At 33.7% G+C, this 72,089-nt stretch overlaps 1 protein-coding gene across 1 annotated transcript; it reads right to left on the bottom strand.

The window, feature by feature from the left end:
- Window positions 1-2,009: 2,009 nt before the first annotated feature.
- On the bottom strand, window positions 2,010-52,408 carry LOC140436793 (glutathione S-transferase-like). The gene is made up of 5 exons (XM_072525885.1): window positions 52,249-52,408; window positions 32,083-32,230; window positions 28,157-28,324; window positions 7,135-7,277; window positions 2,010-2,285 (listed from the first exon to the last, which is right to left on the bottom strand). Exons 2-5 carry the CDS (start codon window positions 32,222-32,224, stop codon window positions 2,118-2,120), a joined length of 621 nt encoding a protein of 206 aa, XP_072381986.1. The 5' UTR covers window positions 32,225-32,230; window positions 52,249-52,408; the 3' UTR covers window positions 2,010-2,117.
- Window positions 52,409-72,089: the final 19,681 nt, after the last annotated feature.

Genomic DNA, 72,089 nt, shown 5'->3' on the forward strand with positions numbered 1-72,089 from the left:
AACAATATATGTTGTAGATCAGCTAGCTCTCCACATATACATTCATTATTATTTGTCAGTCCTATTTTTCTTTTGTATACTGGAGTCATACAATGATTGCTTCTTATTCTACAAATAGTTTTGATGAAGCCTCTGTTGGAAACTTGTTTAAACCATGTCTTGACAGAAATTGTCGGTTGGATTCTTTTATAAAATTTGCCTTTGTCTGAATTGTTGTAGTGTCCCTGCCATTTTGTGCATTTAAGAGATCTGATTACAGATATTAAATCACCCATAGGAAGTTGATAGGTTTGCAGAGTGGATTCTTTCATTGTTGCTTTTTTAGCCAGATCATCTACTATTTCGTTGTTTTTTATACCAATATGTGCTTTTATCTAGCACAATATGATATTTTTGCCCGATTTCAAGGCTTCACTATTCAGTGCTATGATGTCACTGATGATATAATTTTCTTCAAAATTATGTAAATTATATTTCAGTTTATGTACAGTACTTTGGCAGTCTGTAAATATAACATAGTTTAGTTCTTTTTGATTCATACATATTTTGTAGGCTTCTTTGACTGCTACGAGTTCAGCTGTGAAAGTTGTCATTTTGTCAGGTAATCTGTTGTTTATCTTTATACTTTTTTGGGGGTAGAATATAGCATATCCAACTTTGCCGTCCATTTTTGAACCATCTGTATTTTTGATAACTCCCCCAATGATGTTTTACATACTGAAGGTGATCTGTTTTAGTAAGAAAATCTGTAGCAAAAATATTACTTAAATACTAACATATCGAGGATACATTTATACTGTTTATATTGTTTATACTATTTATATTGTTTTTAAATAACATACATATAAAATCAGAGTTTGGTGTTTATTGAGAGTAAATTAAATATAACACCAAATGTTTGCCATGTCAGGATAGTATCTTGAGTTTTTTTTTCCTGTGTTTTTCTCGTGATTTACTATGGAATCACTGGCGGGAGAATTTTACTGTCATCATTGCATGTGATTGTCTTTTTAATCCAATGATTTTTTCTGACGGGTATTCTCAAGTTAAAGTTGATTTCATATCTTACAATAAAGTTGTCCCAGGAACGCAACACAACGATATTGGCAATATCATTTTAAAGTCGTCTACTTTAAAATGTATAATATATGTCTAAATTGTCAATATGAATGAGTCAGATAAAATTAAATGGTTAGAAGAATTTTTTCCACCAAGTAACAAACTACATTTTTTTTTTAATTTAATAATGTTTGTATTTTAAGTTTAGTAAAGATTTCCTAAGTGAAAATCAAAACGTCAAAAATAAACTTATTTTAAACTTATATTTTGGCTTATTCCCAAAAAAAATGGCAATTAAAGTTTAAAAAAATATAAAATACAAAGTGTCCGGATTTTTTGACCAGGAGGGTATTTTCTTTTAAAAAACTTTTTTGTATTTTGTAAACTAATTTTGTAAAACCACATGGCAAGGAAATGTTTGAAATTTCACTAACACAAAGTATCTTGCTTTAATTTTTTCGTTTGATTGCTATTTTTCTTGTCCCATTCTTATACATTCAACTACAACTGCAGTTAACACTACATTCAACTACATGAAGCCAGCGATACATTTTGCCATAAGCCACTTGCCATTATTTTCAATTTTGTACAGCTTTAGGCAGAATTTGATTATTTTTTTTTTTTATTAATACAAACTACAATATTAAATTAAATATAAAAGATTTTTAATTAGTTATTTATACCCTTAAAAATAATACTTAATCAGGATTGATCCACAGCGGATCCCTGTTCGATATAATATATGGCAGACTTGTTTAAACTTTACACACCATCTCAAATATTTCAAAAACGTTCAAAGTAGTTGTTAATCTACTTTACTCTCTAAAAACACTATTGTTTTCATCGTTTATTTAGAAATTTATTTAGTATTGAGGAAATGTTTTATTTATTTTTTGAAAACCTGTTCTTTTCTGGTTAGAAGATTCTTCCAAAATAAAAGCTCCTACACGTCAACAGCTATACTGATTTATTTATTATAAAATTTAGAACAAATTTAAAAATAATTGTCATTTTATTCAAAACGAGTAAATTCACAGGGAAAGAGTAAATATTTCCATTTAGAATGCAGTTTCAGGACGTTTTTCTACCCAGGCTTTGATATTGGGCAATGCGAGTACTTTCTCTTTAAGTTTTTGCAAATTTGGTGAGTTTTCCACTAAATCCTTTCCGAGCATAACCTGAAAGTATTTCAAGAGAGCGACGAAGAACAAATCAGCCCAGGTCAACTGAAACAAATAAAATGAATTATAATTTTAATCATATATAACAGGGTTTGCGAAAAAAAGAGTCTCGAAAATAGGTCACTATTCATAATAAATCATCTAGAATTTATTTCTTTACGTTATTATTCATGAAATTTCAGCATCGTGCTATATACTGCATTTACTGCTATATAAACACATAAGTATACTTAATTAACAGTATTTTACGACTTCGGAGAATGCACGTGTTGTTTGTACATTGTTCTTCTTGGAATATGGCTGTTCTCTTTTTCAAAAATCTTTCATTAGTCTACAGTTGTTCAAACAGTGAACTTGTGCAATTTTTAAATTTAAAAGTATGGCTGAGAGATTTGCTAGATCTGTTCAAATTGTTACTTTGATTGATGATGAATTGAGTTAAAGAGAAGTGGGTAGACAGCTAGGAGTCGTTGTACGGTCCAAAAAACATACCAACCATTCATAGAGACTGAATCTCACGAACGACGACTAGGATCAAGCGCGAGAAGAATCACGACGGCCAGAGAAGACCGTTCTTTACAACGCACTTCTTTGCAAAATCGGTTCTTTACGGCTAGAGTAATCAAAACCGTTTTCAATATGCTCACGGGTGGACATTAAACACTTCTACAGTGAGAAGGTTGAGGAAATTTGGTCTAAGAGCTCGCTGCCCAGCAACATGACCTTTGTTAACAGCAGCACATCGAAAAACCCGACTTGGGTTTGCTAGAGACCAAGAGCATTGGACGATAGAAGATTGGAAAAATCCAGGATGGTTCTTTATGGCTCAGACTGTTGCATCAAAACGTACAGAAGACGTGGGGAACGATATGCTGCTTGTGTTCGACGAGCACGTGTTGCTTTTGGAGGAGGCTCAGTAATGTTTTGGGCAGACATTTCATTCGAAGGCCGTACTGATCTCGTTTTTATTGATAGACGAGCGTTGAATGCTCAGCGGTACATTATCGAAATTCTAGATGAGCATGTAATGCCTTTTGCTAGGTTTGTGGGCGAAAACTTTATTTTCATGCAAGACAACGCGCGGCCACACGTAGCCAGGATGGTAACGCAATACCTGGAAACCGTCGGTGTGCCAATAATAAATTTGCCGGCTCAAAGCCCAGATTTCAACCCGATTGAGCATGTTTGGGACCAATTCAAACGAAGTGCAAGAAACAGGATACCTGCTCCAATAAATCGTGAGCAGCTTCGGTTGGCACTCATGGAAGAATGGACAGCATCACGAATTTGATTTTCCAGATCCAGATTCCAAGTCGAATGAGGAGTGCAATTCAAAATAGAGGTGGTAATACAGAATATTAAAAAACACGACTTTTAAATATATATATATATATATATATATATATGAAAATTACTGAGTTCTCGGGAAGAACCGCGTTTAAATTCTCAACGCGGTTCTTCCCGAGAACTCAGTAATTTTCATTTATCTGACCGCGGAAACTTATCCGAACATATATATATATATATATATATATATATATATATATATATATATATATATATATATATATATATATATATATATATATAAGAAACGATAAAAAGTTCATTGCACTTAAATAGCTGCATTCAATCCATACGTGGAGATAAGATAAACAATATTTACAATATTTATCAACTAAGAAAACACTTCATAAAAAGTATGTACAAAAACAATATAAAATGACTGTTTTTAGAAGGATAAAGTTAATCAATATTTATTATTACTCATGTAGAAATAGATATGATATTTACTTGCTGATTTCATTTCAAAATGCTGGTAAAATCGTTATTACTTAATAAATTTGTAGATTTAATAGATCTACAAGATAAACTTTTTATGAAATTTTAGATAAAAGTAGTGTAAAATACTACAGCCTACTACAACTGGTTCTTCTAGATTATATCTATAACTAAAAAGTTGATAATATTTTGACAAACGCTTAGAGCCGATGCAGAAAGGGGTGACCTAAAAATATTGAGCTAATAAAACATGCTCTTCAAGTGTGGTTCTTCTGTGGGGCTTGAGTTCAATATGTTCGATAACAAAGGTTTTATCTCTCTTTCCGTCAAAATATATGGGCTTCAAAATTTCGGGAGAGTTTTGCATAAAACCTTTTCTTGATTGGACTCTTGCTACTCTTAGTTTATTTCTGTCTATTACGTTTTTCGTGTTGGCGTTGGTAACAATTCCAAGGTGTAGCACAGTTGCTGCAGATCTGTCCGATAAACCATAGCGGTCACAGACTGTGGCCAAGGTAGGAAGTTTGAAATAATTTTGTGTACACTGCATTTCTGTACTGATCTCTTTTTCATTCTTCTAGCCGTATTTGTTAGCTTTAAGGTTTCCTTTACATCGATACGTCCAATAATCATTTTTCTAGGTCTTCTTTGATTTAGTATTTCCCATGTGCAAGAGCTAATATCAAACAGACGAGTGTTCTCAGTTGGAAATTCCTAAACACGTATTGGGTAACTATTATTTTTCTTAACTTCCGGATACCTTAAAAGTAATACTCGTCGTGATGCGTTTTTATTAGGTGTAAAATACGTTTTCTTGTTCTAGTAGGAATTGAAGCTTTCTGCCACATACTTAAAATTTTGTCAAACAGTATGTTAGATATCTCAAAAACCGTTGGTTCCTTCCCTGAGTTTTCAGATTTTAAATTATACTTTTTCCATAAATAACACTGTAAAACATCAGCTTTCGAAGGAAGTACGTTACCTTTTAAGTCTGCGGGGACACCAGTTAACTGATACTCAATGCATTGCCTAGTATAAAGTATCTTTGAAGAACTCATATTTTATGACACGATCGCTGAATGCCAAATTTTTTTTTTCGTTTTTCAAAAGCCTCTAGAGGGCAGAGGATGTAATTTTATCCAAAAGTCGTAATAATACTTTCTTATTACCGTTACTAAAGGTAACTTTTGGTGGGTATTCCAAATTAATTTGTCAATTTCTTTTTTAATTTTGCAATTATCGATCCAGCCTAATGTATAGCATTAGCAGACGATCTGACACTATTAACGACAAGTAAGAAAGAACCAAAATGATTATGAACAATCTTGTAGTGCAATCGAATAAAAAAATAACAATAAAAAGATAAAATCAGTATTGTCCTTAAATAGTTAAGGTTTTATCTAAGTTAAAAAGGGTTGAGGAGCATTATTATGCGCCTCAACAATCAAAGTATAATAAAATACACTCGCGATCATAAAATCCGGGTCACCTTGAAAAGCACCGATATTTCATTTTTAACGAGCTTTATCGTAACTAATAATAACACAAATACAAACTAATGCATGTTTCTGAGAATTGTTGCGGTTTCCTTTGTAACAAAGAATTCCAATAGTGCCGATTTCGCGGTAAAGTGCACACTTCCCAAAATGAACGCTACCTGTAACTCCGCTTGTTTTAAATGTCTCGTTTGTACTTGGACTTTCTGTTCAAATGCAACGGACAAACGTTTATTATTGCCACCATTAGTGTTTATTAGTGTTTATTTTTTGACAAAAATGCCTTTGACTGTTTGAAACGGCACAAATTGTTGCACTTGTGGAAGACGGTCACACTCAACGGCAAGTCGCAAGAACTGTTGGCGTAAGCCTTTCTACGGTTCAACGAGTGCTTCAACGCTTTCAGGAGGCAAGTTTGCTAACCAGGCGACCTGGCTCTGGACGAACAAGAACGACCAAGGCACTATATGACCGTTTCCTTGTTTTTCAGGCTTTACGAAACCGGACCTTAACTGCGGTTATGCATCAAAATCGTCTAGAGGAAGTACGAAATCGCAATTTTAGTGTTGCAACAGTCAGAAGAAGACTTCGTTCTTCTTGACTATCTTCTCGGGTAATGGCTAGAGAACCGCCACTTCGCCGGGTGCCTCGAGTTGCACGACTAGCTTTTGCTCGACAATACGCGCATTGGGGAATTAACGATTGTAGCAAAGTGTTATTCTCAGATAAATCCCGTTTCTGCCTAACTGGATCCGATGGACGTGTAAGAGTTTGGAGGAGAACCGGTGAACGATTTTCACAAGCTTGCATTGCTCCAAGAATGCCATTTGGTGGAGGCTCGGTCATGGCTTGGGGAGGTATATCTTCCGACTTCCACACAGAATTACCTTTCATCGAAAATGGGTCCCTAACTGCACGAAGGTAGATTACGGAAATTCCGGAAGAACATGTTATGCCCAACATGCCAGGCTTGGAGAAAACGCCGTTTTTATGCAGGACAACGTGCGACCGCACGTTGCCAGGATCAGTATGTAATACTTGGACGAAGTTAGAATTACGAGGGTACCCTGGCCAGCTAGGTCTCCGGACCTGAATCCCATCGAACATCTCTAGGACGATTTAAAAAAACGTATTCAAACCCATACACCTCCTCCTAACAACGCACAGGAGCTTAAGAATCTGTTAGTGAGAGAGTGGAATAACATACCACAACATGTAATCCGGAGAAAAATTGAGAGTATGCCCCGTCGTCTGCAAGAGGTTATTAGAGCAAGGGGAGGCAATACACGATATTGGTCATTGAAATTTCACTGATTTTTTATCACGTTCTGTATTTTCCATTTTTTTTTTTTTCGTATGTCTGTTTTATCAACAATTTGATTTGTTTTCTGTTTTTTTCAATAAAAACAATAAAAAACCATTCTTTTTTCTTTTAAAACAATCATTGATGGCAAATAAAAAATACATTAGCCAAAAAAAAGGTAATTACTGCACCAGGGGCAAAAATATTTAAGAAACTTGAAATTTTCAAGATGACCCGGATTTTATGATCGCGAGTGTAGTATTAAATATTTTATCAATCAGGTTTGATATACAGTATTCAGTTTTTAACTTACTTTTCCAGTAGCCAAATAACCATTATTTTTCTCTACTTGGGCTTCTAACTTTTCAAGGTAGAATGGAAGAATTTCCTTAAACAAAGGTTGTTTCCTGGTCTCTTTGACTGCAGGGTCGTTTTCATAGTGGTAAGCAGCGATCTCTAAAAACAATATATTTATTAATATGTGTGTATTATTTATATAAATTATAGACTATAAAAATTTATTATATTATTTATAACCTACAACGCTATAAAAAGATATGAGTATAGGGTATTTTAGAAAATGTCTTTTTCTTCTTCTAGTTTTATATAGACAAATTGCCTGTCCTTTTTCGATGTTACCTCCTACCCTAGTGGAATATTATTCCACCTTTTCCATGGACGAACTGTATACTCTGTTCTATGCCATTTGAGTGATATGGCTGTCCCATTCTCTTTTTCTTCCCTGCACTAATTCATTTTTTTTTTTTATTTTGCATAGGTCTGTAATATCATTACTCCTTGTTCTGTCTAGTAGTGATTTTCGGGTTATTTTTCTTGAGATTCTCATTTCATTTTGTAACGTTTTCATTTTCTAGTCATAACTACCTTCAAATTTTGATTGGGCTGTACCACGATATGCCTATACTATCTCGTAGACTGTTTTCATTACGTCTAACTACGCCATATTTTCAAGTTCCCATATAATTAATTTAGTCTGTGTTTAGTCTAGCTAAATAGTAAGTATTACTTCTGGCCGTGTAACCAAGTTTGTATTAAAAATACAGTATGCAAGAAAATTTTTATTGTTAAGCAGATTAAAATATAATTTATCGAGTTGTATTTTACATAGTTTGTAAGAAACGTATGAGCCATTTATTCCATTATTTTAAGTTATTATTAATTAGCAAGACAAGGATAACAGAAGGTCAACACTACGTCAAACAATCCCCTGTAGAAAGAGTGACGCACTACAACTACCTTGGCGCCATAATAAATGAAGAATGGACCAACAACCAGGAGATCCACCTTCAATCGGATGGAGGCCTTCTTCAAGAGTCACAACCGCTCTCTTGATACAAAATTACGAATGCTGCGATGCTACGTCTTCTCTGTCCTTTTTTATGGTGTTGAATCGTGGACCTTAAACGAAGATATATGCAGAAAACTGGAAGCATTTGAGATGTGGCTATATCGGAGAATACTCAAGATCCCGTGGACTGACCGAGTTACAAATGAGGAGGTCCTCAGAAGAATGAATAATAACTGGGATGTACTGACCATCATGAACCATCAAATTTCGAAAGTTACAATTCTTCAAACATATTATGCGAAATTAATCCAGATATGCTCTCCTTTAAGCCATCCTGCAAGGAAAAATATTTGGAAAACGAGGTCTAGGAAGAAGAAGAACATCTTGATTAAAGAACCTCAGAATTTGGTTTAATACAACATCTGTGCACCTTTTCCGCGCTGCTGCAGATAAGATAAAGATTGCCATGATGATTGCCAACATTCGTAACGGATAGGCACATCAAGAAGAAGTTATTATATCTGGTGTTGTTCTTAGAATTTATATTATTTATTTTTTTTATCTAGTGGGGTTAATTGAACACCAACCGTGTGAGGTTAGATGAACATATGTCCAGTTAACCTACCATAAGGCAATACGCGTATAAACAATGTTTAGATTTTTCGATTGGTTTATGGGTCGCCTGTAACAATACATTTATATGTAAATGGTTTATGTGCGCGTCCACATTTAAATGTATTGGTTCCAGGTCCACAATAAACAAATTAGCCCAACAAAAAATCGTTCATACGCGCCTTGTCTTAATATTTACTGGTTTCTATTTATTATTATTATTTTATTTTTTTTTTGTTTCAGAAAATGACAAGGAAAAGAATACGAACGACGAACAATAGGTCCTACAGTTCAGAAACATTACAACAGGCTTGTAAGAAGTCTTAGAAAATAGTGGTTCAGTAAGAAACGTAGCTATCCAGTTGGGTCTTCCGAGAATTACACTTAAACGTTATGTAGACAAGTGCCGCGATCATGATTTGGAAACGGCTAATTTTCTCCCAAGTAATGAGCACCCCATTGTATTTTCTCAAGACAAAGAACTGCTTCTTAAAAAATATTTACTAGAAGCTTCCAGCATTGCGGAATGTCAGCCAAACAAGGTCGTAGGTTGGCTATGAATCTGCTTTAGCTAACAACAAAACTATAAAGGAGAGTTCGGAATGGAATGGCAGGAAGGGAGTGAATGTTTAATTTTATGGAAAGGCACAGATTATCATTAAGAACCCGTCAACAAACCAGTCTTAGTAGGGCGACCAACTTTAATAAAGGAAATGTAGAAGCATTTTGAAAAATCGGAGAACGCTTTAAAATACATATAATTCACATGGCAATGATATCTACAATCTAGATGAGACAGGTGTAAGGACGGCGCACAAACCACCAAAAGTATTAGCCGCAACAGGCAAAATAAGCGTGGGGCAAATGACTTCTGTCGAAAGAGTGGTCCTTGTTACCGTGGTGGCAATTATTGGCGCCGCTGGCAGAAATGTGCCACCCTACTTTATATTTCCGCGCTTGCATTTTAAGGATACCATGCTTCACGACGCCCCTACTGGAAGCAAAGCTGCCGCAACACCATCTGGGTGGATGAGAAGTGAACTCTGCAACCTTTTGCTTAACATGAAAGACCGCCAAAGGAACACCCGAAACTAATTATTATCGACAATCATGAAAGTCACTTAATCATATCGGCAATAGATTTTGGTTTGTATCGGTTTGTATTTTACTCGGTTTTTATTTTAAAAAATCGTCGCCTACGCCATTACGCCAAAACTGATGACGTAATGTCCAGCACATATTATATAGCAATTGGTGGCCATTCAAAAATTAAAATTGACGTGTAGTTAAGTTTTTTTTAAAACTCGTCTGTTTCTGAAATAATTCATTCCATTGATTTGCATTATACTGTATACCTCATCCGAAGAAAAAGGTGATGAAACAGAGAACCTAGTTTACGAGCAACTAATGGATCAATATGCCAAAACAGGATTTAAAATAATAATTAGTCGAATTATTAGTTAGAATGAAAAGAAATACATAAGGAAACGTATGTCTCCATGATCGAAGGACGATCAACCATATTGATCATGTATTGGGGAAAAGAAATCACATAAAGCTTATAAAAAATGTAAGTAGCATCATGAAAGCCGAAATGTATCATTTTCTGGTAGTCTTCGAATATACATTAAAAACATTAAAAAGAAGGTTTATAACATTGATCGACAAATCTCCCACGCATTAAATTCGGCAAAAACTCAAATTGTAAATTAAATAATAATTAACTATAAATACCGTGCCGAAGGATACAACATAGTGTATTTGGATGAATCATGGGTAAATATCGGGCATAGTGTGAAAAAAGAATAGGTTGATAAAACAATTACATATCATCGCGATGCTTTTGTTCGTGATCTGACAAAAGGATTAAAAGCTCCAACAGCTCGTGATGCACGGTTCGTTTTATTGCACGCAGGATCTACCAATGGATTTGTTGATGGAGCAGAGCTCACGTTTTTGGGAAAGAAAAATACTCAGGACTACCACGACAGAATGGATGGACCGACCTTCGAAGATTAGTTCGAAAATAACTTAATGCTAAATTTGCCAGAAAGAACTGTTGTGGTAATGGACAATGCCTCCTATCACAGCAGAAAGTCAGAACAAATTCCCAACAGTTCAACACTAAAAAAAGATATTCAAGAATGGCTTCTGTCACCCTATCACTGTGAACTCAATCCCATCGAAATGGTTTGGAGTGAAGTGAAACGGTATATAGCTGGACGCAATGCGAATTTTAAAGATTCTGAAATGCGAAATTTAATTACAGCAGCGTACCAGGTAATTATGCCAGAGAAATGGAAAAACTACGTAAACCACGTAATAGCAACAGAAAAAAAAATGTGGAAAATTGACAATTTGTTGGATGATATCGAACCAATTATTATAAATATAAATAACGGAGATGACAGTGACAATAATAGTGATGATGATGAAAGTGAAGCAGAAACTAAATGTGACAGCGATTGACAGAAAAAGGAACTAAATATAATGGTGTACAATTACGATTACTTACACACAAAATGAAATACAATGACTTCTTTTATTTTCAACTTATTTATTAGTTTTATTTTCGGATATTTCTACGTTTTGTTACTGTCAACATATAAAGTGCGGTTTTTAAAAGTCCTTCCCCCTTAACTTTTGAACGGAACAATACATAAATAAAATGATTCTTTATATTTTAGTTTTATTTCATTCGATTTTATTTAAATCTATAAACAAATGGTTTGTATCGCACATACTGTAAAATTAAAAACAAACTGCTTGTGTGACATAAATAAAAGGCATTTCTTAATTTCTATTTTATTTTAATTTAACCCAAGAATGTTGTAGCAAATATTATTTATGTTTGAGAACCACTGAGAAAAGGAAGTCGAGCAGGGTCGTTAGTGGGTATTAGTACTTAAGCTACCCTCAACACAAAAGATGGATTAGGCTAAGTAGTAAGAAGTGACGTTTATATTTTAATACAAGTTTGCAAAGAAGTATGGCATCGATGTTGTGCATTTACCCTGTACAGACTAGTCACATTGAGACAATCTATAGCTTAAGCAAATCACTCTTAAAGTTTTTTTTAAGTAGGAATGAAATATTGCATATTTTTTGTTTTGTAAACTTTTCTTAAGTTTGAGACAAAGATTCAGTTGAGGAAAATTTAGAAGTTAAAATTAACGAATTGTTGCTTCAAAAACTTATAAACTTCTAGGAGGGTAGGACTTAATGCGACTTATTACTTGCAAAAAGACGTCCTAAAACATGTGTGCTATTTGTGGGTCAGATTTATTATTTAGCTAAGGTAATGTTAATATTTATTCATGCGATAGACACCAATTGGTCCTGACTAACCTCCATTAAGCGTTTATGGTGCCATTTTTTAAAAAGGTTCAAGGTCATAGACTCGCACCTAATAATTAATTAATTCTCGTTTATATAGCGACTTTGAAGATTAAATAATCGTTATTGGTTCTTTTCATTAATTCATACTTACGTAAAAATACCTATTCACTTCTATAATAGTTAATTAATTTGTTTTGAAAGATAACCGTTCTTGAAATTTTATTATCTATTTTAAGTACCATTCACAAGTCAATGATACGAATAAGATATTGTCAAGTAGCGTAGCATGAGAAAGTAAATAAAGGATGTAGTAAAATCTCAATATAAGAATTAATAGTCCCGAGGCCCATCTAACGACCTGGAATGTTAGGGAAACCATTTACTAAGTTGATTTAAGGAAGTTAATTAATGAGATAAAGAAATTAAAATAAATATCTTGTTCCTAGAAGAAAAAAAAAACAAATGAAAAAAGGAATAATCTTATCGAGCGAAAATAACATTGAAGGGAAAGTAAGGGCACAAGTAACAAAATCAGGCAGAGCAGCGGGATGCCTTAAAGACACAATATGGAGAAACAGTCACTTGGAAACGGAAGTAAAAGCGCGATTATATAAGTCTGTAATACGACCTGTCATGACATATACCGCAGAAAAAGGCCAGACACAAGCACGAAAAGAATATATTTCTAGAAAAATTGAAACGGTCAAAAAATGATTTCAGGTGGTAATAATCCAGTCGTAACACAAGGGCAATACGAAGGTCTCGTTGCTCATTATCGAACGCGACTTTGATGGGTATGAGTACACCTGATCTGAAAGGTTTCCTAATCGCTTTTACAACGATACAATTATGTGATATAGTTGACCAAAATTATTGGCTTATTAATACAACTAGTTTATAAAAAATGTTAAGTAAAATACAATCAAATTATAAAAATTTTGAAATTTACAACTTTCAACAATGATGGCATAACGTTTTCGATTACTTTAGTTACTTGTGCAATTTCCGTTCTGATACGTTCCTTCTACTCTTCATTATTCGGTCGACTTTCATACGCTTTGCTCTTCAAACATCCCTATAAAAAAGTCTAATGGAGTCGAATCTGGAGACCTTGGTGGCCATTCAATAGATCCCCTTCTACCTATCCACCTACCTGGGAAAACCTTATTTAAGTAGTTTCTTACCTCAATGCTGTAGTGTGAGGGAGCCCTATCCTGTTGGAACTACAAATCATCTCTATTTGGAAATAGGTGATTCAGCTGTGACATCAGTAAGTTGAAGAAATTTCAGATAACGAGAAGAAAGTTAATTTACTCAAAAATATGGTCCTATAATATGATTGTTTATAATGCCGGACCAAACATTCACCTTCTTTTTTTTTTTTCTTTTTTTTTCTTTTCTTTCTTTTTATTAGGTTCCTAATGATACATATGTTGTCTTTTGTCTGTCTTCCCGGTCTAAATGCCGCTTGTTCTTCTCCCAGTTCCAATTCTACTTATTGTCTCAGTTTCTTCTCTATTATTTTCATATATATTTTAAAGTATACCGAAGACAGACATATTGCTTTATATTTGTCGCAGTTTACATGTTCTCCTTTTTTGTATATTGACACAATGCTGTTGTTCTGTCAGTCTTTAGGGATGGTTTGTTTTTCCCACGCCTCTTTAGATATTTTCCATTCTAATACGTTCCTTCTACTCCTTCATTATTCGGTCGACTTTAATACGCTTTGCTCTTTAAATATCTCTATAAAAAAGTCTAACGGAGTCTAATCTGGAGACCTTGATGGCAATCCAACGCTGTAGTATGGGGGACCCCTGTCATGTTGGAACTACAAATCACCTCTATTTGGAAATAGGTGATTCAGCTGTAGCATCAGTAAGTTGAAGAAATTTCAGATAACGAGAAGCAGTTAATTTCCTCAAAAAAATATGGTCCTATAATATAATTGTTTATACTGCCGGACCAAACATTCACCTTCTCAGGATGTTGTGTCCTATATTCTACCATCCAATGTGGATTTTCACTTGCCCAGTATCGATATGCCTGGCGGTTTACGTGACCGTTGAGCATAAAAGTCGCTTCATCAGAGAAAAATACCTTTTCTATGAAACTCTAATATCTGTTACAAGTTCCATAATGGTTTCGCAGTATTTGATTCTTCTATCAAAGTCATCTTTTAACAGCTCCTGGACCTGATGGACTTTGTACAGATGCCACTTCTCCTTGTACTCTATCAACAGTTGATTGGTGGGCATTATTATCTAGTGCGATCTGCCTCAAACAAGTATGGGAATCTTCTTGAACCGCCAGTACAACGTCCAGTTTCTTGGCTTCGGGTATTGATTTTCTACCACTTCTGGGGAGATCTTTAGCATTCCTGTTTCTCTATTTTTTTTTTTTCAACTTTGCACTTTAACAATAGTTGATTAAGGACATTATTATCTAGTGCGACCTGACTGTAACCGGTATGGGGATTTTCTTAAAACGGCAGTACAACGTCCAGTTGCTTCGCTTCGGGTATTGATTTTCTACCACTTGTGGGGAGATCTTTAGCATGCCCATTTCTCTATTATTGTTTATTGATTAATTATTGATAGAGAAATCGGTTCGCGGTTCGTTCTATTTCTGTAAGTTTCATTTTTGTCAATGCTGCTATTAATGTCAGTAAAAAACCTCGAACAGTAAAAAATTTACGTCTTTTAGATGACAGATTCATAGATCATTGACAATAACGATCGGTCAACGACAATACTGAGTTAAATGTGTTTGTGAAAATAACTTTAAATACTTGATTGATATAGACTAGGCGGGATCTGTAGAAATTCAAACCATAATGGACATTTTCCATAGGAAGCTATTTTTTTGCTGGAATCCCTTCAGGATGTGCCCAATATCGATAATCACGATATGCGCCAATCGCAAACCCTGTGCTAAATTTTTTATTTAACAAAATCTGAAAACAATTGAAAATTTCTCATTTTTTTGCTCCTATTTTTGTTTATAATTCGGAAAATATTGATCCTAGAGAAAAAATTATAAGAAGATAAAAGTTTCGTTATTCAATTTTACACAATATTTCGTTAGCTAGAAATTGAAAATTTAATGTTTATTGTTGAAAAAATAGCAATAATTGGAAAAAAAAAGTATAAAACAATGAAGTTAATCCTTTAACTGTTTTCGACTTTCTAAACTTGACTTACAAGCTCCATATTCCGCCTAGAAAAACTTTTTAATATGTTTAAAACGTGTGCTAAATTTTGTTAAGATCGGTCGGATAGGTTTTGCATAATAATTTTGCAATCCAGCCTACTGGAAAAAAATCGCAAATTTTCAAATTTATAGTAGGCCCTAAATAAGGCTCTCAGATAGTTGGAATTTTTTTACATATAAAGGAAGTCTCAAACTTTCAAACGGTTTTTGTAAAATTCAAATCGGTTTACTAGGAGAGCCTAGAAATTTTTTTAAAGTTTTAAGCATTTTTTAGGTTTATAAACAAATTGTATAACTTTACGAGCTTTAAACATATCCCTCCAAAAAAAGAAAAAGACTTTAAAAAAAAGTATTGAAGATTGAGTCAAAATAAAGTTTATTTATGAAAAAAAAAATTTTTTTTCGTTCGCCTTTGTTTTAACAATTTAAATTATTTATTAACAATTTATAAATACATATTTGTTTACTAAAAGTAACAATTTACTTGAATGTATAAATTGTAAGCTCAAAAAAATGCATGAAGAAAAAATGCAATTACTTGTTTAACATACAATTGTTTATTGCAAATTTCCCAATTTCCGTTTTCCCAAGCCGAGATAATGCAATTTTTAGCGCGCGCTATGATTTTGAACTCGCCAATTCACATTTCGAGTGAATGTCCCCCACCACCCGAGAACGGTTTTTTATTTGTCTTTTAATGGATGTTGCCATGAAGCGCATTACGTAAAACTTTTCATATAAAAAGTACTTGACAAGACGAGAGTATTTGTTTAAAAACGAGCCCTCTATCATTTATGGTTACACGGCAAATGTATGCCAACTTTGACCTTCAATATCTCGGCAACCAGTGAGCCGAATGTATCTTTTTTTTTTTAAAGAAGCGTCTTTTAATGTTCGTTGAAGTGTATAAATTTTGAAATTGATATGTTTAAAGATTGTAAAGTTATTCAATTTGTTTATAAGCCTAATATATATAAAAAATGTTTAAAACTTTAAATAATTTTCTAGGCTCTCCTAGTGAACCGATTTGAATTTTACAAAAAGCGTTTGAAATTTTGAGCCTTTCTTTATATGTAAAAAAATTTGCTACTATCTGAGGGCTTTATTTAGGGCCTACTATAAATTTAAAAAATTGCGATTTTTTTCCAGTAGGCTGGGTTGCAAAATTATTATGCAAAACCTATCCGACCGATCTTAACAAAATTTAGCACACGTTTTAAACATATTAAAAGGTTTTTCTAGGCGGAATATGGAGCTTGTAAGTCAAGTTTAGAAAGTCGAAAACATTTAAAGGATTAACTTCATTTTTTTGTACTTTTTTTTCCAATTATTGCTATTTTTTCAACAATAAACATTAAATTTTCAATTTCTAGCTAACGAAATATTGTGTAAAATTGAATAACGAAACTTTTAACTTCTTATAATTTTTTCTCTAAGATCAATATTTTCCGAATTATAAACGAAGATAGGAGCAAAAAAATGAGAAATTTTGAATTGTTTTCAGATTATGTTAAATAAAAAATTTAGCACAGGGTTTGCGACTGGCGCATATCGTGATTATCGATATTGGGCACATCCTGAAGGGATTCCAGCAAAAAAATAGCTTCCTATGGAAAATGTCCAATCCAAAACAGATCCCGCCTAGACTAATACTACAATAATTAATTCCAGATTAGAATGTAGCATTGTTATCAATCGAAAATAGCAAAAAACACAACCTTGTTTTTATCTCAGTTTAAAATTATTCTTATCGTTGACTTGTTGTGTAAGATACTTAATAAAACTGTGTAATACTTAATAAAATGTACTTAATTTGATTTCAACAAGTATTATTCCTCAAAACAATTATTAACTTGAAATAGAAGTAAATAGGAATATTTACATGCCTATGAAGAAAGTAATAAAAAGATTGTAACTGTATAAACGTTTCTTAAGATTTCGTTCATTTGTTAACTTCCTGTATTGTTTTACTATTTTCTTTCTAAAAATAGTCTCAACTTTTCTTACAACTACATATCCTGTTCGATTACGACTTTTATATTTCGATTTTCCATTAATTTAGTTCAATTCCCATTTACTTTTCGTATAACCGTCATGTACGTTATGAATATCTCGAATATCTAATTCTATTTTATTGGGATAACCTGTCAACGAGGCTGCCGAATTTCTGTAGAAATTGGGCAGCCAATTTGTAGAAATAGGGTTGGATTTGAAAATATTTAAATGGACTTTCTTGGTTTCTCATCTTCTTCTCCTTATAGTGCCCTATCCAATTAATGAATATTGGCGATTACCTCGGGAGATTTTTCTCTATCCTCTGCTGTCCTTATTAGTTCTTCATAATTTAAAGTCAACCAATGTTGTATATTTCGGATCCAAGAGAGTTTTTCTCTCCCGACTCTGCGTTTTCCTTTAATTTTGCCTGTTATTACGAATTGGAGGAGGAAATATCTCTGATTCTTTGATAGGTGTCCCAGGTATGATGTTTTGCGGACTTTGATTGGGTGGAGTAGCTCTCTTTCTTTTCTTAAACGAACGAGAACCTAACTATTTTACTTGTTATACGGTTAATCCAGTGAGTTTTCAATATGCTTCCGTAGGCCCATATCCTATATTCTAAGTTGACGTGTGGATCCAGTTAGTTGTTTATCCAGCAATCCAAGTATTTTATTTTGTTTGCTTGTTCATTGTAAGCTGGTATAAGATTGTATCATTCGATGTGGCATTGGAACATCAATCATTCGGCATTGGAACATCCTGAGATGGAGAAAAGGTCACCATTTTGGACTCATCACTATTTATTTTCATGTTAAATTCTGTTATAGTAATATTTAGTCTATTGATAAGCCTTTGAAGCGACAACACACAGTCCTCTTGTACTCCTTTATTAATAGATAGTTGTTTTGACAGGTTATTGCCCAATCTTATTTTTGTTGTTTGATGACAGTACCTACAGGTTTTTAATTAACCTTACATTGTATACCTGTCTAATCCCATTGACTTTATCAAGGGCCTTTTCCAGACCAACAAAACATAAAAAATATGGTGGTGTGAGTTGGCTGGTTCCTACAGACCAGACCTCATGTAGACGTATTTTCGAGTAGGAAAAGTTATTTTCTAAATCTGTAATCATCGACGTCGTTTAATTTTATACTTTTAAATATGTAAAATTCAATTTAAACCATCACCATGCTTGGTGATGCGGTTATAAATAGGAAGTACTATCACCATTTGGATTTCTTTATTTGATTTTAATTAAATTGCATACAAATTACAACAGAAGTTTTCACTTCAATGAAAAGTTTTTTATACATAAACATCGTTTTCTTTGATTGTGCCATTTTCCATCCGGAAAATTCGGAATCCATCCGGAAACCAAACTGATCTAAACTTAAATAAATTCAATTCACACTTCTGAAATATACAGTTATGAATTATTTTTAAACGTATTTTGAGAGTGTGACTCAATTAAAGTAAAATCATTGCAATTGCGAGCATTTACTTCTTTAGACGATTTTTCTGGGATTTTTTACTAAGCTCTCGGGATTTTTCTATAATTTGACGAATGTTAAGAATGTCTCTTATACACCTACCTGGGATGAATCAGCATTGTTCTTGGGAAATCTGTGGTAAGAGAACTGATTTTAGTCTTTCATTGATGATGAGTACTTTACTCTCATGCTACTGTACGGTAATTGTTGCAATCTGTTAGTGAATTTTTTTTATATATGTGAATAAAAGATTATCCATGATAATCTGTGTCTGCGGTTGAATTCCCTCGCTAGATATTTGACTTTTGAGAAAAGTTCTCTAAATTCTTGGCGGATAGCATGTTCTTATGTACAAGTGTTTTATGGTGTATATCTCTTTTTGTATTACAGTTGTTGTGCCGCTTCTAAGTTTTCGTTTTTCTTCTACAAGGTTGAGAGTCTCTTCAGTGATCCAATATTTTCCCTATCTATTTTTTCATTGGGGTTTGTGTTGTTTGTGTGGTGAGAGATTATATTTAGTATATCATATTTAAATTGAATTTTCTTAAAATTTTTTTGACACTAACCTTTACAATGTCAGTTCATAACTGTTATGTTATTCAGTAAAATATAATAGACTGTTAAATTCCCAGCATCTCAATCTTCTCTAATTACTTTTAGTTTTTACGATTTGTTATTTCGTATCAAGGTTACTACACACATAATATTTCAAGATAATGACTATTTCACTTTTTTAAGACTAATCCCGGTCCTAATGAACTATTAAATATTTTATATTACCTTTGAAACAGACAATAAAAATTCTAGTAAACATTTCTTCTAATTATCCTATTTCCTGGCCTTTGACTACCAGGTTAAATTAAAACAGGTTATAATACACGTTAATTGAGGTTAATTGAGGAAAAATTCCATTTTAAACCCTAATTATGTAACAATGCAATGTAAAAATTGCTATTACATAATAAGTAACAAATTGCTATTACCACTGTATCTTAATAGTTGGACATTTATTTATCTGACACGTTTCATGAAATCCATAGGCGAAACATTTTAATTTTTAATGAAACATTTTGATGGAAAAGATTATAAAATCCATGGGGATCCTGGAAACAAAAAACTTTAAAACCGTGGTGAATCCCCCGAATGAAGAAGAAGCATTATTTGGCTTACCTTTCCTCCAAGTGGCTGGCGAAATACTTTCCGAGAATTTCCTCTCACGACTCAAAAATCGAATATTTTAAAGCCGAGGAAAAATATTAGTTGGTATTGCTCCTGGTCACGCATAAAACGCAGTTGAGTGTCAAAATTGGCAACCTTCGTTTTGCAACGACTTCAAAATAATCCTTACAAACATTGGTTTGTAAAATATTTTGTGTGAAATATCCCTGATTATGGTTCTGTATGTTACCGAAGTCGAGAAATTTTTTTTCTAGAATTTCGTATTTTCAACAAAACCGCGTCCCATTCTGTTTCTGACCACAGAACGTATTGTATTTCCCGAAGATGTCCGTCAGATGAGTCGTTATAATTTTTCTATAAGCAATATTCTACCGGTTTTAGAATGAATAGGGCATTAACAACTTCTACTTTCACTTCTTTACAGAAGGGAAAAAAGTTAATTTTTCCTTTCAAATATTGGACTACTCTGTTTGTCTTCATTCTAGTTGATGTTCCTTCAGGCGGACACCCGAATAGGACTTATGGATGACTGAATAGGATTTATAGAGAACTAAGTAGAATTATGGATGATTACAATCCTTTACTGAATCATGGATCTTTAACAAATTCGAAAGTACGTAATTACAATATCTTATTTCACATGCATGCTTCTTTGATCCAGTGCTTGCCTACCCCATGAAGAGAAAATTCAAAATAAATTCTATTTCTTAAGTTTGTATTAACTTTCGCAAATATTGATTTTTCTTATTTAAAAGAAAGTAATATGTTTACTTTTTTATGAATTTCAAAATGAATCGTGTGCATTTTACAAATATAGGTCAAATATTTCTCTTGAAATATATTTGTCAACACAAGTGTTATTTAATTATCAAAGAAAAGCAGAGAAGTCCAAACTGTGTTAATCGCCATGTCTCGTTAAATCATGACTTTCTCCCTCTCCATCGCCAACATACAACAATACAACTTCTTTTACATTCATCTCCCACTAATCATTTTTCTTTTGTTAGTTACATATCCTTTCATCTTTTTCAGTCTCCATCAAGCTAATCTTTCTAAATGTTTTTAATATTTAACTGTCCACATGTTGTACTCTTATCCATCACCCCCAGCTCTTTTACAGTATTTTTAAACTTTACCTCTGACCCTTATGCCCAATGTTCTTCACCCATCAATCCTCCATAAGCATATTCAGATCGTATAATTCTATTCCCCTATAAAAACTGTTACTACACAATCAGATTAAAACCCTTATATCCCCTTCATTCACACACCGAGATAATTCCAGGATTCATTTAAAGCCAAATCACACAGCAGAATTTATATTTATTATAAACAATACTACAGTAACATCCACACCACTTTCAACACAACTGCTCTAACTAAAATCATCCTCCTCCCTATTTTCTTTTATAGTAGGGGAGAAGAGGGATACTTGATCATATGGGAGACTTGATCACCCTTTAAAATTTCAGTAAATAAGCAGCCTAGAATTATAAAACCGGCAACATAGCGTAGCTGTTAGTATGACAGTAGATCCCATGTAATTTAGTTTTCGTTAGAATACACAACGAAGAGCACGTGTTCATTACAATTATTTTGTCCCTATCGAGAAGTGTTTATTGTCATATTTTTATAGCCTAAAATATTAAAATGTCCTCTTGGGGGAGACTTGATTCCTTCTTATCTGGGAGATAAGATCCCGGGATAAAGTCTCCCAGAAACTCCTTATAGATAAATGTTTTTTATAGATATGCCACGTCAATACAAAAGGAGGGAAGGAGCCAAGAAAAGAACACCAGTCGACAGCTTGAGGTTAAAAAAAGCTGTTTTAGACGTTATTAATAACGGTACGTCTCTCAAGGGAACGGCAAGTCGTTTTCAAATAAATATTATGACATTAAAAAGACACGTTCGCAGACAACGATCCGAAAATGTTGAAATATCCTTCTCTCCTGATTACAAGAAGACTCAAATATCTACAAATCCAGAGGAAAATATGTTTAAAAATTATTTAGATGTTGCCAGCAAATTACACCATGGCCTTACAAGAAAACAAGCAAAAGAACTGGCGTACGAGTTTGCCGTAAGAAATAGTAAAAAAATACCTGCTTCGTGGAATAACCACAAGTAAGCCAGTTACGACTGGTTATACGGATTTCTGAAGAGGATGAAGACCTTATCACTACGCTCTCCGGAAGCAACTAGTCTTTCTAGAGCAACTAGTTTTAACAGAAATAATGTATCAAAATTTTTCGGAAATTTAAAGACAGTTCTTGAAAACCATGGAATTGGACCAGAAGCAATTTTGAGCGTGGACGAAACTGGACTTTCCACTGTCCATAAGCCAAAGACGATCATTGGATGCAAAGGTGAAAAGCACGTTGGTAAAATTACGTCAGGGGAACGTGGAGCAACAGTAACTGTTTGTTGTGCAATCAATGCAATTGGAAACCATATACCGCCTTTTATGGTTTTCCCTCGAAAACTTTGGCAAGATTGCATGATTGATAATAGCCCACCAGGGACCACCGGCGTAGTTTATGAAAGTGGATGGATGACCGCTTCTAATTTTATCAAATTTTTGGAACATTTTCAAAAACATGTAAAGGCGACTACCGACAATAAATGTTTAATCACAATGGACAATCATGATAGCCACGTTACTCTCGAAGCCATAACGTATGCCAAAGAACACGGAATAATTTTCTTACCATACCACCACACACGTCGCATAAGCTCCAGGCGTTAGACAGGAGTGTATTTGGCCCTCTCAAGAGTTTCTATAATACTGCCTGTGATGATTGGATGGTGACCCACCCAGGAAGGACAATTACAATATAAGAAGTCGGAGGATGCTTAGCTTACGCTTTCCCGTTAGCATTTACTCCACGTAATATTGAAAGCGGATTCAGAGTAACGGGTATATGGCCTTTCAATTCCAATATTTTTACCGATGAAGATTTTATGTCGGCGTATGTTACTGATCGCCAAGATCCGGAAAATAATTCCACTTTATCTTAGTTTGATGTTGCAAAACCAGCAATAGATAACAATAACGAACCCTCCACTTCTACTGGCACTTTCACCACCCCTGAAATAATTAGACCATCTTCCTCAACTGGATCGATTTCACATCAACAACTACGACGAACACTAATAGACGACAAAAACCAGCCTTCTACTTCTACTGGTACTTTTACCACACCTCAAATAATTAGATCACATCCTGTAAATGGAGATATTTCACAAAATGATCAGCTACAACAAACATCAATGGAGCACAACTACGAAAATTCTCACAGCTACACCAGAAAAACGCGCTTGAAGCAGAAGTTAGAGCTAAAGAAGAAAAGAAAACAAAAAGAACAAAAGGCCAAAGTAAGAGAACTTAAAAAAATGATTAAACAAAAACTTAAGGATTTGAGGAAATCTTCAAGTTCGGGGGGCAGTGACATAATGCTACCATCGTCAGAGTCTGAATATGATCCTAATGATGAAATGCAAGTAGAGACAGATACTGAATGTGAATCAGCAGCAAAAGGTGACGAGTTTGAATTGAGTGTGCAAGATTGGGTAATTGTAAGCTTTATCTCCGAAAGAAACTTAGTCCGTAGGACAGATGACGGAAAGAAAGAACGAGGATTTTAAAATCAAATTTTCCCAAAAAAGAGATGACAAAACCTTTAAGTGGCCAGAAAAAGAAGACATGGGTGAAGTCGCACGTGACCAAATTTAAAAAAAAGTTGGCACGCCCAACTTAGGAGCTACAGTAAGCGCATAGAATGTTTTGTCTTTCCTAAATCACTGAGAATGTTCAATATTCAACAATAATTTTTTTTTCACTTTTATAACTTTTTCAATATAATTTTCTGCCAGAAAGTGTTTCTATTTTTAATAATATTATTTGTTAGTTTTCAGCATCCAATTTTTGTTTTATTTTAATATTGTAAATCTGGGAAGGTATAATCAAGTCACCCATACACAAGGATCAAGTCTCCCGAAGTACGGGGAGACATGATTAGTTTTTCTCTGTTACTAGATTCTACAAAAACTCGTTATTTATTAGCAGTATATTTTTCGGGTGTATAACACCCAAAACTTTGATAAATTTGTAATGTTGCACTAAATTATCAAGGTTCTAGATCGGTTATAAAAAAAGTTATCTGAAAAAATGTAACGCTGGGATCAAGTCTCCCTCTTCTCCCCTATACTTCCTTCTTCGCATATTCTTCTTAGATTATGGTTTCGGACCTCTAGAGATCTCAGTCGTTTCTCCAGTTATTTTCCCTCTCACAATAACAATACATTACAAATTGTCATTTTAGCCAAATAGAGTCACCCTTCACCCATCAATTTTGTTGGTGTTCCATATTTTTTGATGACATGCATCATTACCAAATCAACTCTCTCCATTCACTCAACATTCATAAACTTAGAACTTAAACACTTTATATTTCTCTGGTACCAAATGTTGTTTTTAACATTATTAAGTTCACTTGAAACCTCTCATTCTATAACTATATAACTATTACTCATTATTTTAGCTAAATAGTGTTATTCTTTAATTATGTTGGTTCTTTCATATTTTATAGTATCACCATCGGTCATATAATACCATATTCCTTTAATTGCAACCAAACACTACAGTACAAACCACACCCAAGTAATACACTGTTCAACGGCATTAATATTAACTCAGATATTCATTCATAATTCCACCAGAAATATAGTACACCATTTATTCTGTTCGCTTTCTATATCTAATAGATCCGAACAAACATCAGGTAACATCTCAACCTGTAATAATAAAAAACCCCATGGCTTTTTACCCATGTATTTATTGGCTTCAAACATGTAAATCCAGTAAGTATTAAACCACATTTTTGTTATAACCTTGGTCAAAATTTTAACTTTCGCCTTTGCTTTAATTAAAGTGGTAATACTTGTTTTAGGATATGATGACTCAAGGCTATGATGACAGTGACAGGTCACACTGTAATTACGGTCACATAACGGCGCCATCTAGGAAAGAAATATGAACTACCATATTTCAATCATATTGTGTTCTTGAAACGATACGTTTATATAATATTACTGTATTATTGATGTATTAATATAATTATTTATTAATTTAAACAATATTTTTACGGTAGAATTTACTATAAAGCAATGTAAAGGTTCTTCTTCTTTCAACACCTTTCAAACACCTCCTTTAATAGCGCCGTCTAGGAAAGAAAATCTGAACTACTCAAATCTGACATTTCATTCATATTTTGTTCTTGAAATGATACATTCAATTAAAAATACTAACAATATTAATTACATATATTAATACATATTAATTACATAGATATCGTTCTGAAGCTAGTTTCTTGTGGCATTTTAAAGTAATTACTATTTAAATGGGAATAAGCCACAATTAAATAAATAAAAAAAATAAATTAATAAACTTACTTCAACCTTTAATTGTGGCTTATTCCCATTTAAATAGTAATTAATTACATAGATAATTAATAATACGAATATTTATTATTATTTTTTTCGCAAAATAATTTATGTTATTTTATAGTTATTTGGTTTATATGCAAGAAGGTACATGCTGGTTTTGTGCTTATATCGATTTCATAAGACGTCATTTAATTTTTTTAAAACTTTTTTATAACAACTCGAGAAATACCGGATCGACTAAGTAATTTTAATTTTAAAATATTTGTATAAATCTGACATTTCAATCATATTTTGTTTTGAAACGATACAATTGATTTATTGCTAACAATTTTGATTAATGACGTATAATATATATTATACCTCATACGTCATTGGTTTATAAATTTATAAAGAAATATTTATTAAATATATTTATTTAATAAAGAAATAACATTGTTTATAAAGAAATAAAGGCTTTAGAAAATTTATAAAATAATATATATATTGCCTATACATATTTCGTAATGACATTGCTTCTTTGTAGCAAATTGATATGGTAATTTAGTCACTTTTTTATTTATTTTAGTATTTTTTTTGTCAATAAATAGACTTTATTTGGTCACATATTCATTTGGTCAGACATGCACTTGTTATTTATATTATTAACCTAACCCAACATGTTTGTTTACAAACAACTCTACGAAATGAATAGCTGACACTATTTTGCGATAAAAAGTCGTATTGATGATTTAAATAGTTTTTTAGTGTTTTGTGGTGGGTGTAGAATAGATCGTCGGATCGTGACGTATGATACATCATTGGAAAAGAGAAGGGGTAGCGAATATGTTAAGACATAAAAAACACACATGACGGCTATGCCAAAAGGGTATTGTATAATATATCATATCTCCGTTGTGATTGGTCCGATTGGAGCGTGTGATGTGTTAAATAAAAGGTAAGGAAATAACGACTATATTAAGATAGAAAAAACAAATAAGACAGCTACCAAAAGGGCTGTACACAGTATCTTCAATATTAATGAACATATAGCAATATACGAGATACCACATAACACTATAGATGATCATACACACTATAAGGTAAAATATGCTTTATTGACCGGAAGAAGGCACAGATTAAAGCAAAAAATCTGGATTTTAGTTTCGTCAATTAGAAATCTTCTGATTTCTAGTTTCGTGATTTATTATCAGATGCCGCTAATGCGTCCATACCGAATCCATTTTAGCGTTGCTTCCTTTACGACAGGAGAGATTGCTTTCACGTTCAGAGCATCTGTAAATAGTCGCTCCGAAAATTCCTTTTAGGATGAAATACGTATAAGCGAATATACAGAGGTACTATACGTGACATCAAATCTTAACTGTATTTTTACTTTTATTTCGATATACTCTTTATGGGTACTAGAAACCAATTCGCCAAGGATTTTTGCTTAGTTGAGGAGATATGTTGTGGAATGCAATTTTAGATTCCCCACTTCTCTATTTACATCTTTATCAACGTCTGTTTTGCCTTGCAATTCTTAGAAGGCACAGATTAAAGCAAAAACCTGGATTTTAGTTTCGTCAATTAGAAATCTTCGGAATGCTAGTTTCGTGATTTATTATTATTTAATTTTTACATAAAAATTTTGTAATTCATGGTGTACAGCCAACTGCAGCAATTCAATTTCCTTGTGGAACTGTTATTTATTGATTCTCGAATTGGCACTATAGATAATTTATTTTGAATCTTTTATACAGAGTGAATGCAAATTTATTTAATTTCGTTTTAATTAAACTTGGTTTTAATTATTGTATCGCTTATATATCTAGTCTTCTTTTTTCCCATTCTATGAAGCTATAAAACAAGAATTCGGTGGCGCACTTTTTGGCAAATTGTTTATAATTTTTCTTTGTTTTGTTTATTCAATATTTCCGGTTTAGCTCTAGTAGCTATCATCTCCTATTTTTCTACTCTCCATTTTTTTTTTTGTTTATGTGGTAGTAAGACTGTCGTAAGGTCCACTCTCACATCCCTTCCGACTCTTAGCAGCGAGGCCTCATTTATTTTGTGTACCTTAAACACTGTCCATCGTTTGTTGTGTTACAAATCAACCCCATTGTACGCAGGTGCCCCTTGATTGGTACACGTTCAGTAAGAAAAACTGTTATAACTCTGAGCTGATTCCTGCGTGTTTTCAGCAGTACTTCGGCCCTATCAGCGCATGTCCGTCTAAAATATATTTTGTTATGGGTTTGATAAGATATACTTTCCCTGTATTTCCCAGAGGTATATTCTCCTAGTTGAAATGAAAATGTTTAAATTTCCTCCACTATTGAATATTTCTGCAACCGACCCTTCTGCGGTTTTAGACCTGTCTGCGAACACGTATAACCCTGCAGCCTAAGTTGTGTTTCTTCTTTCTCATATTTCTCGTGGGCAGATGTCCACATGGATATTATTTTTCTACAAACAATTCTAAAATGTCTACCTTCCTCTAAACAAACAGATCAAAAAACAAATCGTAATTTAAAAGTGATGTGATCTAATAAACCAAAACTCTTTTAAAGTGTTAGTTGTCCCTGTGTTCCAGAGTGTTTTTGTTTTTTAGTTTTTAATTTAACGGTCTCAGAACTTATGCCACCATAAATTCAATAGTAGTAGTTGGTATGCGTTTTATGATTTTAATAGGATACGAAAACAATACATTTTAAAATAAAAAGACACGCAAGCTTCCTATAGCATTATTTATATAATTCACTTACTTGCGCGTAAGTCATTTATAGTATCAACAGCAGCATCGATTTCCAAGTCTTCCCAATCGTTGCTTCCTACCAGTTTTACTTGCTTAGCGAGATAGCGGCTGATGGCAGTCGACTGATGAGCCACTTTTCCATCATGTTCCAAAAGTGGTACTTGGCCGAAAGGAGTGGCTGAAAATAGTATAAAAATATAAAAATTATTTTGAAGAAAAATATCACCTTAGAATACAGTTGATTACAACATTTACTGATATATAAGACATGTTTCCTTGACTAATACTTTATTTCCATATTAATATAAAATTTGGTGAGTTTTACAATACATTTTACCACAAGTTGACTTTTTTCTAACGTAAAACTTGTCTAGTTTCACGTTAAAGCAATTAGCTTTCATGAGAGCCGAAAAATAAAACATTTTACTGTGACACAATATAATCGAAGTAATATTTAAGTGAGCATTTATAAGAAACAAGTGGTAACTATGCACCCTTTTGTCTGTTATTTCGTTTATTGTTACAATATCCAATCGCACCGACTTCGAATGATCGAGAATGGAATGAATCGAAATTTCTACTGTCGGAGCTTTGCGTCTTTTCTGCGCTATCTTTTCTTTTCTTTTCTTCATCTACGTCGTGGTCCCCTTCGAACGACATCAGCCGGTTATGGTTGTAAGGTTGTAATCATCGGCTTTCCCCCCGGAATCTCTCTTATTCAGTAGCTCACATCGTTAATCTTCTCTGAGTTGCTTAACTTCAATGCCAACTGCCAGCTCCCGGAAAAGCTTGAAACTCTAAGATATATCACGTTACCTTTTCTATCTGATAAAAAAAGACACTGCCCATGACCAACCTACCTACGAAGATGTATGGGAAGCATTACTTCAATTGAGAGGGCACGTACTGAAGTCCAACCTGCAAAAGCTAGCCATGCCAAAGTTACGAGTGCCGCCAATTAGATTGGAGGATTGTCCGAAATATGTTGGAAGAGATCTTTAAAGACACTGAAGTCCAGGTACTAGTCTGTTGCAATCCGCATAGCTATTGGTGCGGAGCGAAAACCGTCCCTTGTCACTTTTATACAATTGGGAGTTTTAAAAGAGGGTCCAGTTGCCGAGACCAGCATCCAGTTCCGGTCAAGCCGGTCCTGATTTCTAATGACCGAGAATGGAATCAATCGAAGCTTCTAATCGAAGTTGCTACTGTCGGGGCTTAGCGTCTTCTCTACCTGGCGCTATCTTGTCTGCAGAAATATCTGGAAGCATGGGCCGGCTTCGATTAAGTTCCAGAACGACGGATATTATATAAATACAGACAATTTAGATTTTTAAGTCAGTCTAAAAAGAATAATTGTGTCGAGTCGAGTTTGAATTTTAACAAGGGTGTAGTCGGAAATAAATGTAAATAAATTATATAATTTAGAATAGTGTTAGTGGAAAATAAATTAGTATAAGATAGTATATAAATTAAATAAAGAAAGACTCTAATAAACTAAGTGTTAGAACATTTTTATTAATAAATTAAATAAGATAATAAAATCATTACATTATGATAGAAAAACTTAAATAACATCCTAATTTTAAGATCACTCATCTACGAAACGTTTTTCGAAAAAGACCTTCGAAAACATCCAATCCATATCTTGCGAAAATTCGTGTAGACTTAAATAAAACACCAAACTGAATGAGAAGAATGAAAGAAAGAAATATGCACAGATTATTTGAATCTAAAAGAATTTGAGCGAAAAATGTTGAAACAGATTTGCTAAAACTCAAACGCCAAGAAAAGGTTTGTCAGATTGTTTACGAAAACCTTTAATATTAATAATGGCCCAATAATTACAGCGTCCAAAAACCTAAATTGTATCATATATGAAATAGAGAAGAAACCTACTCTACTTAGACTCAAGAATAAGTATTTCCGAAATGAGTAGAAAAAGATATAAGACGTTAGAGAATAAGACATGTTAAAGTGAAAAGAGGATACGAAGCAGTCAGTGATCATTATTTAGCAATGACAATCATAAAAAAGAGGTGTGGCAAGAGAAATGAGACGAGATGAGGAGGGTGGCGCTGTCGCAGATTCCTAATCTCTGAGAAGATGGATGGACTGCTGACGCAGATGCTCACATGACATGATTGTTTCAGGTCAGGCAGAAAGTGACAAATGCTTGTACTGCGAAATATTGGACACACACTGTATCGGCATGCGATAGATCGATAGCCGAGATGAGCCTGCTTGAAAGAGAGCTAGGAAGTAGGGTGCAACGAGTCACGAAACTGGTGGAAGACATGGTTAGGTTGCCAGATCGATGGAACGCAGTTCAGAGATATGCAAAGAGAACGTTGAAGAGAATTAACAGGAAAAAAAAAGGGACCCGAATGGAGGCAGAGTGCCCAGGAGCAAGCAAGAAGATAAGGTAGAGTAAGAGGTGGCGAGAATGAACAGGGAGGAGCAGAGGGATAGAAGGAATAAGGAGTCGCATTGAGAAAAGTGTGAGAATGCGTGAGAAATAAACCATAAAAAGGGAAAAGAAAACGAAAAAACACAAGCAGAGAACAAAAGTTGACTGTTAATTATAAACACTAGAATGTATAAACTGCAAAACGAAACATTTAAAAAGAAATATCAAGATAAAATATTGATATTTCAAAGAAAAATTTAAAGCATTAGACCAGACAATAGACAATAATAACTAAGAATTATGCGAATAAGTTCAAAACGATAATAACAACAGTAGAAGCGTGTGAGGTTAGTAAAAACAAAAATAGAGGAATACAAACACCTTGATGTTTGTTTTCTTCCATAGCAATATATATTTTTTCTTCCATTTTTTCAATAACGAAATAAAAAAAGAAATTAAGAAGAAACGACTGTTCAGGAAATATCTTGGAAACAAAGAGGATTTTCTCTTAAGATATAAAGTACAGAGAGAAAAGGTCAAGCAAATGGTCAAAGAAGCCAAAACCAAAACCTTGAAAGAATTCGGAATAAATATCGAATTTTAAAATGGGAAACACAAAGAAAATGAACGCAATAAAAAATGTGGAGGATACTATGAAGAATTACTTGGACAACTACTGGAACAATAAGAAAGCAAAGAACTGGAGAAAGAATAAAATACGCAAGAAAAGAACAAGTAGAAGAAAACGACATTAAATACATTAAATTGAAAGAAACCACAGAAGCCCTTCGAAAACTAAAAACGGGAAAGGGATAGATAATATATGACCAGAAATGTTAAGATACATGCGGGAAAAGGAGTTCTGGTATTACATAGGATAATTAGACTAGCATGGAAGAAAATTGATACATAAAGAATGGAAGACGGCAGTGTCTCCACCCTACTACAAAAAAGATTATGCCAATGGTAAAAATTATAGGCCCATTTCACTACTTTTTACACAAAGTATATGAACGAATAATTGAAAGCAGGCTAAGGAAAAAATCTTGGATAGTGTAAACCCTGAGAAACTGTGGAGAACATTAAGACTAAGAGAGGTAGATGAAAAATAATTAGCATCTTAACAAGCCACTATAGAAACTTACAAAACATTGTACAAGCAGATGGTACGAAGTCAAACACATTCACCACAAATCAAGGACTCCCGATAGGAAAACATTCTAAGCCCAATTTTATTTATAAAAGTCATGGAACAACTATAACTGAGCTAATTTACGCAGATCTCATACTATTTGGAAATAACAAAGAATTAAAAGATAGGATAAACAAATGGGCTAAAAAGCAGAATATCCAGAACGTTTAATTAAAGATGAAACTATTACTCCAAATACTAACGTTGGATTCTAATACTTTTATCCACAACTTCAGCTACATTGCTATCATTCACGTCTTGCAGAATTATTATTATTATTAAATTATTTGCTAAATAGATCAAAAAAATATACATATGTACAGTTTTTGTGACTTACTCGGTTTAATAGCAGGCCAGTCGTTGCCGTCTAGACCAATACGTTTGTCTTCGAAATCTAGTTGACCATAGCTCAGGAGGAACCTAATTGGTTCACCGAGAGCAGTACCATCGAAGTAAATGAGCTTATATTTGGGTGCCATTTCGTTCTGAAAAAAAAAGGCATTGAAAGTACATTAATTATACAAAATTCTTTACTTTCTACATATACATAATGCAATATTCTATTTGGATAGGATGTTTTCGATCCGGTATACATATACAATACATACACACGATATAGAATGTATGAAACTCTTGAATTACAGAAATGGCTAATAGAATAATTACGCAATTTGTTTATAAGGGTCGTCCAATTTGGCCTATCTTCTTTGCTAATTACAATGTTGTCAGACTCAGCGGTTTTTTCGAAAATATAGGGAACTGTGTTTTTTCAATGGAATACTTTGTATAATCTAAATAATCCTCAATATTTCCATATAACACTCCCTATACCTAAGTGCAACAATTTACAATTTATATTAAGTTTGATATGTCTCCTGATCTTACATGAATATACAGTACGATGCAAAAGTATGGAGCACATTCATTATTTCAGAAACATACTCTTTTTAAAAAAATCTTAAAACACGCCAATTTTAATTTTTGAATGGCCATCAATAATAGTTATATAGTGTTGGAGACTACATCAGTGTTGCGTATTCGACAATATATTGCTCCCATCCCAAATCGTCTTCCATGTTCTGTAAACCATTGGTTTGTAATAGACCTGGCAGTGGAAATCCGGTCTCTTAGAGCCATCAACCTTAAGCGACGGTCTTGAGGCTCTGTTGTTCTTCGACGCCGCCCTGTGCTCCTTGATCTTGGTGTTAGGCCTCCACGGTAACTTTGCATTGGTAGTCATAATATTAACGCAGTATCTAAACTTCTGTGAACCTGACTCGCAATTTCCAACCCAGGAAGCCCGGCTTCCCTTGGGCCAACTATCCGTCCCTTATCACACTTGCTCAATTGATGGAAATATGCGCATCCTCGTACTCTAGGCATTATAAACGACTTTCAAAAAAAGCAGAACCGCACACCGGTAACTTTTGATCGGTACTAAACTTGGAATTTAAAATTTTAAGTGGGTAGAAAAATTTAGAAAAAAAATGAACAAAACCTAATTGATATGGCTGAAATTCCTAATCATGTATTGTTTTTGACAACGTAAGCCTGTATTAGCCATCTAAAAACTATTTTGAAATTATTGGACAAACCAGCCTTCCATTTTTCACCACCTCTTATCTGCTGAAAATTTTAAAAATCTCAATTATATTATAAAGTATACTACATAAAACAAAACCTTTTTTTAGATAAAATCATATAAAAAAATTTTGTAGCACTTAAGTTTGTAGATAAAGTTGTAACAAAGTATTGAATGCCTTGAAGTTTAATAATCAGTTACACAAACTGATAAAGAATAGTATGTTCTATATAAATAACCCTAATAATTAGCGAATAATATTTGTATTATCGTTAGAATTAGTTTTTTGACTTCTAACATTGTGAAAATAAAATCAATAAACAACAATTGGGAAATTTACATACGTATTTGTATAATTTTCACTACGTAAGGACGACTCTACCACAGTATATTGCTAAAGAATTGTTTTAGCACTAAACTGTGACTCTACCATCATCAGTGGCTCATAGAACACTACACAAATTATTAGTTTTTTCCCGAATTATATATGAAAAAATTCTAAAAAAAATCGTGATGTTTTAGTTTAGAGTAAAAAATCTTGCGTCGTTGATTTCAGGGACTGTTCCGGAAATAAAACCTGGTTTAGGAGCTCCTAAAAAAACATCATCTAGGACTGACACTTCAACTAATGTAGAACCCTTCCATAACTATCACAGAACTCAAAAATAAACATCCTGATCTCCTTCAGAACGTTTCAACAAGAACGATTCGTCACCGGCTTCAGAAAGATCTAGCATTACCAAGTCAACGGGCTGCAAAGAAGCCCTTGCTTACAAAAGCAATGAAGAAAAAGATTAGATTTTTGTAAAAACTATCAGCATTGGACACGTGAACAATGGAAAAAAAATCATGTTCAGTGACGAAAGTACGTTCAGATTAGAAGAGGAAACTCTAAGGTTATTCGTCGTCCACACACCGCGTCAAGGTACGATCCAAAGTTCACAGTTAAAACCGTCAAACATCCTGAAAGTGTAATGGTATGGGGTGCGTTTAGTGGAAATAAAGGAAGTACAGGGTTGTATTTCTTGCCAAATAATGTTACAATGAGGGCAATGCTGTTCTAGAACAACATTTATTGAACTTGTGGGAAATTCACGAATGTGACTTCTTTATACACAATGGTGACCCTGCTCACAAGGTCAAGACAATGGCAAAGTTCTTGAATGATCACAATATCAACGTATTGGAATGGCCAAGTAACGCCTGGAATATGATAAAAAATAAGGTTCAAGAGTGTCGACCGAGCAACATAAATCAGCTGAAAGAGGTTGTGGGTAACCATGGAAAAAGAATATTTCTTGAACCTTGTTCAATCTATGCACAAGAGAATCCAGCTTGTCATTGACTACAAGGGTAATATGACAAAGTATTAATTTGTAAAATTAAAATAACATTATCCTGATTTCATTATCCAGACCTGCTGATTACACTAACATAACTTCATTTATATTTGAAAATAATATTACGTCAGATCATTATCCAATCGCAGTTTGCATCCCTAGTCTAACCAAAACCAAAGAAAACAAAATAAAGAAGTAAATCTACTACAAAAATCTAAAAAACAATTTGAAGCAGGAGAAGTGGTTGGATATTTACTGTAAAACAAACAAAAATGAAGCGGTAAAACTTTTCATCGACAAAATTTTAAATTTAATAAATAAAAATACAATTATTTTAAAGAGAAATGATCTAAAAACCACTTTTAAAAAAGATTGGATGAGAGAGAGACTTTTAAAGTCTTACATGAAAAACATAGATTGTATGATCAAAATAAGCAAAATCAAACCTCTGTTTAAAATAGGAAATAAAGAAGACGTGATTAACTACAGACCAGTCTCTTTGTTATCTGTTTTTTCCAAAATATTTGAAAAAATTTAAAAAAATAGATTATTAAGTTTTTTGGATAGGTTTAGTATAATATTGGATTGCCAATACGGTTTTAGAGAAAGAAAATCGACACAAGATGCTATTTGTAAACTAACATCACAAATATCAGAAGCTTTTGAGTCTAATAAACGTAGTTTATGCATATTCGTCGATCTCTCTAAGGCGCTTGACACGATATATCACGAGATCTTGTTGACAAAACTTGAGAAGTATGGTCTGAGAGGACGGATTTTGACATTACTAAAAAGTTACTTAACTAAACAGAAAACAATTTGTAGCAATTGATGGTGTCAAAAGTGATCCTCAAGTAATTAATTATGGCGTACCGCAAGGGCGTACCGTTTTAGGCCCTCTACTTTTTACACTCTATGTTAATGACAAGCTCAAACTAAAAACTGTTGGAAACATAATTAGTTTTGCTGATGACACCGCAATTTTTTATAAGGCCGATAATTGGGAAGATCTATAGCAGAACAAGACTTCAAAATTATAAAAACATGGTTGCAAATAAACAAACTCACATTAAATTATGAAAAAACTAAATATATACCTTTTGCAATACATAAAAATTCCTTGCCAACTTTTAATTCATTAAAAATAAATAAAAAACAACAAATATTTGAAGCATTGTACATAACATATTTAGGAGTTTTAATTGACAGGCACCTTAAATGGGACTTACAAATAAAAAATATTATAAGAAAAATATGAGGACTGCTACCAAAATTCCGCTATTTAAACGAGTTTTTGGATTTTGAACAGCTTAAAATGCTTTACCTATCTCTAGTAAATCTCATCTTGTATATGGGATTTTAGGATGGGGTGGAGTAGCTGATTGCCATCTGGTGACCCTTCAAAATACTCAGAAATGGTTTCTTATACTAATATATGGAAAACGAAAAACATATCCCTCAGACTAACTTTTTCATGAAACTCAGGTTCTTGATGTTCGGCAATTGTACTGCTTAGAGCTACTTATATTCATAAAGATAAAATTCCTCTTAAAGTAAAAGTGTCTAATTATGAAACAAGAAGAAAATTGAATGTCCAATGTCTTCACACTTTAAAAACAATATCACGCAACGGTCAATTAAATATTTTGCTCCAAGAATATACAATCAATTGCCCATAAATTATAAAAATATCAAACATTTTTATTTGTATAAAAAATTAGTTACTGCTTGGGTAAAAGAAAAAAGGGAGTTGTGTAACCATTTAATAAATTTAAATTATACTAGATAAAAAAAATATAGAAATTAGATTAGAAACTGTAAAAATAAAATAATGATTTGTAAAAAAAACAACAAAAAAACAAACAAAAAACAAAAACAATATAAGCTCCATATATAAGAGAGGGAATAAAAGAGACTTCCAATTATAGAGGTATTACTGTGACGAGCTCTGTGGGCCGGTTGTACGGCAGAATATTAAAGAAGAGGGTTGAAAGACAGATACAAGATATTGAAGAACAAAGCGGCTTTCGTACCGGGAGATCCTGCCTTGATAATATATTTATCCTACGACAAATAATTGAAAAGCGTGTCGAAAGAAGTAGAGAGACCCATTTGGTATTTATAGACCTTGAGAAAGCATATGATAGTGTCCCGTTAAAGAAAATGTTTGAGGTCCTCAAAAGGTCCGGATTGGATTCGACGTATATCCGAGCTATATATAAATTGTACGAAAATGCAGTTAGTTGTGTAAAAATTGGAACCAGAACCTCAAATGAATTTAAAGTCACTAAAGGCCTAAAGCAAGGATGCTGTTTGTCACCGACACTCTTTAAAATATACGTCCAAGAAGCATTGAGGAATTGGAGAAATAAATGTAGATTTATGGGCATCGAGTGGGACAAGAAACTCTGTATACATTGTTGTTTGCAGATGACCAGGTGGTGGTTGCAACCGATGAGGAAGATATAAATTATATGAATCGAAAATTATTTGAGGAATATGCCAAATGGGGGCTTACTGTAAACATAAGTAAAACAGAATATTTAAAAATTGGAGGAAATACCACAGATCTGAGGCTTGAAAACGCAGTCATAAAAGGCTGCAACCAGTATAAATATCTAGGAAGCATCATATCAGCAGATGGCAGAGTTAAGATAGATGTACAAAACCGAATAACCCAGGGGAAAAAATGCATCCGAATACTGAATTCATTACTGTGGTCTAATAAAATAAAGATGCATACCAAACTTCGCGTATACAGAGCAATTGTAGAACCAATTACCACATATGGTGCCGAATGTTGGACGATGACAAAGAATGAACGAGATAAAGTAGACGTTGTGGAAATGGATTATCTTAGAAGGTCATGTCGAGTATCGAGAATGGAAAGAATCAGGAATGAGGAAATACGAAACCGTACAGGAATTAGAGATACTCTTTCAGATAGAATACAAGGAAGGCAATTACAATGGTATGGTCACGTGATGAGAATGGAGGAGGAGCGGTGGCCAAAGAAAGCCTTAATGTATGTTCCGCCAGAAAGAAGGAAAAGGGGAAGACCACCAAATTCCTGGAGAAGAGAAATTACAAAAACAATGCAATCTAGAGGCTTAGAAGAGGGAGATTGGAGAGATAGGAAAAGATGGAGGCTGAAATGCGGGAAGCGGCAATCGCCGTAGGACCCCCGTTATATGATGATGGATGAAAAAAAAACAATAAACATAAACCTGTCAGTATTAAACAGATTAAGTCAACAAGCATGTTTATGCTTTTAAGACTTTTTTTACGTTTATTTTATTGTAAGTAAACTGAAATTGTAAATTAATGTAATAACTATTGCTTTGAATAAACGTATTTTATTTAATGAGTTTTATTCACTGTGTAAAAATTTTTTGCTGGTATTGTATAGATAAATCTCCGCAGATGTTGAAAATTACGCTGTATTTTTAGTATCATTATATACATATCAAGATATTTATGTTACGTTTTATGCTACAATAAATGTGTATTAATTATCACATAGTATGCTGAAGGTGCCCTTGAACTAACATAGGAAGTTTATTGTCATGGTATTTTTAGAATTAACTATTGCAGTTTGCAGTATTAAATAACTGAGATAAACACACCAGCCTACAAATTGAAACAAGGTATTTTATCTTAAAATTGAGTATTTATAGACAAACATTTTCGGATTAGTCGTTTTTGGATTATGGTTGGAAACAATTATTGTGCAAGGTCTCCGTGTAATATAAGTATGTGCTGATAATTGTAAATTAAGAATTTCAGTACTAATATAGGTAAATGCATGAAAAAAGAAAAAAGAAAAGTATTTTAAAAGGGTGTAAAAATATTTAATTCCAAGCTGAGCGGTTTCGGCTTACAAAGTCATCCTCAGAGCTATGCTACAATAGAATAACTAACATAAGTAACTAATTTAAGTGTTACAAAGGGTATATAACTTACATCAAAGTTAAAAAGTACCACTGCTAAAGAAAAATCCCATTGGTGAAAAAATTATTATAGTTATTTTTTCACCAATGGGATCCCTCTTTAGTAGTGGTACTTTTTAAATTTTTACGGAAGTTAAACATTGTAACACTTAAATTAGTTATTCTATTGTAACATTGCTCTAAGGGTGGCTTTGTAAGCCTAAAGTGCTCACCTAGGAATTAAATATTTTACACTTTTAAAAAACTTTTCTTTTCCATTCATTCATTTGTCATAAGTGTGTACAAAAACATATCAGTATTTTTCTATTAAAATAGGTGATTTGTATAGTATTGTAACGTTTTAAATAAAACGAGCGGTTCGAATTTATATAAATATATTTATTTATAAGTTTACAGTTCGGTACTCTCTTATCAACTAAACTCAAGTCATAACATCGTTACAAATATATACCAAAGTTACTATGTTCTATAGAAAATGTCACACCGAGAGTGCAGTACGGCTAATATAGGAATGCACAATTGCCGGATTTCACGCCTTGTGCTTGGCGATACGAATAGGTCCAAGTGGTAGTCACAGAACCGTACCCAGATCTCTACGCCGGGCTCTGTCATTTATTATAAAATAATATATTGATAAAATAATTGCCTTCAAGTAGCCAAAAAGAGACATGAATTTGAATAAAAAGACCTTAAGTTTTTAGCGAGAATTTTATTATAAAACTGTATACGTTATTAAACCAGTGGCGCACCCAGAATTTGTCTTAGGGGGGGGGGGGGGGGGGTTTGAAATTTTTTTATGCTACCTCCATGTTGAGTCCCTACAATTTGGGTTTTAGTTTAATTTAAAGTACTAAAGATAGCAGTTCCAAAGATTCAGGTATCTATTATCCTACCTACCAACTAAAACCACCCTCTCTTACTTATGCGTAGTTGACTGTCGCACGTACCGTACTCCGAAAGTGGGATGGCCACTGTAAGGCTGACGACATTTTTGGAACACTCCCTTCTCTTATCTAGATCTTATCTATTGTTCTGAAGCTATTTTCTTGTGGCATTTTAAAGTAATTACTATTTTAACGGGAATAAGCCAAAATTGAAGGTTAAAATAAGGTTATTGACGTTTGACATTAATCGAACTTGTAAATACAATACATTTTGAAGACGGCTATCGCCGTATTCCCGTTCTCCTCCGGGAATCCTCCCGGTGCAAGGCATGCTCCTCCTCCAAACCTGTCGATTCAATCGCTCTTCTAATTCCTTCATTTCAAGAGCGTCGAGATCTACCTCCTTTTTTTCTTCCAGGGGGCTTCGATTTGTGAAGTTTTTGGGGTCAACGTTTGTCAGACATTCTCAATTGATGTCCAAACCATTTTGAACCTCTTCTTTCTATTCTGTCAATGACCGTTTCTGTAGCATTCATGTTATTTCTTATAGATTCGTTAGATTTCCTTTCCTGCCTTGATATTCTAGCACTTCTTCTCAAATAATCCATTTCAACTGTCAACAATCTTCTCTTCAGGTCTGCATTAATTGTCCATACTTCAGAGCCACAGAACAAAGAACTGATTCAACCATGGTTTGCCCTATTCTTTTTTTGTTCCTTTTGGAAATGTGGTGATCCCACCATAAGGAGTTCAGACATCCTACAATTTTACGTCCCTGATTACTTCGTGTTTAATTTCGGTTTCTCCCAAGCCGTTCTTAGCAATCTTCTTCTTCTCGTGCCACTCCTAGCGGAGATTGGAAATCATCATGGCCACTGCGACTTTGTTAGCAGCGCGCCTAAAAAGTTCAATCAAACTACACCCGAACCATTCACGTAGATTACGCAGATTACGTAGATTCTTAGCAATGAGTGGATCTAAATATTTAAATTTTTTCACTTGTTTGATTTCCACGTCCTCGTCTATCAACACTTCAAACCTTGCATCTGAACTGATAATTAAGTAAATATTCTGTTTTCTTTATGCTGACTTGTAACCCCCATTTTAAATATTCTCTCTATAGACACTTTATCATAAATTCTAGATCATAAGAATCTTGAGCTAGGATGACTTAGTCATCCGCAAAGTTTAGGGAGAACAGTACGTCATTTCCTATGGGGATTCCCATTCCCTGGCAGTGGTTTTTCCAATTTTGGAGGGCTGCCTCAATATATAAATAAAACAGTAAGGGTGACATACTGCATCCTTGTTTTAGTCCTTTAGTTTCTTTTATTGGCTCTGATAGTCTATATCCGATTTTTAGGTAAGTAGTGTTATCCATGTATACTTCTGTGATTATTCCTAAAAGGTATGGACTAATGTCGAGTTGTTGTTAAGCTTGCCACAATTTAAGTCTTGGAACTGTATTATACGCCTTTCCTAGGTCGATGAAGGCTAGATGTACTTCTGTACCAACCGCTATTCTTTTTTATATTAATTGTTGGAGTATAAACAAGTTATCAGTTGCGACTTATTCCCATTAAAATAGTAATTAGATCTTATCTCTGTCATTAGCCCGGTTGGTATTTCTCTTCTTCTTCTTTCTTTTTAATGACTGCTTGGATGTAATTGTGAACACTATTCCATCCCTCCGTATTTCCCGTCATCTTTACGATCATCTCTTACAGTCACAGGGTTCATACCTATTTCTTTATACATTCTGTTTCTCTCCACTGTACATCTATTACACTCCAGCATTGTGTGAGTAACAGTGTCGGAATATTCGCAGTATAGGCATTTATCTGCATCTGTCTTTCTGAACCTATGAAGATACGCCCTAAAACAGACAATCTACCCAGTCCCTTATGCTCGGGATCAGCATCTTTGTCCACTGAGCAACATCTTCCTTGTTGTTCCACTCTTCTTGCCATTTTTCCATTGATCTTTCCCTTTCTTTTTTTTATAGCTGTTGTCAAATGCTTTCTTCTCCCATAGAGATGTCTCTTTTCTTTTCTACTGCTCTAACACATGCAGAGGAACACAACCCGTGATAGTCTACAAGGCCGCCGCAGATACAGTCCTGTAGGCGCATGCTACTCGCAACAGACTCGTTCTGTCTAATTTTTTATAAGCCTAATATTAGGTCTCTATATCTAAATATAATGAAAAATATTATTAATTATTGCGTATTTATACAATAATTATTGTGTTCTACATATTTAAAGTGGTAATTTAATTATTCAATCAGCGTTTTGGATTTTTTGTATTGTGTGTGAAAGACAAGTTACATTTTTCTACTATTCTTTACATATTGTTTACTTTATATGCCCTGGGGGGGGGGTTTAACCCCCAAAACCCCCCCCCCCTGGGTGCGCCACAGTATTAAACTAACAAATGTATTTTAAATTACATTTCTTGATAGCTATAAATATACCGGGTGGAACCTCCGGTAACTCGATTTCCGTGCACCCAGCCCAATATCCAAGAAAAACTTTTTCTTTTGTAAATATGTGAACAATTATCAGGAACGGGAATATCGAAAAAGCTTTGCACATTTTTTAATCCCGGCGATGTTATTAAAAAAACAAGTTGCGCACTTGAATCACTGCGAAATTTTAACACCTACTATGAAATTTTTTTTTGTGGAAATCTGAAGTGCAGTTTTTGTCCTTGTTAAAACATAATGCAGTCTCGCATTTTTTACACACAACATAAGTTTACCTAGTTCCTTGGCATAGCAACCTGGTAGTTTTCAGCGAAACCTTGTGTTATTCCATATGGGATAATGGTTTTCCTTGCCCACACTTGACCAGATGAGCAGGTATAAGGTTTATAGTGTAAGTTATTTAACATTATATTATATGTATTTATATTTTATTAAACTAACAAATATATTTTAAATTACATTTCTTGATAGCTATAAATATACAGGGTGGAACCTCCGGGAACTCGATTTCCGTGCACCCAGCCCAATATCCGAAAAGCCCATACTCTGATTGGACTGGTAAATGCATTGTATTGGTTATACAGTATAAAAGAATCGAGGTTACTCACAGATATTCAATTAATTATACTAAAGTCGTCCTCTACATCCGAGATGTCGGATTCGCTTTCGCTACTCTCCCCTGTGTTCGCGTGTATTATCAATTGGTCTACGTCATCTTCTCAGTTTCCGTTTTCTCAACAACATGAGTGACATAATTGCGCCAATTATGTGCCTCTGTGGCGCGTGCGAAACCCTCGTCGATCAACTGGCGTACCTCGTCGTTTTTAAAAGTGGTATTATGGGTACCTACATATCGCTTAACTTGGTTCCACACCATTTCATAGGATTCAATTCGCAGTGATATGGAGGAAGCCTTAAAATATAAACATTATGTTGTGAAGCATACTCATCAAGATGATACTTATCGTATTGATCTTTAAAAGCACGCGCTGCTTCTAATAGCTCGGATTTCAAATAATACTCCTCGAAAAAAATGTCTTTTTCCACTAGCCATTCCTTGATTGCAGCTTTATTCCAGGAATTGTTAGGGAATCTCTCTTTACGGGAGTGGTACGATGCATTGTCCATTACAATGAATTTCCTGCGACCATTATTTGGTAAATTTGATATTAATGTCTCCTTAAACCACGACTCAAAATATGCGGCATCCATTTCATCGTTATAGTCGCCATCATTTTTCTTTGCCAGAAAAACAGGCTGTGTGCCAGGAAGGAAACCTCCTGAAAAACCTGTATGCAATAAAACATATCGTGGACCTCGTTTAGTAGGTGCTTTTAAGCCAGTACTTAAACCTTTGAGAAAAGCATCACGACTGTTTTGTATCGTAGTATCGCACCATTCGTAATTTATAGATTGGCCAACATTAACCCACGATTCGTCAAAATATATGATATTGCAATGGTCTTTTCGCAAACGTCGTATAGTTCTCAAATAATTATGGCGCCAATGAATAATATCCTCTCCCTCCACCATGATGCTTCTTCGGCCACGTTTCTTATAAACAAATCCAATATCTTTCAGAAGTCTGTATAAAGTAGAAAGAGACAACGGTTGTATATTCTCATTACCTTGTATGAAGTTATGTATATGCTTTAAGAATGGCGACAAATTTTTCATGAAAAATTCACAATGAACAATTCTCCGTAGAATACTTCTTACACCCCCGTCATATGTGAATATTCTAGAATTTAATTGACACACTCGTTTTTTACGTTTTTTTGGCGATTTAAACGTTCCACTCTGTTCTTTTTCTTTTTTGAAATTGTAAATGCTTCTTTCGCTAACACCAGTCATCAACGAAGTACGTCTTACAGCAGCACTTACATTAAGTCGTTCCGTATTTTGTAAAAAACACAACACATTTAACACTACGAGTTTAGCGCAACCGTTAAATAATTCACCGGATTTAAACTTATGGGACTCCATGCTCTCTGTTGAAACTCGGACTAAATTTTGAAGTGTAGTTTCACTATTTCACCCTGAAATACTATCTAATACTAATTATGACAAACAAGTTTATGGTCATATTTAGGTGATTATGTTAATGATGGTAATTTGTAGCAGAAGTTTTACAAAAGAAATGAAGACCTATTTATAGAAACAACATAACTGTATTTTTAATATTTTACATACAATAGAAAAAATCTAATTTCTATGAAAGAATTGGAAATTTGAATATTATATATAATATCTATAAATAATATCATTTCCAAGTTTCCAAATTCTTTCCTAGAAATTATGTAGGTTTTTTCTATTTTATGTAAAACATTAAAACTACAGTTATTGTATGTTGTTCTTGTAAAGAGGTGTTCAAATGTTACTCTTATGAATATGATTCAATTGTATATCTCATGTTGACGTTTTATATGCAAAATTCATAGTTTTCGTTGTCAATAACTCATCAATGCCTGTTTATTCTACTGTATACGTATACATGATATAAAATATTTTACTCGTACTCCCGGCAGATGCATTTTATCCAAGCCGGTCCTGTGAGACAATGAGCAATCAACAGCTGGAGAAAACCGACAAACCTGCGCGTTTATTACCCGTATCTTACCCGTACTGCACTCTCAGTGTGACATTTTCTATAGTATAGAACATTCCCACCTCTAATTCACCTACGTGACGGGTTGTTTTCTCTCGCACTCGATATCGCTGGAAAGTTCTAGTCGCTTGCGAGATGCAGCCGTTACACGGGCCACGCTGAATGCATGTTCGTAACAGTATCCTTCACAGAAAAAAATAATTTTGACTAATAAAAAAAAAGTAAAAATTAGTCAAAAATATAATCGAGAAGAGCTTTAATAATGATAGAATTGTACACACGACAACCATTTTGTTGAAACCAAATATTAAAATTTAGCCCTCAAAGTTCTCGAGTGCACTCATACTATTTTCAATAGAAAATAGACCCACGATATGTAGCCTAATGATCCCAGATCATAAATTTAATTTCTGGGGATACTGTATATGTAAAGGAATATTGAAATGCTTCTTGCCCCTAAATCTTAGCTATATATAAGATAACTTTGTTTTCACAAAATAAAGCAAGTCGTTCTTGAACTCCTGATTAGAATATGCTGAGTACGACAATTTTATTGAAGCGAAGCTTCTATTCTTCTTCTTCGCGTGCCATATCAGACGTAATTATCCGACGTTAGCTGTCACCATTGCGAAGGCTTCTCGATCTTCTGCAATATGGAATAATTGTCCTGCATTTGTTATCTGCGTCCATTCACGAATGTTATTTAACCAAGAAACTTGTTTTCATTCTAAACCTCTACGGCCCTCTATTTTGCCTTTAAGGATCAGTTATAATATTTTATATCGAGTTCCCCTTACTATATGTCCCAGATAAGACATTTTTCGATGTTTAACAGTATTTAACAGTTCTCTATCCTTGTTGACGCTCCTTAGTACTTCTTCATTAGTTTCCCTTCTGTCCAAGGTATCTTCAGCATTCGTCTATGAACCCACATTTCCAATGCTTCAATTTTGTTCATGATCGATACTTTTAGCGTCCACACTTCTGCATTATACAAAAGTACGGACCAAACACAGCACTTAACCATTCTTTGTCTTAGTTCTAAACTGAGATGATTATTGAAAAGAAATGACTTCATTTTCATAAAAGTAGTTTTAGTTATTGCTATTCTACGTTTTATTTCTATGTCTGAATCTAGTTGGTCCGTTATCACAGTTCCCAAATATGTCATTTTGTGAACTTTCTCAACTTGGACTCCGTTTAATTGAAGCTTTGCATCGGGATGTGGGTCACGACTAAACACTAAAAATTTGGTTTTGTTTGAGTTTATGTTAATGCCCATTTCCTCTCCTACCTCGTGAATACGATCAAGCAGAATTTGGAGACCTTCAATATTATCTTACAGAATTACTGTATCGTCTGCATATCTAATCATAATAAGTAGTTCCCCGTTGATTTTTATGTCATATGGTTGTCTCTCAAGTGCCTTTTTAAATAACTGGTCAGCGTAAACATTGAACAATGTTGGTGACAAAATGCAACCTTGTCTGACTCCCTCGTTGTATGGAGATTTCATCGGTGTAGTTATCTCCAATTTTATATCCTTATAATATATATATATATATATATATATATATATATATATATATATATATATATATATATATAGAATATCCTTGTCATCTATTCCGATATTTTTCAGTATTTGCATTAATTTTACATGCTGTACTTTATCGAATGCCTTTTCGAAGTCCACGAAACATGCAAATACATCTTTTCTTTGGTCGCGGCATTTTTGTAATAGGATGTTAAGCGCAAAAAGTGCCTCCCTGGTTCCCATAGCATTTCTAAAACCAAATTGGGTATCTTCGAGTTTTTCTTCGCATTTACGTCCAATCTGTTGTGAAATATTAAGAGTGTGGCTCATTAGGCTAATTAATCGATATTCTGAGCATTTTCTCGCATTATGTTTTTTAGGTATTGCAGCAAAGATGGATTTGAGCCAATCTGTGGGAATCACTTCGGTGTTATGTAATATTAAATTAAAAAGTCTTACTACTACTTTTATGTTATCATCCCCTATTAGTTTCAGCAACTCAGTTGGTGTATCATCTGGACCACAAGCTTTTCTAATTTTAGCATTATTTATAGCGTGTTCTACCTCGCATTTCATAATTTCTGGGCCGTCAGTACAGTTTTCGTAGAATTCGGCAATAGAAGCTTCTATACTGGAGTTGTATTTCTTTTTTTTTTTTTTCTATAGTAAAATGCTGAGACGAGCGTCATGGAAATAACGCCACGAGAAAGCGTCACGGAACTAACGTCACGATAAAGCGTCATAGCTGTTCGTCATACCGATTCACTACTCTCAATCAATTCGTTTCTAGTGATCAAAAATAACTTTCAAAATACAGACATTGAATAAGAAGTAAAAAATTAAAAGAATAAATGTCAATAAAAAATTCGATTCGTAAATATTGTCAAAGGTTAAAAGTCATATATGTCATCCATTTATAAAAATATTGAATCGTCTGTTTAAATTTTTATGAACACTTTTCAATTAAAATAATTTCATATAAATACAATTATTATTTTTAAACATATTATTTAGTTTATATACCTAATAATCAAATTTAAAGCTTCAGTTTTCAAAAACCGTATACAGGGTGAAATTTTTTTACTTTTGAACTACTTTTTTTTAAACTGGACCTGATTTTTTCCAGTTTGAATCAGATCCGGTTTGTTTGTTAAATGTTAAATTAAATGGTCGTTCAAAAAACTTAATTTGTGTAAGAAAAGTTACATTTTTTAAATCTGTGGTACAGTTTGATTAACTTTTAATTCATAGTAAAATTTAATTTTTTTTTATTAAAAAATTAAAGTATTCGTGTGAGGAAAAAAATACTTAATTATGGTATTTTAATGGTCTATTTATCTAATTCATAAAATTCTTATTAGAGTTTCAAAAACCGTATACAGGTTGAAATTTTTACTATGAACAAAACGAACTAATTTTTTAAAGCTGGACCTGATTCTTTTCTAGTTTCAATAAATCAGTTGATAAGGTTTTAGTGGTGTCACGTTTGACCAAAATAAGAGACACATTAAACTTACCGTTCAAAAGTTATGACAAATAGAAATTTCAGTCAACATTGACATTTCACCCTGTATTTTATTAAATAATGGGAGCAGACACTTCTTAATGGTCATTTGTTATTCCCAATAGGGGCCTCCATATGAGTTATGACGTATGAAGTATGTACAGTTTCTCATGACTCATCCTGCATATTAATATCTAAGCGATTGGAAACCTCTGTAACAGATGTTAGATCTTATAGAGGCTCAAATTGCGATTCAGGACATTTCTTGGTCATATCGAAGATAAAACAAATAGGTAAGAAAAGAGAAAGGGGCCAAACAAAGAAAATGGAACACATATATTGTTCAAAAATCATAAGAAGAAGAAGAATCAGTACCAGCAGAAAATAAAGCTAATACTAAATGAAAGAAGAAAATAACATCGAAGACGAATTGAATATCATCCAAACGACAATTACCAATACAGCAAGAAAAACAGGCGAAACCTCAAGCAAAAGAAACGAGGAATGATTGGACCAAGATTGCCGAAAAATGTCTACAAAGGAATTCCCGATTAAATAGAAGGATATATGAAGAACTAAGAAGGGATGCAAGGAGAAGTATGTAGAAGGAAAAAGAGAGAATTGTTAAATAGAAAAATACAACAAATTACAGTCTATAATAACAGAAGAGAGACTAGGAAATTTTACAGTGAAACCCAGCGATACACTCAAGGACACATGAGAACAAAAACCGGGCAACTATCAGCGAGAAAAAGGAACTAATGAAAAGGTGGAATGACCATTTTTAAAGGCACTTAAACCCAGAAAAAAACAAAACAAAACCAAGAAGAACAACTAGTTGAGGAACCAACATTGAAAGAAACTATATGTCATAAAACATCTGAAAAATAACAAAGCGCCTTTTACAGATAGAATAACTACAGAACTGATAAAGAATGGTGGACATGTGCTATGTAAGCGTATCCATAAACTAATCTGCCGCATATCGTCGCTAAGATGCCAAAACTTCGTATCCCAATTTTCGGATGGTTTTGTGTTTTTTGGGTCGCCGACATTAGGAATTCGAGCTGTATAGATAGCAAAACCTCTTATCTCAAAGCGTGTGAAATTGCACCTGCGTGACTCGAATCCAGAAACCTCGTATCTCACATATTATATACAAAACCTCGTAAGTCAACACGTGTTTTAAAAATTTGTAAATATATAACTCTTTTGTGCAAGTTATATGGATTTATAAGAATTATAAGTGTATATTAGAAGCTATGATAAGTGAAAACATCTTCTAAACAGAAACATTACTAATATTATTCCAAAAAATTTGAGGTTATGATGATTCAATTAATCTATTTCAGTTGATCAACTACAACAAATTATATAAATCAATTAAGGAAAAACATAAACTTGTCAGATGGTACAAGAATTTCCAAAATAATGTATTTCAGTAAATTTTTCAGTGAGAAAAATTGTGATACGAGGTTTTGGTACCTAATCAACTATTCAGAATAATGAGTTACAAGGTTCCTTTAAAAAAATAATAAAGTGCTTATTTTTGTTTTATTTTTAGGCAAGCCAGGCTGCGAGAATGGTCTAATCATCACTAGCAAGTCTAAAACCGAATCCTGATATTGGCCATTCCAAAACTAATGCCAGAGTTTTATTAAATAGTAGACTACTTTCACTTGACATTGCTAATGAGTTGAATGATAGCATCACCAATTGAGATTCACATTCTAAAGAGGTGGTCACAGAGCTAAGTGCCATGATAGTGGAGAAGATTGGAAAAATACTTGCGTGAGTGAAGGTGTAAAGGTAATTGAAATTCAACAACATACAAGCTCCAATGAAGAGATCCTTAAAAACTTCAATGAAGACATAAAATTGGATAATACAGGCTTTGAACAAGTTTATGAGACTTTTCAAGAAGAAACCTCCAGTTTCCAGCAAATTGCTTCTTCTTCAGGCTATTCACGAAATATTCAAGTACATTCCTGTATTATTTTGAATCCAAAAAGTACTACTAAACAAACAGGGTCTCATTTAAAAAATGTCTCATTTAGGTGTCATTTAAAAAATGACACCCAAAAAAGATGCCTGGCTAGTACTAATGTAGAAGATAATGTAATAAATGTTGATGTGAAGGAATCTATTCAGGTGGAGAATGTTAGAAAGGATTTAACTTTGAATATCGAAGATCTCAGTGGAGATCTGGAAAATCGACACACTATAACACCGACATTGATTTTGAAGAATCTTTTGAGTCATAGTCAAGTTGTCATCAAAATACTTCGTAGTATTCTGAAGAGGAGCTGTCAATGTCACCAGACGCAAAAAAAAAATTTGAAGCAAAACCTAAAGAAGTAAGTGCTGTATGAGAAAAAAAAATGAGAAAAAAGGCGTTGCAAAAAAGTCAAAGCAGATTCTTCTACTTGGGAAAGAAATGAACAAAAATGTTTAAGAATGCGCGGTAAAGAATAGAGATCAAAAAATAAGAAGAAAGATGAATCTATAGTTGCCATAAAGAGAAACTCCCGAGAAATTAAACCGAGATGCATTTCAGCAATATGTCTAGCAGCAAAAGAAAAAAGGAAGTCTTCAATAATAACCGATGAGCAACAAAGGAAGATTTTTGATGGGTTTTGGTCTAGATGCATTGGCATCAACGAAAGTTATTTGTGTCTAAGCTCCAACAAAGCAAAAAACAACACAAAAATATCACGGCGTAATGTAAGTTTATTTTATTATTTGAAAATAGATAATACCATAATTCCGGTATGCAAGAAAATGTTTCGCTCCACTTTAGGTTTGGGTGAATGGAGTGTTCCAAACTGGGGTGAAAACTAGTTGTTACTCGGGTATCCCAAAATAACTACTTCTAATTTTCCTACTAAAATAAACCTGTCAATGTTGAACTCAGAAATAAAGTTAAAGTGTTCCTTGAAAAACTGCCAAAGATGCCCTCCCATTATTGCCGTTCAACAACGAGTAAACTTTATTTGGAAACAACTTTTCAATAATATAAGGAAGTGTACGACATATAAAAAAAGTATGAACCACAATCTGCTGTCTGATATGTTTTCTTAAAGGAGATGAAAAACACAAACATTGATGTGTATCATCCAAGGAAGAACAAGTGTGATTTATGTTTTTCTCATAAACTTAGCAATGTAGAGCAAGATTATCACACATTAGCCAAAAAGAATGCGCTAGAAAGGAAAAAATGAATGGTAAAAAAGATGTGTTGTTGGAAGAAAAAGTGTGAGTATTTATGATGGATGTACAAGTGGTCCAACTTGTCCTTGTCATCCCAGCAAGCATAGTATACTTTAAACAAAAACTAGCATGCCATAACTTTACCAACAATAATTTAACAAGTGATAAGGTAGTTTGGTATGTATGGCATGAGGGAGAGGCAAAAATGGATGCCAACTCCTATACATCTTCTATAATTGATTTTTTATATAAAGAGTTACATGCCCAAGAAAAGAACAAAGCAAAAGTTTTTTATAGAGATGGATGTTCTGTGCAAAATCACAACATGATATTGGCTAATGCACTTCAGCATTGAAAATGATATGGTAATTATACATAAATATTTAGTTAAGGGTCACTCGCAAATGGAGTATGATAGTGTACACTCCACCACTGAAAAAACTCAAAAACTTGTATCTCGCGTTTTTTCAAAAAAAATCTAACTTTATTTTTTTGAAGTTTAATCATCGTCACAAATAATTCAATTGGTGAAACTACCCACATTTCAGAAAAAGAACTTTAAAAGTTGTATTTTCTACTATGGGAAGTTTTAAGTGATTTTCCAAAATACACTAATTTTGAGATACAAGGTTTTGACATCTGAATGACGATATGAATACTAGAAATCATCCTAGAGGATTGGAAAGTATGAATCATATTCCTATGTACAAGGGGAGACAAACGATTTTTTGCAAAAATTATAGGTGCATAACAGTGTTCAATGTCGCCTACACGATATTATCAGGAATATACACCTGTCTTGAATCATTTTCGCAAGAAATAATTGGTGAATACCAATGTGGTTTCACACCAAACAGGTCGACTATAGACCAAATACATATATTAAGAGGTATACATGAAAAATGTTAATTCATGTTACTTGTTTAGAACATGGAATAAACAGAGTTGTGGAGGAAATAAGGAAAAAAATTTCCTCTAGTTAACAGTTTATTAGCAAGCTTCAAAAAGGCATTCCTGAAATCACCTGTAAGAATTCAATTGTTATAGAGAGATGCTTCCAGCTGTTCCACTACCACAGCAAACCATTTTAATACGATGGGGTACATGGTTGATGGTTGGACTATACTATCATTTAATTGAATTGAAAAACAGAATTAAAATTTTAACTGATGGTAGGTGCCAACACAGTTTAACCACTACCACTACTTCTTTTTTATACTATATGGTGCCAATCTCTCTTAAACGCTAAGCACGCATTTTAAAATAACATTCTTCAACAGCAACTGTCATTGTTCTATAAAATATTTTAAATGCTAAAAACCGGTAGATTTCACAAAAAAGATTCTCAAATCTGTTTATCTTGTTAAAAATATTAGGTACAATTATTTAACCATATTACTTACCACAAATTGATATAAGGTGAAACACTATGAATTAAATATTTGACTCAAACCAAACAAGATTTATAACTCCTGTTTTGTTTTCTCTGCCAACGTCAAGCATAGAATAAATAACCGAACACACATAGAAGCGACAGTCCTTTGAAGTTACGTGGCCAAGCCGCCAATGACAGCTAACAACCAGAAAATTAATAGTCAGTGGGCATATCACACAATATAAATTCTTAAGAGCTGAGGCGCAAAATTTCGGGCCAATGTTTTTTAAATGCATTCATTTTTTCCGAATCCTGAAAAAACTAATAAGTATTTTTGAAAAATTTAAACGCAGAGTGAAAGACTACATTATTACTGAGGGCCGAAAGTCCCTGAAAACTTCTATAATGTTTATTTTAATAAGTTACAGGGGTGAAAAAAAAAGAGAAAATTTAGTGTGATTTTTAATTTCAAATATCTCATTCAAAAAAACTTTTTGTTTATTCTAAGGGACTTTCGGCCCTCGGTAATAATGTAATCTTTCATTCTGTGTTTAAATTTTTTAAAAATATTTGTTAGTTTTCTCAGGATTCGAAAAAATGATCGCATTTAAAAAGAATTGGCCCGAAATTTTGCGCCTACGCTCTTAAATCAAATTGAGCATTTATGTTGACTTTCAATAAATATGAAATATTGCACTGAAAAAATAGTTACCTGCAGGGCCGGCTTTTGTTGACATTCTTAATGGTGTAATTATTTTTTATTTACAAAAGGTAATTTACTGATGCCACCAGGCAGTCGCGGAAGTTACGCTAAAACGTCTTTTGACGTGACCCGTACTTAAAGAGTTACACAATGAAATTGTTTTAAAACAAATTTTAAGACAGTTTTCACACCACCCCAGAGGTATGTCTTGTGGCGCGTTACTTTTTTTGAATGGGTGTTCGCCAAGAGCCATATTGTCCCATTTAATAAAATGAACAAAACACTTAAACAGTATAAAACAAAAAAAAATAAAATTCAGGAAAGCCAAATTTTCTTTTGTATAGTCATTGTCAGGAAGCACTAGTGCTTTTTGACATTTATCTTTGTCTTCTTGATGTATGAATTTAGTTATGTCTGTAGATTTTATATTTAGCAACAATTCACTTAAATCATCCTTACAATTCATTGTTTCTGAATGGAAATAATTTTGACAGAACAGCTTGCGAAATGCTCTTTTAAACTCAATGGCAGTCGGGTTTACATTATTTCCACTCTGCTGTCTAACACTGCCAAAAAAATTTTCAATACAGTCGGTATTGAGATGTCGGGTTTTCAAATATTTGAAGTTTTGTTTCGAAAGATTTTCCCATAATTTTAACAAACTGTTAATAGTTAGTCTCCAACATTTAATAAATTTTAATCTATTTGTTACCTCTTTACCGTCTTTTCTAAATACTTTAATATCATTTAACAATGTAAGCGCTTCCTCCAAAAAATCTATTTGAAATTGAGATCCATCAAACACATTCTTAAATTTATTTGGGTGCCTCAGAGAAAATGAATTTAACAAATCAAAAAGTTTATCAAAGAATTCTATCGCCTCTATCGTCCCTATAGCGTCTGCTGGAAGTCCATTCAGTGACATGTATTTATTCATTCCACAAGCTACTGTTTGACTAAAAATTTGTGTAGCTAAAGACACCTTCATTTTTTGGAAACTTGTGGGATTGATATGTGAATCTGTAAGTTTAGGTGCACACCTATAGAATTGTTTTTTATCTCGGTGATAAAAGCTGCTAATGAATATCCAAGATGTGTTTTTACCTTTAAAATTAAAAGAGTGTCTAAGAAAATTATTTCTAATTGCTTTAATCAAGTGACATGGGTCAAAAATGTAAACAAGCTGTTTTCCATTCAATTCAAATTCTGGATTCTCAGGAGTAACTCCTAATATGTTTGTTAATTGTACAAAGTTTGAACCCATGTCACTTGCTATGCCGTCAACATACAAACCTACATCACTCAATTTTGATAAACATTTTTCAATAATAGGTACTATACTATTTGCTTTTAACTGCGTTCCAACAAAAAAAACGCAACAGGTTGTTTCCAGGATGAATAAAGACCTTTGATCATGATCACTAAAACATTTTTACATAAAGAATACCCTTTTGCATCCCCAGTGTCTTCATATCCGACTATTTCATCACGACCCAGGTCAAAATAAAGATTTGATTTTATGGCCATCTCATCGAGGCAGAGTAGGCAATGCTTATCCTCTTCTAGCATTATTTTGGTTTTAAGTTGAAGGGCTTTAAGTATTTCATCATTGTCTAAACCTGGCTTACACGAGATTTTTTGCGTAATTCTCTGTAGACTTCTTTTTGTTGGGAGGGTTAATAAACTGCTAATATACTTGTAGGCCCTTGGACTTAAAAAATACAATGTCGAGGCAAACTACTTCATATCTTGACTGAATCTCCGAGACGTTGGTTTTTTTCCTTCTTGAGCTACATGGGATTTTACAATTTCTGCTAAAGGTTTATCCAAAAATTTGTCACACATTTTAATAAAACCTCGAAGAGGAGTATTTCGCTTTTGTTTCACAAACAGCTTCTTACAATTTCTTCGCAAATGTCTTATTTTTAATCTTGGTTTTTGTTTTCGCGGTGATCTGTTGCTTAAATTACTCTCTGTCTTTGTGGCAGCTGTAGGTGACAGTAAGTATTTACTCGTACTGTGTGTTCGTGTTCGGTTATTCTATGACGTCAAGTCTCAAGTCAAGGACAAGGAGAAACCAAAGAATAATATACAGTGACGAGTGCCTTAAGAACCGGCAAAATAACGCAAAAGATAGAAAACATAATACGTTGTGAAATAAAAAGAGATGAAAGTAGTAGAGGTGGGAAATTATCGATAGAAACCTCTAATTTACATTAAATTACATTAGGACTATCGATAGTTTCCCACCTTTAGACGTTAGCTTATGATTATAGTTGACATCAGTCATAATATTACAAGTATGACGTCGAACATTTACATTTTTTAAATTGCGCATAAAGTAAAAACTGATTGAAGGCAATAAAGCAAATGTAAGTAAACAGTTTAATTTGAAGTAATTTGATAATTAATTCTGTGTTGAGGAATACAGAATAACAAGCTATGATAATTCTGTATTGAGAAGAGTGTATGCGACGTCTCAAATCATAGTTTATTGTTGGTCAATATTTTAATTTTGGATAAAAAAATACTCCTACTTAAACTGTTTTACTTACATTACGTGATTACGTGATACGTATTACTATGACTGAAGTCAACCAGCTCATAAGCTAACGTCTAAAGGTGGGAAATTTTCGATAATTCTAATGTAATGTAAAGTAAATTATAGGTTAATATCGATAATTTCTCACCTCTACTACTTTCATCTCTTTTTATTTCACAACGTATTATGTTTTCTATCTTTTGCGTTATTTTGCCGGTTCTTAAGGCACTCATCCCTGTATAGGAATAGGAGAAACTAATCATAGATTAGGGGAGGGGATTTGAAACTATTGACAAATGACATGAACATTGTGTATTTATTTGTTTATTTGTGTTACCAACTGTTACTGTTACTACCTAATTGGCTAATTGTGCTAATTGCATCAATTCTAGAAAATTCTCATTGATTGGATACTACTTCCCTCACCAACATATATATATATATATTATGATATATATATATATATATATATATATATATATATATATATATATATATATATATATATATAGTCATACGCCTTTCTCAGGTCCACAAATGCCAAATCTTTTCCATCAGTTGCTTAAATTAAATTTCATGCAACACATTATTTATTTATTTATTCCATATTCCAACACTAATATAATTACCTTAAAACATTAAGAAGTTGTTAATTCCAAGATGAGGTTCAACTGTGCAAACAACTTGTATATGGTGTACAGATATTATCAATATTGATATTTATATAACAGAAAGAAAAGTTAAACTTACTTATAAATAAAACATATACCCATGTCATCACAATATGGGTGACAGTGGCTGTACCGCATTTAAACCTTATTACCAAATCTTCATGTGGTAAATTTAATCTTAATTTCATAAGTGTCACTAGCAATTGGTCAATTGATCTCATAACAAAGAAACGATAACTAATCAAAACTATTTAATGTCTAAAGTCGTTCATATGAAGTTATTAGCAGAAACACCTGGAGTGTTGCATTTTACAACAAATTTTAATCAAGAGAATTTTGAACAAGTTGATTTCAATAGAGCTGTCAAGAGACTACCACGCAAATTTAAATGTATTGGTAATTCTAAGGAAGTTGGTCTCAATGCCAATTTAATTCTGAAACCGATAAAGGAGACACTTGAACCTATTTCAACTAAAAATATAACGATTTGCAGAATTAATTAAAATGGGTGCATAAAAGATTCCATAAATACTTTAAAAATCTTCCACATGGTAACCTCAAGGATGATGAGTACAAAATACAATGATCTTTATTATGAATTTTCTGTTTAAAGTTAGTTATAATTAATCATTTGTAACATTTTGTTCCGATTTCGTTTATTTTAAAAAATAAATATTTTCTGTGTCTTTTTGTGTTTTATTATTTAATTAGAATTGATATAATGCTGTTCGTAATTTGCATTGCTGTACTATGGGTTTCTTAATTAACAATAGTATTTAGTCCACGGTATATACAGATTAGTAGGAGCTAAACAGTATTAAGTCACAAATTATTGTATTAAGCCCATTGCTAGAACCAAAGAGTATTAAGTCCCATAATTAATTTAAAACTATTTAAATGTTAAAAGTAAGATGTTAGTTATTATCAGCTTTGTTTATCTTTAAAAAACATAACTGGGAAAATAATAACCCGTGCAGTCCAATTTACAATAGGAATCGGTTTGAAAAATACAATTTTTCAAAATCTTCAAATTGCTCTCCTGTACAATTTAAAATACAGGACTTAATACCGTTTGGCTCGGAGGTCCAGAATATATATATATATATATATATATATATATATATATATATATATATATATATATATATATATATATATATATACATATATATATATATATATATATATATATATATATATATATATATATATACATATATATATATATATACATATATATATATACATATATATATATATATATGTATATATATATATATATATATATATATATATATATATTCATCTAATTTACTTACCGTTGCACGTCATCCGCGTCATACCCCGTGAGCTCACATGACACCAACACGAAATAGGTAGGTGTGTTTTGTTTAGAATCACTTTGCCGAGTACACTGGCATTGCAGCCACTAGACATATTTTATTATATACGCGAAGAAATAATATTTAAAGTTTTCTATTAATGTTAACTCAAAGAAATACACAATATGAACGAAGGTGATATTTTGGCATAAATTGGTAACACTTATTTGAAAGTTGCGGTGTTGTCACTTTTTATTTTACATTTTATATAAAATAAAAATCGATGTATTCCATTTTACATCTTTATACGACGCAACCAAGCAGCTCAAATTGTTTTTAATAAGATTATTTTTTAACTCTTGTTTTGTTTCTATTTATTTACATTAAATATTAATTTGTTTTGTTGTATAATCAACTTTTGCAATAATTATGAGACCTATTTGATTTAAAATGGATTCAGGATTTAAGGAATTTATTGGATATTATTTCAGGAATGTTCGGGATTCTTCTGTTTCATTTGAGCCAGCATAAGGTGCAAGACGATTTATGTGAACTACTTTTGGTTTACCTTTCGGCAACTTCTTAATTTGGTATATTACGTCATTTATTCTCATTTAATTTCATACGGACCCTCCCATTGTCTTTGCAGTTTAGGAGACAAGCCACGACGACGTTGTGGATTATAAGGCCAAACAAGATCACCTACTTCATAGCTTTCATTCTTGCATCGAGAATCGTATTGATCTTTCATTCGGTCACTGGCTAACTGGATGTGTTGTCGGGCAAGTTCATGAATGTTGTTCATTCTTAACTTCAAGAGGTCGACATAATCTTCGCTTGCAACATGTTTTTCGGAAGGTCTGCAGCCAAACTCTAGGTCGCATGTCAAACGAATTTCACGACCTAACATCAGGCAGGTTGGAGTCTGGCCTGTAGTTTTATTTACCGCCGAGCGGTAGGCCATTAGGAATAAATGAATGTGCTGGTCTCAATCTCTTTGATGTTGTGATACAACTTTGGACAGGTGTTTACCCATCGTTCGGTTCATTCTCTCGACCATTCCATCTGATTGAGGATGCAGGGGTGTCGTTCTGGTCTTATTGACACCAATCAATTTACAAACGTTTTGGAAAAGGTTTGACTCGAAGTTTTGCCCTTGGTCGGAGTGGATTTTCAAGGGAACACCAAATCGGCTAAAGAATTCGTTAACCAGTACCTCTGCAATGGTAGCAGCTTCTTGATTTGGTATCGCATAGGCCTCAGTCCATTTCGTAAAATAATCCATGGCTACCAGGATATATTTATTTCCATCATTCGTCTCTGGAAGTGGACCTGCAATGTCGATTGCTACTCTTTTCATAGGACTACCAACATTGTACTGTTCCATGGGTGCCCTCTTTTTACCAACTGGACCATTACTGGTTGCACACAGTTCACATTTCCGGCACCATATTCTTAAATTATCTTTACAGTTCACCCAATAGAACCGTTCTCGAACGGTTTACTTTTGGGTACAATCAACTGAAGCTTAGTTTCTGTACCATCATCGTTCTCAAAGGTTCTATACAGAAGATCATCTTTCAGCACTAGGCAATTCTATTGGCTCCAGTAAAACTTGACTTCGGGACTACATGCACTAATATCTTGCCAAGAAGGTCTTTCACTTCGACGCATCCAATCCAATACTCTTTTTATACATGGATCATCTGCTTGAGAGTCTTGTAGCTGTTGAGGCTGCCATTGATTATTAATGACGGTGGTTCGTCTCACTGGGCAAAGTCGTTCTTCGAATTTAAGACAGTGATTACGATTTGCACTGTATGGCCGTCTTTGAATGCTCAGCATTTGAATGACTTTTTCCAGCCCAGTGTTCGATCTGTTCTAGCTCTCTGACTATTGTATTATTTTCATGCAATTTACGACGAATGTGACCTACGTCGTTACCATTCCAACATCTGGGTTCACGTCTCTTCGGCATCATGTTACGAACTACTTTTCGTACGATTTCCTCAAGACTTTTATCGTTTTGTACGTCGCTCTCTTCAGAGGTTCGTACTCGATAGCTCCGTGAAGCTCGACTAGCTGTCTCGTGTTCCAAGGCAATAGCGAGCGCTTCATCTAAAACTTTCGGTCTTACTAGTCGTAAAGCTTTCTGTAGTTCACTGTCTCTCAACCGATTGATGAAGGTATCTACAGCAATTTCTTCCAATATGTTGTCTGGTGCCTCTGGATAGGCCAACAGTGCTATACGAGCAACATATGCTTCAAATTCTTGCAAACTTTCACTTGCTCGTTGAATTCTACTTCTTAGTTGCGCATTGTAGACTTGTTGTAGATGGACATCTCCGTAACGTTTGTCTAGTCGAGTAAACAAGGTCTGGTAACATTTTTCTTGACCCTTAGGAATCGATCTTAGGATATCTGCAGCATCACCTCGTAAAGCAGCAGTCAAGGAAAGCTTTTTCTTGTTCTGTCCAATGATTGGCTGTCGCAATAGCTTCAAATTATCTAAGGTATATGGACCAAGAGGACTTTCCATCAAATGGTGGCAATTTGAATCGCATATGATGTGTCTCTAGGTTGTTCTAGGATTTCGTCTCTAGGTGATTTTTCTTTCACTACCGGATATATATACAGGGTGGTCCTTAAGTAATTGTACAAAAAGAAGCAGTAGATTCTACATTTTAAAATATTACGATTTAAGCTAAATTGCTTTAAGAAAATGTTGATATTAAGAAAGATACAGGGTGTTAAAGTGCAAATTTAAAATTTTATTTTTCGCTATAACTTTTACGTTTGTGAATATTTTTGGACAGAAATTTAAAATTGGATGCTTTTAAGTAGGATAAATTATAATTTTATACATACTTGAATGTAACTAATAGAGGGCGCCACATATGCCACATGTGTGGCATAGATTTGCGCTTAACTTTTTTGCTCTTTAAGTTAGCTCTATTTGTGTTAAAAAATATTAAAGATACATTATTTTTACAAAGAAAAGGTATACCTGTTAGTAACTTCAAAATTTAACCGTTTTCGAGATAATCGCATTTTATAAGTCAGCTGCATAATAATTCTTAATTGTGATATTTGTGCGGTAAAGCACTGAATACCTGTAGATAAGCATAATTCGTAGTTTATTCTTATTAAAACAACTCAAAGATGATAATGTAACATATATATATATATATATATATATATATATATATATATATATATATATATATATATATATATATATATATATATATGTATATATATAGTTTGTTCTTTCCTGGGTTTGTCAGTCTGTTGTAAATAATAAAACTACTTAAATTATTGCTTAAACGTTTCGACAAATTTGCCGTTTTCAATAAGCATTTTATTTTATAATTTTGTTCTTTTTCCAAAATCTGTACGTTTTCAAAATCAAAAGAATGTCTATTTTCTAGATAATGTTTGGCTAGGGCTGTTGTGTTTAATGGATTGGTGTGTACACTATGTTTGTGTGCAACAACTCTTCTATGCAGGTATGGGTGTGCTTGCCCAATATATTGTTACGATAAATATGACTCAATGTTGCTGCCAATATGTTGGCTGTCGAAGAAAAGATGAAAGAGATGGAAAGGAAGATGGAGGAAACAGGGACAGCAGAGAGAGGATGTAGAATCTACTGCTTCTTTTTGTACAATTACTTAAGGACCACCCTGTATATATATCCGGTAGTGAAAGAAAAATCACCTAGAGACGAAATCCTAGAACAACCTAGAGACACATCATATGCGATTCAAATTGCCACCATTTGATGGAAAGTCCTCTTGGTCCATATACCTTAGATAATTTGAAGCTATTGCGACAGCCAATCATTGGACAGAACAAGAAAAAGCTTTCCTTGACTGCTGCTTTACGAGGTGATGCTGCAGATATCCTAAGATCGATTCCTAAGGGTCAAGAAAAATGTTACCAGACCTTGTTTACTCGACTAGACAAACGTTACGGAGATGTCCATCTACAACAAGTCTACAATGCGCAACTAAGAAGTAGAATTCAACGAGCAAGTGAAAGTTTGCAAGAATTTGAAGCATATGTTGCTCGTATAGCACTGTTGGCCTATCCAGAGGCACCAGACAACATATTGGAAGAAATTGCTGTAGATACCTTCATCAATGGGTTGAGAGACAGTGAACTACAGAAAGCTTTACGACTAGTAAGACCGAAAGTTTTAGATGAAGCGCTCGCTATTGCCTTGGAACACGAGACAGCTAGTCGAGCTTCACGGAGCTATCGAGTACGAACCTCTGAAGAGAGCGACGTACAAAACGATAAAAGTCTTGAGGAAATCGTACGAAAAGTAGTTCGTAACATGATGCCGAAGAGACGTGAACCCAGATGTTGGAATGGTAACGACGTAGGTCACATTCGTCGTAAATTGCATGAAAATAATACAATAGTCAGAGAGCTAGAACAGATCGAACACTGGGCTGGAAAAAGTCATTCAAATGCTGAGCATTCAAAGACGGCCATACAGTGCAAATCGTAATCACTGTCTTAAATTCGAAGAACGACTTTGCCCAGTGAGACGAACCACCGTCATTAATAATCAATGGCAGCCTCAACAGCTACAAGACTCTCAAGCAGATGATCCATGTATAAAAAGAGTATTGGATTGGATGCGTCGAAGTGAAAGACCTTCTTGGCAAGATATTAGTGCATGTAGTCCCGAAGTCAAGTTTTACTGGAGCCAATAGAATTGCCTAGTGCTGAAAGATGATCTTCTGTATAGAACCTTTGAGAACGATGATGGTACAGAAACTAAGCTTCAGTTGATTGTACCCAAAAGTAAACCGTTCGAGAACGGTTCTATTGGGTGAACTGTAAAGATAATTTAAGAATATGGTGCCGGAAATGTGAACTGTGTGCAACCAGTAATGGTCCAGTTGGTAAAAAGAGGGCACCCATGGAACAGTACAATGTTGGTAGTCCTATGAAAAGAGTAGCAATCGACATTGCAGGTCCACTTCCAGAGACGAATGATGGAAGTAAATATATCCTGGTAGCCATGGATTATTTTACGAAATGGACTGAGGCCTATGCGATACCAAATCAAGAAGCTGCTACCATTGCAGAGGTACTGGTTAACGAATTCTTTAGCCGATTTGGTGTTCCCTTGAAAATCCACTCCGACCAAGGGCAAAACTTCGAGTCAAACCTTTTCCAAAACGTTTGTAAATTGATTGGTGTCAATAAGACCAGAACGACACCCCTGCATCCTCAATCAGATGGAATGGTCGAGAGAATGAACCGAACGATGGGTAAACACCTGTCCAAAGTTGTATCACAACATCAAAGAGATTGAGACCAGCACATTCATTTATTCCTAATGGCCTACCGCTCGGCGGTAAATAAAACTACAGGCCAGACTCCAACCTGCCTGATGTTAGGTCGTGAAATTCGTTTGACATGCGACCTAGAGTTTGGCTGCAGACCTTCCGAAAAACATGTTGCAAGCGAAGATTATGTCGACCTCTTGAAGTTAAGAATGAACAACATTCATGAACTTGCCCGACAACACATCCAGTTAGCCAGTGACCGAATGAAAGATCAATACGATTCTCGATGCAAGAATGAAAGCTATGAAGTAGGTGATCTTGTTTGGCCTTATAATCCACAACGTCGTCGTGGCTTGTCTCCTAAACTGCAAAGACCATGGGAGGGTCCGTATGAAATTAAAAAGAGAATAAATGACGTAATATACCAAATTAAGAAGTTGCCGAAAGGTAAACCAAAAGTAGTTCACATAAATCGTCTTGCACCTTATGCTGGCTCAAATGAAACAGAAGAATCCCGAACATTCCTGAAATAATATCCAATAAATTCCTTAAATCCTGAATCCATTTTAAATCAAATAAGTCTCATAATTATTGCAAAAGTTGATTATACAACAAAACAAATTAATATTTAATGTAAATAAATAGAAACAAAACAAGAGTTAAAAAATAATCTTATTAAAAACAATTTGAGCTGCTTGGTTGCGTCGTATAAAGATGTAAAATGGAATACATCGATTTTTATTTTATATAAAATGTAAAATAAAAAGTGACAACACCGCAACTTTCAAATAAGTGTTACCAATTTATGCCAAAATATCACCTTCGTTCATATTGTGTATTTCTTTGAGTTAACATTAATAGAAAACTTTAAATATTATTTCTTCGCGTATATAATAAAATATGTCTAGTGGCTGCAATGCCAGTGTACTCGGCAAAGTGATTCTAAACAAAACACACCTACCTATTTCGTGTTGGTGTCATGTGAGCTCACGGGGTATGACGCGGATGACGTGCAACGGTAAGTAAATTAGATGAATATATATATATATATATATATATATATATATATATATATATATAATATATATACATATATATATATATACATATATATATATATATATATATATATATATATATATATATATGTATATATATATATATATATATATATATATATATATATATATATATATATGTATATATATATATATATATATATATATGTATATATATATATATATATATATATATATATATATATATATATATATATATATATATATATCTGGACCTCCGAGCCAAACGGTATTAAGTCCTGTATTTTAAATTGTACAGGAGAGCAATTTGAAGATTTTGAAAAATTGTATTTTTCAAACCGATTCCTATTGTAAATTGGACTGCACGGGTTATTATTTTCCCAGTTATGTTTTTTAAAGATAAACAAAGCTGATAATAACTAACATCTTACTTTTAACATTTAAATAGTTTTAAATTAATTATGGGACTTAATACTCTTTGGTTCTAGCAATGGGCTTAATACAATAATTTGTGACTTAATACTGTTTAGCTCCTACTAATCTGTATATACCGTGGACTAAATACTATTGTTAATTAAGAAACCCATAGTACAGCAATGCAAATTACGAACAGCATTATATCAATTCTAATTAAATAATAAAACACAAAAAGACACAGAAAATATTTATTTTTTAAAATAAACGAAATCGGAACAAAATGTTACAAATGATTAATTATAACTAACTTTAAACAGAAAATTCATAATAAAGATCATTGTATTTTGTACTCATCATCCTTGAGGTTACCATGTGGAAGATTTTTAAAGTATTTATGGAATCTTTTATGCACCCATTTTAATTAATTCTGCAAATCGTTATATTTTTAGTTGAAATAGGTTCAAGTGTCTCCTTTATCGGTTTCAGAATTAAATTGGCATTGAGACCAACTTCCTTAGAATTACCAATACATTTAAATTTGCGTGGTAGTCTCTTGACAGCTCTATTGAAATCAACTTGTTCAAAATTCTCTTGATTAAAATTTGTTGTAAAATGCAACACTCCAGGTGTTTCTGCTAATAACTTCATATGAACGACTTTAGACATTAAATAGTTTTGATTAGTTATCGTTTCTTTGTTATGAGATCAATTGACCAATTGCTAGTGACACTTATGAAATTAAGATTAAATTTACCACATGAAGATTTGGTAATAAGGTTTAAATGCGGTACAGCCACTGTCACCCATATTGTGATGACATGGGTATATGTTTTATTTATAAGTAAGTTTAACTTTTCTTTCTGTTATATAAATATCAATATTGATAATATCTGTACACCATATACAAGTTGTTTGCACAGTTGAACCTCATCTTGGAATTAACAACTTCTTAATGTTTTAAGGTAATTATATTAGTGTTGGAATATGGAATAAATAAATAAATAATGTGTTGCATGAAATTTAATTTAAGCAACTGATGGAAAAGATTTGGCATTTGTGGACCTGAGAAAGGCGTATGACTATATATATATATATATATATATATATATATATATATATATATATATATATATCATAATATATATATATATATATGTTGGTGAGGGAAGTAGTATCCAATCATTTTCAAGTATTACATTTTAAAATATTACGATTTAAGCTAAATTGCTTTAAGAAAATGTTGATATTAAGAAAGATACAGGGTGTTAAAGTGCAAATTTAAAATTTTATTTTTCGCTATAACTTTTACGTTTGTGAATATTTTTGGACAGAAATTTAAAATTGGATGCTTTTAAGTAGGATAAATTATAATTTTATACATACTTGAATGTAACTAATAGAGGGCGCCACATATGCCACATGTGTGGCATAGATTTGCGCTTAACTTTTTTGCTCTTTAAGTTAGCTCTATTTGTGTTAAAAAATATTAAAGATACATTATTTTTACAAAGAAAAGGTATACCTGTTAGTAACTTCAAAATTTAACCGTTTTCGAGATAATCGCATTTTATAAGTCAGCTGCATAATAATTCTTAATTGTGATATTTGTGCGGTAAAGCACTGAATACCTGTAGATAAGCATAATTCGTAGTTTATTCTTATTAAAACAACTCAAAGATGATAATGTAACATATATATATATATATATATATATATATATATATATATATATATATATATATATATATATATATATATATATATATATATATATATATATATATATGTATATATATAGTTTGTTCTTTCCTGGGTTTGTCAGTCTGTTGTAAATAATAAAACTACTTAAATTATTGCTTAAACGTTTCGACAAATTTGCCGTTTTCAATAAGCATTTTATTTTATAATTTTGTTCTTTTTCCAAAATCTGTACATTTTCAAAATCAAAAGAATGTCTATTTTCTAGATAATGTTTGGCTAGGGCTGTTGTGTTTAATGGATTGGTGTGTACACTATGTTTGTGTGCAAAAACTCTTCTATGCAGGTATGGGTGTGCTTGCCCAATATATTGTTACGATAAATATGACTCAATGTTGCTGCCAATATGTTGGCTGTCGAAGAAAAGATGAAAGAGATGGAAAGGAAGATGGAGGAAACAGGGACAGCAGAGAGAGGATACAATCGAATTACAGTAGAGACAAAAGAAGACGAGACGAAATGTAAGTTGGAAACACGGCCAAAATTTGAAGGAAGTGGAGGTTCTGTTCATGTTAAAGTCCCAACTTTCGATGGAAAATCATCATGGAACAACTACATGAAACATTTCGAATCAGCCGCAAGAGCGAATGGATGGTCTGAAAAAGAAAAGGCTGTAAACCTGACTATGGCTCTTCTAGGAGATGCCTTAGATGTGCTTCAGACCATAGCCGTAGAGGAGACGGATGATTTCGAACAACTTAAGAAGAGGTTAAATATGCGATATGGCCACGAACATTTGGAGCATGTATATCAGTCGCAGCTTAAAAATCGAAGACAAAAGAGAGATGAGGCTCTTCAAGAATATGAGGTAGATATTGCCAGATTAATACGGTATGCTTATCCAACAGCTCCCGAAGAAATGATGGAAAAATTGGCCGTTCAAACATTTATTGATGGTCTTCGTGATCATGAAATGCAGAGAACGCTGCGATTAGCTCGTCACAAGATGCTGGTTGATGTCTTATCCGCCGCCCTCGAATACGACCTCTGGCGTCTGGCGGGTACAGTAAAGTTAGGACTGTAAAAGAGGAAGGAGATGAAGATAAACTTGACCAGCTCGTTAATATGATGAAAAGTATTACATCCAAGAAAACGAAGACCATAAGATGCTGGAATTGTGGCTAAATAGGACACGTACGAAGTTCATGTAAGCACCCTAGGTACGACGCAAATCAAGAAACTCACCATCAGGAAAACTAGAACGGGTCGGCCTTAAGGGGGCAGCTTCGACCCGGAACTTTTCCAAAGACCCTCTCATACTAATAGCTTCTTTAAAATGTCGTGACGATAGTGTATATGTAGATGGAGAAATAAATGGTAAAAGGCATACGTTGTTGGTGGATACAGGAGCGACCAGAATCATTATACGTCCGACAGTTATAAACAGCCGTAAGAAACTGTTATCAACGAGGTTGCGATTTCGGACCGCTACAGGTGAAAATGCCAACATTCATGGAGAAATCTAGGTACAATTAGGAATTGGAGCAGAAAAGTTCGTCCATACTGTTACAGTTGCTGACATCGAAGAGGATGTTATATTAGGAATGGACGTAATGAATATGCATGGATTTGAGAGGTTTATGGAAAATGTGTTGAGAGGATTATCTTGGAAAACATGCCTGGTTTATCTAGATGACATAATCGTCTTGGGGGAGACATTTGAAGATCATCTGAAGAATTTAGAAAACGTTTTTAATCGACTTAAAGCTACCCAATTGATGTTAAACCCCAAGAAGTGCCAGCTGTTTCAAGATAAAGTCAATTACCTGGATCATATAGTCAGTAAAGAAGGAGTGGCCGTGGATAAGGGAAAAATCGATTCCATTAAGGAATGGTCAAAACCAACGGACAAACATCAAGTGAGAAGTCTCTTGGAGTATGTACTTACTACCGGAGGTTTATTAAGAAGCTTGCAGATATCGCTAAGCCATTAACGCGACTTATAGAGGAAGCAAGAGATTACCGCTGGGATACAGACTGCCAAAATGCCTTTGAGTCCTTGAAAAAGCATTTAATCACAGCACCAATTTTAGGATATCCACTGCCAGAAGGAGAGTTCATCTTAGATACAGATGCGAGTAATGTGGGAATTGGAGGAGTGTTATCTCAGATTCAAGGAGAACAGGAACGAGTCCTTGGATATTTTAGTAGTTCTTTCAAAACCTGAGCGGAATTATTGCGTCACGAGAAGAGAACTTCTAGCAGTAGTGAAATCAGTAGAGCACTTTTATCAATACCTCTACGGAAGGAAATTTTTAATCCGAACCGACCATGTCGACCTTAAGTGGTTGATGCAGTTTAAGAATCCAGAGGGTCAGATAGCCAGATGGATCGAATGACTCCAAGAATACGATTTCAAGATTGAGCACCGGGCCGGAGTTAGCGACAGAAACGCTGATTCTCTTTCCAGAAGGCAATGCCCAGCAGAGTGTTCCCACTGCAACAAAACGGAATTCAAGGAAGCAGCAGTGCTAAGAACAACGATGGTCAACGACGATTGGACGCCTACTAAGATAAGGGAAGAACAAGAGAGAGATCCATTTATACAAAAAATTCGAAAATGGAACGAAGAAAACCGTCGACCACCTTGGCAAGAAATATTAAACCTATGCTCAGTAGTTAAGACGTATTGGGCCCAGCGGGATTCATTTATCATGGAAGATAGCTTGCTCAAACGAGTACTGGAAAATTATGACGGTTCAGAGAAGAGAAGACAGTTGGTGATCCCAAAGAGCAGAATAGCCGAAGTACTTCGTCAGTTACACGACAGTCCATCAGGAGGGCATTTCGGTGTAAAGAAAAGCGATCAGCGAATTCGGGAACGGTTTTATTGGACGAACAGTTCCGACGACGTGAAAGACTGGTGTAAGAAATGTACTATTTGTGCTACGAGTAACGGGCCTTACCGAAAAAGGAGACCTCCTATGAGACAATATAATGTTGGAAGCCCGTTTGAAAGAATAGCTTTGGACATCGCTGGGCCATTTCCAGAAAGTAAAAATGGAGGCAAGTACATGTTGGTAGTAATGGATTACTTCACTAAGTGGGTCGAGATTTACGCACTTTCAGACCAGGGCCGCCACCATTGCAGATAAGTTGATCCAAGAATATATCAGCCGATTTGGAGATCCATAGTGACCAAGGAAGGAACTTCTCAAGCGTTCTATTCCAAGGAATATGTGATAGACTAATCATGAAGAAAACAAGAACTACAGCATATCATCCGCAATCGGATGGTATGGTAGAACGGATGAATAGGACAGTTGGCAAGTATTTGACAAAGATCATCAACAAAGACCATCATGACAAGATCACAAAGTGTCCGATCATCAGCGAGACTGGAACCAATATCTTCCGTTCTTCGCAATGGCCTACAGATCTGCTGTTAACGAATCAACAGGCCAGTCACCAGCCAGAGTCCTATTCGTACGCGAAATGCGACTACCTTGGGATCTGGAGTTTGGGTGTCGAACTGGAGAAGATGTAGCAGGTGAAGATTATGTGATCGAATTACGAAGAAGAATGGACGATGTACATGAGTTGGTCCGTTCCCATCTTCAGATCGCTAGTGACCGAATGAAGAAACGGTACGATACGCAAGCCGAAAAGGGGTGCTTTAAGAAGAACGACAAAGTCTGTAGTAAACCATGTCCAAGATGTGTCTGACCTCACGTTTGAGGAATTCATGGGGGCCTATGAAGGTACCGGTAAAGCCTATGGAGCTAAATGAAGGTACATGGTGTTACCACTGAAGAAAAGCAAGATCTGCCCGCGCTTCCCGATGACTACTCGCTGGCCCTTACCATCCCGGCTAGTATCAAAGACGCACCAGGGTTGGCATCCGTCTTTCAAAGGAAGTTCGGTCGAGTTGCAGAACTTCAATGCCAAGTGCCAGCTGCCGGGAAAGCCTTGAAACTCCTGCCACACTGCCCGTGACCAACCTAGCTACCGAGATGTATGGGAAGCCTTACTTCAGTTGAGAGAGCACATACTAGAGTCCGACGTGCAAAAATTAGCCATGCCAAAGTTGGAGTGCCGCCAATTAGATTGGAGGGTTATCCGAAGTATGGTGAAGTCCAGGTGTTAGTCTGTTGCAATCAGCATAGTTACTGGTGCGGAGAGAAAACAGTCCCTTGTCATTTTTATACAACTGGAAGTTGTAAAAGAGGGTCCAGTTTCCGATACCAGCATACCGTTCAAGTTCCAGGAGGAACCATCTTTTAAGAGAAGTGTTAGAACATTTTTATAATAAATAAAGTTAATAAATTATATTAATCAACTCAGTTCAATATGTTGAATTACAGTCTTTACATTTTATTTTATAAATAACATTTGATTGACGATCTTTATTAACCGTTATAACCTTTCCAATATGTATCATAATTTAATAGATTGAGATATTTTTAAATGCACTATGGCAGATATTTAAGATACGAACCTGAACCAATCCTATTTTAAGATACCCGCCAGATGTCATCTGTCAATGTCAGATCAGGTTAAATCAATTTTTTAATCCATGTTAAACTTTTAATAAGTGTAAACATGGAATATATAATGAAATGTTTGTAAAATAAAGTGCTTATTGAAAATGGCAAATTTGCCGAAACGTTTAAGTAATAATTAAGTAGTTTTATCACCCAGCTCTTTGCGTTCACTGCTGGACACAGGCCTCCCTTTTTGTCCATTGTGCTCTATCTTGAGCACTTTTCATCCAATTTCTTAAGATCGTCAGTTCAACGAGTATTGGGTCTTCCTCTACTTCTTTTGTCTAACCTCGGCCTCCACTCAAGCAATATCTTCGTCCACCTTTCATCACTAATTCGGGCGACGTGTCCGCCAGCCCAGTTCCATTTCAGTGTGGCAATTCGGAAAATTAGGTTCTTCGTCTTAAGTCTTTGTTTCTAACTCAGTCACGAAGCGATTTACCTTTCCATTTTTCTCTGAACTATTTGCAGCATTTTAGAAGTTGTAGCAGTCAATGTCAAAGTTTTAGCACCATAGGTCATTACAGGCAACACATATTGGTCGAATGATTTACGTTTTAAAGAAATTGGTACATCGTCGGCCTAATTTATTATCCTGCTAAGTCCATTTTTGCATAGTTTACAGGAGGGAGAAAAACTGAATAATACTTTTTCTTTTTTACATATCAAGATTCTAAGGATCCCGTTGGTTCCTATGATAATTCTAGACATTTTGTAAGTTTTAATGCTCGAGTACCTAAAGTACAGTGTAAAAAAAGTCAAAAAATAATAACTTTGCAGTTTTTCGTTTTAAGGTTTAAATTTGATTGAGGACTTAGCAGTTATCACTTAAATGAACATAATTACATTTCAATGTGATTTTTAGTTAAGGTTTATAATAAAATAATCAGATAAATACAGTCTATATTAAAATATTTATTATCAAATGTTTAACAACAGAATCAGTCTTTAAACATGAAACAATATTATAGATTATTTTATAAACAATAACCAACATCGTATTAAATGTAAGTATTCTTCACTAGCTACACTTTTATCTTAACCATTAAAATCACAATCAATATTAAAACTTAATCAAAGTTAATACAGTATACTCCCTCTATGACAAACACGGTTATTACGAGGTTTCTCTTATAACGAAGTACATTAGATGTCCCGTGAAATTTCTATTGAACTATAATCCTCTATAGCGATGTAACTTTGCTTATAAGGAGAGAAAATAAGAACGAAAAATGTGTTTTTTTACATTTTGACCCTGCCGTGGTTATAAATAAATACCCTTTTTAACTGTCCTGCAATAAACTTAACTGTCGCCCGCAATAAACTTCTTTACAATAAATACAACTGTTTCACATCTTTAGAAAATATGATAGATAGAATGATACTGAACAATATAAAGCAGTCAAAATAGTTTATGTTATCCTTCAAAATGCGGTTTATACATTATGTAGTTGGTACAGTACCTACAGATTAACAAAAAATACAGTACCTACAGATTTTTGTTTTAAAGTAAGTATATCATTGACAATAAAAGTAAACAACTCTTTTTTGTTTTAACGTATTTAATTGATAATAAAAGTAAACAACTTTTTTTCAAGAACGCCATTCAAACAATATTTATTA

This window comes from Diabrotica undecimpunctata, chromosome 3 (assembly GCF_040954645.1).
Source record: "Diabrotica undecimpunctata isolate CICGRU chromosome 3, icDiaUnde3, whole genome shotgun sequence".
Taxonomy (NCBI): Eukaryota; Metazoa; Arthropoda; class Insecta; order Coleoptera; family Chrysomelidae; genus Diabrotica; species Diabrotica undecimpunctata.

Coding starts and splice junctions, on each gene's coding strand:
- LOC140436793 (XM_072525885.1), bottom strand. CDS start 32,224: ATGGCACCCAAATATAAGCTCATTTACTTCGATGGTACTGCTCTCGGT. Junction 28,325..32,082: donor CTGGCCTGCTATTAAACCGA/GTAAGTCACAAA, acceptor TACTATTTTCAG/CCACTCCTTTCGGCCAAGTA. Junction 7,278..28,156: donor TATAAATGACTTACGCGCAA/GTAAGTGAATTA, acceptor TATTGTTTTTAG/AGATCGCTGCTTACCACTAT.